General features: G+C 36.3%; 4 protein-coding genes across 6 annotated transcripts; all 4 read left to right on the forward strand.

Moving 5' to 3' along the window:
* The first annotated feature begins 2964 nt into the window (after positions 1-2964).
* Positions 2965-16864, forward strand: LOC129258791 (uncharacterized). 2 transcript variants are annotated; one of them, XM_064103619.1, is made up of 9 exons: positions 2965-3196; positions 7420-7705; positions 8003-8200; positions 8795-8888; positions 10558-10737; positions 10970-11170; positions 11707-11887; positions 12311-12387; positions 13658-16864. In XM_064103619.1, coding segments are annotated over exons 1-9 (1491 nt in total). In that variant the 5' UTR covers positions 2965-3195; the 3' UTR covers positions 13931-16864. The 2 variants fall into 2 exon arrangements, with proteins under 2 accessions (XP_063959689.1, XP_063959695.1); XM_064103625.1 differs by lacking the exon at positions 2965-3196 and adding an exon at positions 5584-7113.
* A 4626-nt stretch (positions 16865-21490) lies between these two features.
* On the forward strand, positions 21491-43184 carry LOC129256255 (uncharacterized). Of its 2 annotated transcripts, XM_064103634.1 has the most exons (11): positions 21491-21588; positions 26708-26822; positions 28554-28669; positions 31982-32266; positions 32935-33074; positions 33940-34024; positions 34449-34617; positions 35503-35687; positions 36164-36311; positions 37995-38128; positions 39619-43184. In XM_064103634.1, the coding sequence occupies exons 2-11, from the start codon at positions 26756-26758 to the stop codon at positions 39943-39945; spliced, it is 1656 nt and encodes a 551-aa protein (XP_063959704.1). In that variant the 5' UTR covers positions 21491-21588; positions 26708-26755; the 3' UTR covers positions 39946-43184. The 2 variants fall into 2 exon arrangements, with proteins under 2 accessions (XP_063959704.1, XP_063959712.1); XM_064103642.1 differs by lacking the exon at positions 21491-21588 and having other exon boundaries at positions 26535-26822.
* An 8859-nt stretch (positions 43185-52043) lies between these two features.
* Positions 52044-62963, forward strand: LOC129267706 (uncharacterized). The gene is made up of 5 exons (XM_054916996.2): positions 52044-56759; positions 58820-59817; positions 60256-60325; positions 60783-60933; positions 61680-62963. The coding sequence occupies exons 1-5, from the start codon at positions 56564-56566 to the stop codon at positions 61789-61791; spliced, it is 1527 nt and encodes a 508-aa protein (XP_054772971.2). The 5' UTR covers positions 52044-56563; the 3' UTR covers positions 61792-62963.
* LOC129280926 (uncharacterized) lies at positions 53756-55456 on the forward strand. The gene has a single exon (XM_054916914.2). The coding sequence runs from the start codon at positions 53756-53758 to the stop codon at positions 55055-55057; it is 1302 nt and encodes a 433-aa protein (XP_054772889.2). The 3' UTR covers positions 55058-55456.
* Positions 62964-72089: the final 9126 nt, after the last annotated feature.

Below are 72089 nucleotides of genomic sequence, written 5' to 3' on the forward strand. Positions count from 1 at the left end.
TGAAAAATGCGGAATCTGTGCCAAATTTCCAAGAGCACCAAGTGGCTTAGTTCAGATTTGAGAAGTGGAGTCTCCGAAAACTACTCTAAAATGAAAATCTGTGATTTTCTTCAGAGCTCACGATCTTATTTTCTTGCAAATTTAGGATGGTATCTTATAAAATAATCCAATAGAAAAGGAAATTTTTTGCCATTAAAGTAATACGGCGAGACCTAGTGCCGCGCAGCTCTTTGAAAAATAGTACAAGGGATATCGAAGGTTTGAAACTCGATACACATTTTTCTGAAGCGCCGTGCCCGTGATTCTTAAAAATCTACTCAGTTACACGTCAGAAAGCGACGATGTGCTCTTATTGGATTATAGGTCTAGCACTTACTAGGGTGTCTGAAGCCACACTGAAAAGTGTCAGCATAAAACAGGCTGATTTAGGGTAAAATATGGCACATTTTTTCGGGAGATTCAGGCTGCTAGAAAAATGTGATCTGAATTGATAATTAACTTGTGTTTGGCATGTATGGAAAGAGAAAATTCAGGCGCTTCTTTAAACAGTAAGGACAATTTTATAGGATTATTTGAAATAAGGATTTAGAGATAGATTGCAAACCCTTATTTGTGTGTGTGTTGAGATTGCCATTTCCCCATGCGTTTTCTATGGGAAAATGATATTTCTGTTTTGCACAATTTTTTCCAAATCTCTATAAAAATCATACCATCAGAAAGAGCATAAAAAATCCTATTGGACTCTATATGGACAAGTTTTTGGCATTAATAATAAATTTATAACAGCTCTCGGAAGCTAAAAATTTGGATTTGTGTGTGTCCATTTGTTATTAAACTACACAGTCTATGGCAGAGAAATGCTGAAAATTGACCTAATTTCACTTTTTTGCAGCCAATAATTGGATTTTCTTTATGTTACATTTCTGTCAGTTTGAAGGTCATTTCTCTTCAAATTCACAAAGAAAACGTGATATTTTCTAGAAATAAGAAAAATATTTTTTTCTCCAGACACCCTACACTTACTATTATTTGTCACTTGCCTATCAATATAATCCGAGTTCAAAATGACTTTCACATATACGGTGTGTAACCCCCCTACACCCCCTGATCCAGGTCTCATAAGCAAATAGGCCAAATATATTGTATTTGTACATTTATTTGCATTAGTCAAATCATGTAAGTGAAGCCTGTTTCTTCTGTTGATGTATTGTTGTTTATTAAAGCTCTTGATTCATGATTATTTCAGTGTATCCAGTAAAACTTCTGTACAGTTGCAGCCACTCGAAAGGAGCGAGAAAGAGAAGCTCATGGATAGCTTGTATGATGCTGTAACAAGATACACGTTGTTAGTGGCTGGTTTTTTTTTTGGGGGGGGGGGGTTAGTTTTCTTGCATGGTTATTTTAGTTGTTGTCTTTTATTTTGCATTTTTGCTAGGAACACATGTTCCTATATTCCATATAATGTTCCATAATTGCATTTACCAGTGCGACCATTATAGTTTGGCCACCTTCACTGTGCTCAATGCAAAAAATGGTGCAAGTTTTCACACTGGAGTTGCATACTTGGTGAATCATAGATAAGAATTGCAACCACCAGCACATTTTGCATTTTTGCTAGGAACACATGTTCGTATATTCCATATAATGTTCCATAATTGCATTTACCAGTGCGACCATTATAGTTTGGCCACCTTCACTGTGCTCAATGCAATCAAATGGTGCAAGTTTTCACACTGGAGTTGCATACTTGGTGAATCATAGATAAGAATTGCAACCACCAGCACAAAATGTCATGGAAAATTAATTCTTGACTGGTGGAGTGAACATTAAAAAACAAAAAATTGCTTGTCCATTTGTATGCATTTTCATACATGTATTTAACCCTTTATCTCACAGGGTATTTTCAAACATTTCATTAGGGGGGGTGGGGTGCATTTTGACCCCCGTTAAGATGTTTCCAGCAACTTACTTTTCTAAATGATATACATACATGTACATCCTATGAACACCAAAGGAGCAAGAAAGGTAGCAGAAACGGCCGCCCTCCGTTTTCTGAAAGAACGCATCTTTCTCACTAGATGCACGATTGATTCGGCTAAGACGGAATACGAAACTTTAAAAGCCGATATCAAAGAGACTATGCAAGCCCAACATAGTACAGACATTCTGAAGGTTAATGAAATTATCTACGCAGATGTTTTCGCTAAATGCAAGAAAAGGCAACAGGCTAAATTTGAAAAGTTGATACAACCCAAATCGAAGAAGGTCACCGCCTCATTAGCGAATGAGGATAAATGGGTTGTTAATCTATCCTCGAGACAGATCACCTCCACCGAGGAGCAATTGCTTAAGAAAGGCCTCGCCTTTGCCGTGTCGCCCCCAAAATTGCCCATTACCGAGATTGTAGCTAAGGTTGAAACCGCGGTCAAGTATATTGATCCAGTTTGAAAACGATGGTTATGAAATAATGGTTTTAACCGTGGTTTTATGAATGTGTAAAAACTGTGGTTATAAAACCATGGTTAAACATTCGTCTTAGCAAGACTGAAAACGACGGTTATACACCATGATTTTAACCTTGGTTTTATGATAGTTTTGAAAATGATGGTTATATAAGTTATAACCATGGTTTTAACCGTGGTTTAATGAAAGTGTAAAAACAGTGGTTACAAAACCATGGTTAAATTTTCGTTTGAAAACGATGGTTATACACACAGAAAAATTAGGGTACATTTGGGGTACATTTCGAGACATTATCACCCACGCGATCATATTGTACCCTTGGGGTACTGGTTTTTAGCCAAGAACAGCGGATTCTTGCGAGGGGTATAATTTTGAACCTTTCTTGTGTTAAGATTAGTGTGGTTTCCAGACCCATACATAAGCTTTATATTACATAAATATTAGATAATTCAATTCCCAATGTATGATTAACGCATTAAACATGAATATATATTATTTACTATGCGATTTAGCCCTAAGATAGTGTCATTCTTGGTAGAATATTTAATACTGTTCAAATTAAAATAAGAATCATCCTTAAATGGGTTTTAAAGATAAGACCATGCCGTCAACTTTGCCGCCAACTTTGAGCCGGCGTGCAAGACGCTCGTGCAAGCTGTGAACGGTGGACGCTCGTGCAAGCTGTGAACGGTGGTGCAATTTCTCTGGAAATCATTGTCAAATCCGTCTAAAAGTGAGTATTTTCAGCCGCTTAGCATCTATTCTCTATGTTATCATAATTTTGCCAGAATATTGATCTTTTACCTGCAAATTTTTCCAGTTATGAGTAGCGAAACTGCCACGAACGGACGCTGGTTAGAAATTCTGACCAGTCCCACTCCTTCATTTTCGTTGTGGTGCGACTAACGTGAATCGAGACATAAAAATTACTAATTACCACTTTGACACTTATTTTTCAACTTCTTTAGTTAATTTCCTTCTGGCCAGAGCAGAGAAACTAAAAAATTGAGGAATTTAACAATGAGAGTGTGCATTTAACGTGGAATCTAAATAAATATGCTACATTATAACTTACATAGCCATATGGCATATGTGTAACTGCAACTGTTAGTCATTGGATGATACATTTTCATGATTTTATAATTTTCGTTCATCAGTTTGTTTATCATTTGACCAGAACGGTAATTATTGTCATGTTTCCTCAACCTTTGCCATTTCGATGCCCATTGTGTGGTATCCATTTACGGTCTCTGCAAAGACTGCTAAGTCATGTAGGCGCAGTTCATCAGCATGAGCCCAACCTTTATATCACATGCAATATACAGGGTTGCGTACAAGGGTTTAGCAAATTCCATTCCTATCGATCACATATGTATAGAAAGCATCGATTATTCCTTGATCTTGAAGAGAACCCTAACCACTTAGCCCAGGAAAATGATGAACAGCATTCTGATGATGAACTTGAAAATTATGGTCACGTGCTTGATGATGTGCAACTGGGAGAAAGAGATCGTAGTTCAAACAGGGAAATGCTACAAAAGCATTTGGCAATGTTTGCTCTTAAAACTAGGGAGAAATATAATCTCCCTAGAGTAGTTGTACAAGATATCATGAGTAGTGTACGTTCTCTCGTGTCATTTGTAAATGAGTCCCATACAAGTACCACAGATCACGAAGGTCCTTATAATTTTCCTGCATGTCGAGAACCAGAAGATGAACTCAATGATCTTACATGTGATACAATCTTTGAGTCGATTGGGTCCGATTTTCTTCTTGAGAAATATTGCAAGGCCAATTTAGGTTTGATAGAATCTCACGAAAAGATCTTAGGTGAAGAATTGGTAAATGGTCGGCCGGTCAAACATACAATGCAGTATGTTCCCATTTTTGAGGTGTTAAAACAATACCTTGGCCAGGAAGATGTATGGGCTAGTATGAATGCCAACTTCATGGAGGTTTCTGATCCTGATATATTAGCAGGATATAAAGCTGGGGCTCATTTCCAGAGTAGTGAATTTTACTCTGCCCATCCACATGCATTGAGGATTGTGTTGTACACTGACGAGTTCGAAATTGTCAACCCATTGGGGGCAAAACGTGGTCAGCAAAAGTTGCTTGCAGTGTACTACATGGTGGAAAATATTGAGGCTCAATATCGATCAACCTTGTCAAATATCCATCTTGCTCTCCTTGTTAGGAACAAAATCGCTCAAAAATATGGATATGAAGGGATACTTAAACCCCTCATCACTGACCTAAAGATTCTGGAAAAAGATGGCATCTTCATAAATGTGAATGGCACAACGCATCACCGCCTTGGTTCTGTCATTGCAATGTGTGGTGACAATCTCTCGGCTCATGCTGTTGGTGGGTTTTCCAGTTGTTTCAATTCTGGGCGTATTTGTAGGCACTGTATGGCATTGAAACCTGAGATCTGCACAAAATTTGAAGAAAGTCAGTTTGTTCTCCGAACCACAGAAGTACATGCATATCATTTAAATGCCATTAAAGCAGACAGTCACAATTGTTCTGTTTATGGTGTTTATCGTCCATGTGTTCTCGATGAATTGCGATATTTTGATGTTACAAAGTGTTTACCCCCTGATCCCATGCATGATCTGCTTGAGGGAGTTGTCCATCATGTGATAAGAGTTGTCCTCAAAGAGTTATTAGCGCGTTTTCGCCCAGCGTCGTACGACGTAGAACGTAAGGGTCGTGTGCAAAAATCGCCAACTTCCATGGAAACAGAGGCCCGAGCGTTCTTGAGCTCAAATCACGGACGGTTCTTCCGCAATTTAGCGGGCGTCCGCATTAGAACGTAGGATTTGTCAACAGCCGTCAACAGCCAATCAGATCGCTTGTAGAGCGAGCAAGCTGAGCCGATCAAATCGAGCGCGCGCCGACAGCCAGTTCATAGAGCGCGGGCGCGGGATTTTCCCTAGTAGTGGTGACGTCATGCAGTCTACGTACTTCCGGTCGATCCGGCCGCGTTCAGCGATTTGCGAAACTGCTTACAAGCGAGAGTTGAGCGCGACGGACGCACGAACCAAGAGATCGTTCTACGTCGTAGATAGCGTCGTACGACGCTGGGCGAAAACGCGCTAGTGACACAACGATGTTTGAATTTTTCCAGTAGTAAACTGCAGAAGAAAATGGAAGAATTTAAATATGGTAGTAATGATGCAATGAGCAAGCCCGTTGTAATTCAGGCCAAAAATGTGAAGCACAATGAGCCCAATATAGTTGGTTCTGCGTCACAGAAACTATGCTTGTTCAGGCTATTGCCTTTTTTGATAGGTGAATTTGTGCCTGAAGATGCAGATATATGGGAGCTTTATCTTTCTTGCAGAGAGATTGTGGATATTTGCCTCTCACCCATTGTAAAGAAATCATGGCTTCCATATCTGCAGCAAGAGGTAATCGATCTAAGTGAATTGTTTGCAAAATATTCACAAGATCAATATCCTTGCAAACTTCATTATTTGATCCATTACCACAGACATCTTTCAGACTTTGGACCTCTTAGAAACTTTTGGTGTATGAGATTTGAATCTAAGCACCAATATTTCAAGAATCTATCGTCTGTGGTCCGTAACTTTAGAGATGTTGCCTTAACCCTGACAACACGTCATCAGTCTCTCCAATGTTGGCAAATGAATGCAGGGTCATTTTTCCAGCAGCAAGAGAGTGCTCTTAGTAATTGCAGACAGATTTCAGTGCTTAAACTGCCTCGTGCTCTCCAAAGAGTTTTGACTGAAATGAGTCTTGTCCACGAAGGCAATTTGTGGAAGACAAATTCTGTGCAAGTAAATTCCATGACTTATCAAGATGATGATGTTATCATCATAGATATAAAGCATGAAGAAATTCCTGTCTTTGGGAAGGTTAAGCATATTTTACAATGTGACACACATTGGTATATATGCATCAAGGAGTTTGATACGTGCAGATTTAACAGGCATCTTCATGCATATGAAATTGGTGTAACAGAAAGATGGAGTGTGATGAAGGCAGGACCAAGAAGGGATTTCCAGAGTCTTAGTCTTTATGAGATAGATGACAAGTGCATGGTATCGTTGAAACATAGACCTTTGTTGTTGTAAGGAAAATTGAATCTTGCCCTCTATTAACCTATTTTCAGCATTTCATGCAATTATTGCTATTTTTGTGGTGTGTTCAGAAAACAGTAGAGGTCCTGTGCTGTCCAGTTTCTTTTTAGGTTTCTAGTAGTTTTTTATTTCTCTCCTTCTTTATATACTTTTTCGTTTATCTCATACATGTGTCATTTGTCTCTGACAAAGGTTCTGCTAGGACTGACTGCTCAGGCTCTTTTACTTCGTGTTTTTCCAATTAACATATATTGTATTTTGTGGTTCTATAATGGCTACAATTTAAATGCTCATCTCACCTAGCAAAGAAGATTTTTTTTTAATAGTCTAGATACTGAGTCTGAATAAGTATCTAACATATTTTCCAATGCGTTCAAGTAGTTTTGCTACTCTCTAAATGGTAAATTAACAATTGAATGAATAAATTAATGTATATATAGAGAGAGATGTAGGTTGATTATACAGCCACTATCATGGCAATTTTGGGGTGAGAGTGCATCGACCCAGCTTGTCAGTTGGTCATCTCTAAGCCGGCTAAAAGGTATGTATAATCCTCTCTGAATGTCAGTGTGATACGATTTTGATGTTGATAGTGTGAAATTCACAAATTTGTCATGAATAGTAGAGGTGTCGTGGTCTAGATGTGAATTCCTGGGACTTTCTGGCAAGAAATTTTACTACATCTGCCACTTTCACCCAGGTGCTATTGTTCATGGCTACTCTATATAATAAGTGCAGTACAACAAACAATAATACTTCTCAGATATTTTGCGCACTGTTTTGCTTCAACAATACACCCAATCAAGACAATCAATGACATATCGTGCATATTTCTTTCTTCCTTTAGTGTTGCAGTATCATGTTTCTTGTGGGACTTCAAAGAAGCAGGTTATCATTGAAGAAAATGCCACAATTGATGACTTGAGGGTGAAGATTGCCTCCAAATTTAACATGAGGAGACCCGACAGCCTGCAGGTCTTCAATAAAGACTTTGGTGACTGGCTGGACCTGGAAGAAGAGGATGAACTTCCTCCAACAATGTCAAGGGTGAAGGTTTTGGATGACCCAAACGAGGACACAGAAGACAAAGCGAGTTCTGATATCCATGAAGACAGGGAGGTCCCATCAAGACAGTAGGTTATTTTTTGTCTGTTCTGTATGCATATTATGTTGACGTTATCCGCATATATTGTTCATCTTTTCCATTTTAATGCGTGAGGCAAACGCCTGGAGTAGTAAATGTCATAGACTTACATTTTTCCTCATGTTTCTTTTAATCGGATTGTAATTTATTCACTCAATGATTTATTTCTATTATTGTAAATCAATTAAGCATTTGGCTGATTTTTATATACACGAGATGTTGTTATTGCCATTAATATTATTAGTATTATTATCATTATAATTGTTATCATCATCTTTTTGCGCAGGACTTCAGTCGCTTCCACATGTCCTCAGACGCTGACATCTGAAGGAGCAAGGAGCAGCTTTTTTGTAAATTTTAAAGTGCCTGAAATGCCCCACGATGTGCAAAAACTCTTAAATGACAACAACAAGGCTGTTCTGGAAAGGAAGTGGAGGAGAAAAATTGTGTCGCATCTGTATGACAACATGGTTCAAGTGGCAGTGTAAGTTTGCGTTAAAATTTGTCTTTCTCCTCAGTGAGTTTTCATTATTAGGACATATATTGGCTCAATCAGCGCCCGAACCCTACAATAATCTATAATAAACCATATAAAGCTTATTATAACCCTACAATATTAAGTCTGTATTGAACAAAATACATATTGCTTGGTTTGTGTACATATTCAAACATTTGTATCATTATTATACATGTATACGGGCAATTCCGTAAACTGATCAACCTTTTGTACGTCCGACCTCACTTTTCTGCTATTTTACTTTGCTATTTCACTATTTGGGCCATCATCATGAAAGACCATTACACCGAGTTTGCAAATCAGATATGAATGATGGAAAGTTAATTTATGAAGGCCCTGTATGCAGGGGATCAGCTGTACATAATTTATAGATTTACCAATTTTTTTGTATTGCTTTGATGTACCCTCAAAAATTTAATCGAATCTTGTGCATGTACATTATTATGTTTGGTTCCTCTCCTCTCTCCCTCTTTCTCTCTCTTTCTTTCTATCTGTGTGTGTGTTTCTGTCTTCTCTTCTTTCTTTCTCTCTCTCTCTCCCTCTCTCTCTCTTTAACTACAGGTACCCTCATTCATGGGAGTACAATGCTGTGTGCAGTGCACTGATTAACAAGCACCCGATTTTGAAGGATCGAACCATAAATGGTTCGGGATATGTAAGTTTTACATGCGCGCATGTGTGTGAGAATAATGATAATGATTCTTGAGATGATAACATATAATAAGTAGTAAATTGTAGTGAACAAATATGCAATATTGAAACATTTTTTGTTCTTTTTTTTTCCTTACACATCTTGTGTTTCCTTACACATCTTGTGTTTGCGAGTCTGATACCACTTCAAAATGGAGGAAAAATACCATGAAAAAGATCGATTTTGCACAGATTTGACTGGAACTTGATTGTGTATTATGTGTCAGAATATATAACTTGTTAAATACCTTTTCAATAATTCCACTTCATTACGTTAAAGCCCAAGTATAGTTTTGGTAAGGATTAAGAAATGTGAATTTTTGGGATATCTACCATGACATATAGTTTTTATACACATTTTAAGACCATAGCATTTTTTCTACGAGCTAATTCTTTTGGAAATTTGAATTTGACCGTTAAATCGTATTTAGCGCCCTCTATTGGTTGTAACAATAATTTGCTTCTTATCGGGCATATACAAAGTTATTTCCAAGACTTGATTAAAGCATGATAAAAAGGAATACACAAAGAATAAATTCTGAAATTTTCATCCAATTCTATGCATGAGAAGTTGTCCTTTATCAAGAAAGAAAATATTGAATTCGCATCGGGGGACACGACGCTGAAATATTTTGCACATTTTAGGTTATAACTTTTCCAAAACTTGTTCATTTTTTGCACAATCTTTTGTACAACATGTTCATGATATCATGTTTCATTTTATACCGATTTGAAGTCAAAATTTGGTGATAAAAAATTTTGCTTTTACCAAAACTGTACTTGGCCTTTAACCCTAAATAGGCTGGGCTATTTTGAGAGTTCTCAGAGCCGGGGGGGGGGGGGGGGGGGCCTCCCAGGCCCCCCCCCCCCCTTCTGTTCTCGGCCGTCGATCGCGCTATCGCCGCGAAAATTTGCACGCGAGTAGAGCATCATGTAAACTACAAATTACCATCGTCAGATTTTCGAAAAAATACACCGTTTATTTTTAATTAATTAATTATGCTAATTTATGCATAAAAAGGCATTTTGTTCTCTAAATCACAAAATACTAGTGATAGCAAACTAATTTTTGGTCTAAGTATTCCTGGTATCATATCTAACAATTCCACATAAAAAAAATTGCACTGACAAATTGAATTTCTTTTTTTTTTTTTTTTTCAATTTCTTATGTATTTCATTGTTTTTTCGACCTTTTTTTTCTATTGTTTTTTGGGCACAATTTATTACAAATATTTTTTCAAGTATAATTATGCTAAAATGAATTGATTTCTGCCACTGAAAGCAAAAACATGAATTATTATGTGAATTAATTGAAAAAACACAATTTGCATTGACTTTGTACACAAAAACACGTTTTGGAGCAGTTTTGAGGCTGACATGCGTGTATAAAATGTTACGTAATTTCGTAACGGTAAGTCCGATTATCATGAAAACGGTTTTAAAAGTTGCGGGAAACTTGAAAGAAAAAAGTCAGCGAGCCGCGTTATCAGAAATTTTCGTGCAGCGAAACGATCGCGAAATCCGTCGGCCCCCGGCCTAGTTAGGGTTAATGCAGGGTTAATTATTAAAATAACCAGGTTTTTTTTTTTAATATGCTGTTATGCTTCATGTCTCACATTATTTTTGCATTGTAGGATACAATAAAAGAGTCGCTGAGGACAAAGTTTAAACACGAGAGAGGGATTCGAACACCATCAACTGATGTAGCCAGGAGGAGGGAGTTGTATGGCCGCAATGGCCCCAGAAAGCGTGCTGAGGACAACGTGGAAAAGGCCCCATCTCCTGTTAAAAGGAAGAAGCGGGATAGCATTGAGGTAAAGCAACCGTATACTTTTTTAGAGTTATCTGTAGCATCTATCTGGCATTTCAATGTTATGACTTATTGTGAAAGAAGCCATCTATTAGATTGTTGGTTGTAATACATGTGTCGATTTATATATAGAAACAAATGAAATTTCAATCTTGTGTGCCGATGATTTTTCATGTATTCAAGAACTCATGTGACGTTTTGTTTAAAATTAATGTGCTCTTTTTTTTTTTGTTTAGACCTCACATGGGGGAGAAGACGAAGCCAGCATCCAAAGACACATCGCGTCATTAAAAGATCTGGCATCCAAGAGGGGCGCAGACCCGTCAATTATTCAGGACAAAATGAAGCGGACGCGAAGTCATAGACTTTGTTTTATTCAAGCCAATGCTTTGCAGGATGTTCTGAATGAATATCCGATACTGAGGTTTGAAAAACAGGTTAGTACTAAATGTATTTCTTTCTTTGATAACATTAAAACTACTACGTACACATCAATCTCTTCGCGCACCAAATCAGATCTTAACGCAACATTGATTATTATTTACTATTAAAATTGTACATGTACAAAAAAATATTGAAACTGCAGAGTTATAAATATCGGCTCCTATTTTTCGGAATAAATGGATGAAAATGCAATAGATTATAGATACTGCACATCTTCGACCAAGTTAACTACTTTATTCATGTGTGATGTTCGGTTTTCATTTAAGAAATATGGAGGATATTTTGATGAAACTTAATTAATGAAAATTAATCAGCGCGGATTAATCAAATGAAATCCATGAATTTGATTGGATAAAAAGCATCGTCTCTTACTCTTTAATAAATATTAGTGTCGGAGAATGAGGCTTGTATTGTTGCTGCAACAAGCCTCATGAAATGCCCTCCAGGCGCTAGTTATAAGTGCGCTATTGATTACCTTCTATGAACATTGGCTCATTTTGTTTAATTTGTGTCCATCCATTCTTTTTAGCTAATACGTGAGCTTCAAAATACGTATGGGGCAAAGGAAATAGCAGCCGCTATTGCCGAATCGGTTACAGCTAGTGGAGAAGTGATTCTCCGAGAAGGATTGAAGGTGCCAGCAGCACAAGAAGTGATCGAGCAATATCAGGACAAAGTTGATGGTGCGACTACAGACAAGCAGAAAAAAGGTATTTTGTGCCTCATACCTCCAATTTATTTTATGGTGTAGAGGATAGTACCAAAAGCTATGGAATTATTTGCGATATTTACATTTATTTCGGCTTACATATAAAAAGGAATTGGTACTGCTAAAGTCACTGTCGTCCATGCCTTCAAAATCAGTTAATTGCATGAGGAGGAACATAACTATCCCACATTAGTTGTCATAGTCTTTGTTTATTATTCTTATCATAATTTATTATGGTGCTCAATTTCCCTGTCATCACCCTTTCAGAGAAGAGAAGAAAAAATGGACGTGTTTCCTTGACAATTAACATGGATATTTCGTTATCTTTCCTTCATGATTATGATCTAGAAGAAATAGCTTCCAAAAGCGTAAAACTGAAATACAATGTATTTACATGTATCTATTTTGTTTGGTTTTGTTTTAGATTTACTGGTGGCATTGTCATGCTTGCTGTTTCCTTTGATATTTGGGGAAAAGGACTCCATGTACACTATAAACAAGGTAACATTCAGATTCCGCATTTAGTATCTACTTTCCTTGGGATTGATTAAATTTTGCATTTGTCGGCTTTATCTAATTGTCATTCCAGGTCATTCCAGGCTATCATTTTTTTATGTTAACAATTCTAATTTAAGATAGACACCAATTGCAGGGACTGCAGAACCGGGGGCGGGGGGAGGGGGGGGGTGGGTGCTCGGGGCTGCAGCCACCACACTTTTTAAAAATTGCGTGCAAGCCTATGGCAATGTGTAAAAATCGTTATCCACAGGCCCCGCACTCTCAGCCCCCCCCCCACTCTTCAAAAACGTTCCATGGTGCCTGAAATGTACCATCAATAATACAGTTTAACCTCTTTATAAAGATCACTGATGCATGTATATTAAAGTAATGTTTTTGGTCAGAGTTCTTTGCATTGATTTGTTTTCCCTCCAAGGGAATAATGAATATCGAGAATCTTTTTTAACCCTATTTTAACTGGGCTTTTTGAGACCAAGTTTATACTTCAGATCTCGGCCGTGGATCGCGCAATCGCCGCAAAATTTTGCACACGGATAGAGCAAAGTGTAAACTACAAGACTGTATGGATTGATTTTCCGAAAATTCCTAATTTCTATTTTTAAATAATTAATTATGCAAATTTATGCATGAAATCACACTTTCTGCTCTATTTCCCTCAATAAAGCACCTATAAGGCTAATTTTTGGTGTGAATATTCTTTATAATATCCCTCATGACACAACTTGAAAAAAATTTGGTATGACAATTTATTTCTTATGTTTTTTATTGATTTATGAATTTCTTATGTATTTCTTTGTTTTTTAGACCTTGTGTTTTCTATTGTTTTTTCTATGAAATTTATTGCAGGACATTTTTGAAGCATTTTTGTGCTGAAATAAATTAGTTTCAGCCCATCAAACAAAAAATAACTACATCTTTATGGATTCTGACTGAAATCACAATTTACATTGACTTTGCACACAAAATCACGTTTTTGAGCCATTTTCGGTCTGACATGCATGTACAAAAAGTGGTGCGGCAACATAACCACATACCCGATTTTTGCGAAAACAGTCTTAAAAGTTGCGCAAGACGTTAAAGAAAAAAGTCAGCGAGTCTCGTGGTGAAAAAATTTTGCGCGGCTGAGTGATCGCGAAATTTGTCGAGGGGGGGGGTCAAATTGACCCCCCCCCCCCCTCCCCAGTTGGAATAGGGTTAAAGATTTATATGTTTTTATATTTCCGATTGGCTTTCTCTTTCTCAATTTTGTCAGGAACCCCAGAGCCCTACTCCTACCCTAGTGATATCAGGGAACCCCTTTGAATGTCGTGATTTAGCCATATTCATGGACGGGATAGAAGTTTGTCGAGCATCAGATCTCACATCCGGGTTTGTTGCAACATTCTCAAGTTTTTATGTGTTTGGGGTCCAGTACCCACAACGTGGAAAGAGGACCCTACAGCTATACCAGAAATTTTTTGCAGGACTGGATGATGGAAGTCCCCTACCACCCAGAGTCCAGCGATTTCTTAACAGCCTTGTTTAGACTGATTTATTTCTGGTTGGAAATTCCGCCTTAAATTTCTATTATTTTGCCCTAAAATTAAAGACTGTTCTGTGTACATGAGAAGATTTACACTCTCTTGCTACATTTGCTGAGATGAGGCAAAGTTTTGTATCAACTCAAACATTTTAATTTATTACGATTGCTTCATTTATTTTATGTGCTGAAATGAGGCCAAGTTTTGTTTCCTGTATCAACATGATCAACTCAAACTTTTTTTATTACACCTGCTTCATTTATTTTATGTGCTGCAATGAGGCAAAGTTTTGTATCAACTCAAACATTTTAATTTATTACACCTGCTTAATTTATTTTATGTGCTGCAATGAGGCAAAGTTTTGTATCAACTCAAACATTTTAATTTATTACACTTGCTACATTAATGTGCTGAAATGAGGCAAAGTTTTGTATCAACTCAAACATTTTAATTTATTACACTTGCTACATTAATGTGCTGAAATGAGGTCAAGTTTTGTTTTAAAGGGGTACTAGCCCCTGACATTATCGTGCTCTCATTGAATAAAGAAAAATCAGATGAACAAACTGTAAAAATTTGATAAAAATCAGACAACTCGCTCAAAAGTTATGAATTTTCAAAGTCACCGAGATTTGACGATCACTGCCGCTCATGGGGATCAGTGCGATCGGCAAAACCGACGGAATCTGTGACGTCATGTCGGACAACTCCTCATTCACTTTGTACATAGAATATTTAAAAATTGATCAATGTCAAATTTAGAGTGAGGTTGCAGCATGAATCTTTTCAAAATACAAGCAAAAACAATGTAGAAATGCTATACCGCAACCAAAAAATGGTATTTTGTTGACTTTTCCGAGAAAAAGGAGAAAATGTGAAGTTTGGTGTACAGAGTGAATGAGGAGTTGTCCGACGTGACGTCACAGATTCCGTCGAATTTGCCGATCGCACGGATGCCCATGAGCGGCAGTGATCGTCAAATCTCTGTGACTTTGAAAATTCATAACCTTTGAACGGGTTGTCCGATTTTGCCCAAATTTTCAGTTTGTTCATCTGGATTTTCTTCATATCCTGAGGTGAGGATAATTCCAGGGGTTGGTTTCCCTTTAATTTATTACATTTGCTACATTTATTTCATGTTTTGTGTGCTGAAATGAGGCTAAGTTTTGTTTCCTACATCAACTCAAACGTTTTAATTTATTATATGTGCTGAAATGAGGCCAAGTTTTGTTTCCTCTATCAACTCAAACATTTTAATTTATTACGATTGCTTCATTTATTTTATGTGCTGAAATGAGGCCAAGTTTTGTTTCCTGTATCAACTCAAACATTTTAATTTATTACACCTCCTTCATTTATTTTATGTGCTGCAATGAGGCAAAGTTTTTTATCAACTCAAACATTTTAATTCTTTACGATTGATTCATTTATTTTATGTGCTGAAATGAGGCCAAGTTTTGTTTCCTGTATCAACTCAAACATTTTAATTTATTACACCTCCTTCATTTATTTTATGTGCTGCAATGAGGCAAAGTTTTTTATCAACTCAAACATTTTAATTTTTTACGATTGATTCATTTATTTTATGTGCTGAAATGAAGTCAAGTTTTTTATCCTATATCAACTCAAAAGTATTAATTTGTTACATTTGCTACATTTTAATGTGCTGAAACAAGGCAAAGTTTTGTTGCAAACGTCAATATAACTATTTAGTGGGTTCTTAAAATCGTTACAATATGAGTTTCTGGTCACATGGTCAAGGTCAAAGGTTACCAGAGGTCATCAAACTTTGGTATGTCAAGCCAAAAACATCAAAAACTTAACTTGGAGGTTATATTTTAGAAATGTCAACGTAGGTTTAAAATTTTTTTGTCTCTTTCCATGAAACTTTGTAATTAGGGTCATTAAGCATCACCAATCGTTCCGTATGCATTAGTAGTGTGGGTGGAGTCATTGTTGCCATGGTAACCATGGTTATATTGAAAAAAAATTAAGATTGTCTAGTAAGCATTCTACAGACCAAAATTTTCATCCAATCTTATTCAAATTTGGTGTGGACGTGTATTATGGCAAGTGGAAGTAAGCTGTCGATTCTTGGATATGGGCAGGGTCATTGTTGCCATGGTAACAATTTTTATAAAGAAATAATGAAGATTTCAGGGTGAGCACTCTACAGGCCAGATGTTTCATCTGCTCATATTCTAATTTGGTGTTGATGTGTAATGTTAAGAAGCCTATTGAATTAGGGTGTGGGCATAATCATTATTGCCATGGTAATCATGGTTTTTCAGATTTCTTTTAGTCATTGTTTTTGTCCAGTCACATTCAAATTTGGTGTTGGGACTGTATTATGGTAGGAGTATCATGTGATATTTCCTGATTTCTTTGTAAAAGTGCTGCTGCCTGAAGAAGGCAAAACCACCAGAGGCACTCCACTTGTTTTTTCTTAGATTGTACTTTTTAATATAAACTTTTGTCCATATATTTCCTCCAAAAACAGATACCAAAACTTTTAAGATACCGATGCGATTATTTTGTACCTTTTCAATGAATGAGAAAATATTTCTTTCTCATCATTTCTCGCAATAGGTGACACTTGGTTCAGCTGGTTTGTTATTTACATCACAATGTATAAGCTTATAGATATTCCACACGTCAGATTGCCTTGTATGTCCACAAAGAGTGTGAGGCTACATCCTTTTTGCTTTACATAATTATTATTGCTCGTCTGAAGGCATGTTTACAGATTTTGATTAAGTCTGTGCCAAGAAATGGTGTTTAATATGTATGATGTATTAAATGTGTTGAACTCCAAATGTATATTCACTACTCTCCTTTCTAGTACATGTACTGTAATAGCTCCTCATTGGCATATACATATACATGTGTCACAATTAGGACCTATTGCAGCTCATTTGAAAATATTATTATAACTATTATTATTATTATTGTTGTTGTTGTTGTTTGTTAGTTGGTTTGTTTTTATTGTGTGTGTGTGTGTTGTGCGTGTTAGCGTGTGTGTGTGCTGTGGGTGGGTAGGTGGGTGTGTACGTGTGTGGTTGTGTGTATTATTTGTACCAGCAAGGGAATGAAATTGTACCAACGGGGTGAAAAATTGCACCCCAAACATATAAAATTGAACCAAAAAGGGTATAAAATCGTACCACAAAGGGTATGAAAATGTACCTAAGGGGTCTGAAATTTGAACCCTACATGGAGGACATTGTACCAAAAGGGTGTAAAATTGTACAAAAGGGGTATAAAAATATACCGTAAAGGGTATAACATTGTCTCAAAAAGGGTGCAAAATTGTACCACATGGGTAAAAACTTGTACCAAATGGGGTATAAAATTATACCAAAGGGGTATTATATTGCACCGGAAATGAATGAAAAAGTGTATAAATTGTACGAAAAGGGTAAAGATTTCTACCTAAGGGGTATACAATTTTACCAAAAGGGGTACAAATTTGTACCCCAGGAGTACCCGGGGGTACAATATTGTACCCCATCATGGGGTACAAACTTGTACCCCAACTTTGGGGTACAACTTTGAACCCTATAGGGTGCAGCCGGTGTTGCATTGGATTGTACCCCTAGGGGTACAAATTTGTACCCTAATTTCTCTGTGTGTACACCAGGATTTGAGCCATGGTTTTATTTTAGTTTGAAAACGATGGTCATGAAATAATGTTTTTTTTTTAACGTGTTAACCATGTAAACCATAGTTAAACATTCGTCTTAGCAAGATTGAAAACGACGGTTATACACCATGATTTTAACCATGGTTTTATGATAGTTTGAAAATGATGGTTATATAACCATGGTTTTAACCGTGGTTTAATGAAAGTGTAAAAACAGTGGTTACAAAACCATGAACCAAGGTTGAAAACGATGGTTATACACCAGGATTTGAGCCATGGTTTTATTAGTTTTAAAACGATGGTTATGAAATAATGGTTTTAACTGTGGTTTAATGAATGTGTGAAAACCGTGGTTATAAAAACCAAGGTTAAAGATTCGTCTTGGCAAGGTTGAAAACGATGGTTATACGCCATGATTTTAACCATGGTTTTATGATAGTGTGAAAACGATTGTTATGAAACAAAGATTTTATCCGTAGTTTTATAGTAGTGAAGAGACGGCAGTTATAAAACCATGATTTTCAACAGGGGGGGGGGGCACCATGGTTGTATGAGAGCATAAGAACAGTGGTTATAAAACCATGGTTTACTCTCTTAATTTGCGCGATTACAAATAGTACTCTAGTTAGCGATTACAAATTATTGTAAACTATTTGGGTTATATTTTGCCGTTGTCAATCCGAAATGGATTAAAAATCGACGAATTCGCGCGCATTTAAAGTTAATCCAAACAAAATTACAAAATACTCAAACTATCTACCAATGAAAAGGCTTACAATATGTCACATGACCACGCCGCAGCTCGCTCATCAAGAAATTTTTTCGACTTTTTGTACCGCACATGCACAACATACTGTGCAAGTGAGCTGTTGAATCTAGGCATACCAGGATCAGGATGGCCGAACTGGAGTACATTTTAAAAGATTTCGGGGAGGAAATCATTCAGATTTTGAAAGGTATGTGTTTATTGAATTGTACAGATCAAAGCTGAGGAAGAATGGGCTAATGATTGCAATTTGCAACTGTGATTGATTGAGATTGAAAGTACGTTTCGATTGACGCTGTAACTTTCGCGAAGGAGATCTACGTGTACGTGTGAGTTGAACGTGAGATTAACACAACTGTCCGTCGCATGATGACTAGATCTAGTGGTCTAGTGTGTGTGAAGGGTTGGACCAAAAGTCAAGCACATCATAAAATTCAATATTTTGCAGTACTATGTTTACCTACCATCTGTTGCTATATACTCCGAATATTATTTTGTTGCAAAAACACGGCATAAAGCTAACGGTAATAACGAAAATCGCAGCGAGATCGAGACCCTACTAGCTCTCCTCGACCTCGGCTTTGTTGCCTCCAATCCAGTTCCAAACGCAGGTTGTGGACTGAAGAGGTCTATATCTGCGCCGGCCCGAACGCTGCAGACGTTCGAGCGTTCGGGCTGTCGCAGTTAATTCTGGGCAAGAATTTCGCATGCAATTAAGGGGGAATCCAACCCAAATAAAAACTTGTTTTTATAAGGAAAAGAAAAACCAGACAAGCTGATAGGTGAAAGTTTGAACAATATTGGACAAACAAAAAGAAAGTTATGAATTTTTAAAATTTGTAAATATTGGTAATCACTATACCCATGGAGACTTCAAATTGGCCGCATATGGGATGTCATAGTGATGTAAGGCAAGGACTACTCTTCCATGTACTCCAATACATATTATGGCTAAAATGTAATTTTCCCAAAAAGTTTTATTTCAAATTATATTTTTCTTTCATGAGGACATAAAACAATATACTACCTGGATTATATTTAGATTACTGCCCCAGGGGAATGGTTACTTAAGAGAAAACCACAAATCCCTGATAATAAAGTACATGGCCTATGGGAAAATTGTCCTTGGCCCTTGTCATAATTTACTTACTCAGTTGCCAATTTGAAATCTACATAGTATTAGTGATCTCAATATTAAAGCAGCTATAACTTTTTTATTGCTTGTCCGATTTCTTTCAAACTTTCACCATTCTGTTTAATTTATTTTTCTCCTTCCCAACACAACATTTTATGGCCAAGGCTGGATTCCCCTTTAAGTTACAGTAGGCCTGAGACCAATTAGGTGCCAGTGTGAGTGTACCTCGACATTTCGTGCAGGCTCCACTCCCGCTCCACTCCACTTCACTACCTCTACATTACGCTCCACCTACCCGAACTTCGAGACCGTGAACTCTATCAGATATTCCAAGTTACAAAGGAGGGATTTTATGGGGGGGGAATATAAAATTAATGCAACATCACGATCTTTAAAAACAATTAAAACTAATATTCTTACTTTACACCAAGTTTCACTTCTTTTCCATGCGTCTATCAGTCTCAAAATTGGTGATTTAGAGCCAACATGAAGTTCCTCACACATAAATAATTCGCTGCCGTATCGCATGAGATGAGCTACCGGGTCCGGTCCGAGCTCGGACCCTCGCGCGCGCATGCGATGTTTTGAAATCGGCAGCGGATTATATATACGTGTGAGGAACTTCATGTTGGCTCTAAATCACCAATTTTGAGACTGATAGAAGCATGGAAAAGAAGTGAAACTTGGTGTAAAGTAAGAATATTAGTTTTAATTGTTTTTAAAGATCGTGATGTTGCATGAATTTTATATCCCCCCCCCCCCCCCATTAAATCCCACCTTTGTCACTCGGAATATCAGATAGAGTTTACGGTCTCGAAGTTTGGGTAGGTGGAGCGTAGTGTAGCGGTAGTGAAGTGGAGTGGAGCCTGCACAAACTTCGCTCGAGGTAGTGTGAGTGATACACTATACTGCCTTGGCCTTAATTAGGCCTTACGGCTGTGAATATTGTTACTGTTAGTGACCGGCCAAGTAGTCTAGATCTAGACCTAGACTAAACTTAAAATCTAGGAGATGGGTCTACACTCTTAAAATAACCTCTTCAAATTCTGAAAAGATTTCCTTGTCAAATATTTTCGAATAGAAAACTATTCAAAATGAATAGTTTTCTATTCAAAATGATTAGAAAACTGTTCAAAATGAAAAAGAATCGTTTCATTTTGAATGACAAAGATAAAAAGATTTCCTTGTCAAATATTTTGAATAGAAAACTGTTCAAAATGATTAGAAAACTATTTAAAATGAAAAGAATCGTTTCATTTTGAATGACAATAACAAAAAGATTTCCTTGTCAAATATTTTGAATAGAAGACTATTTAATGAAAATAGAGAATCGTTCCCTTTTGAATGACAAAATGCCCGGGGCACGTACTGACCTAAAAAATGTGCCGCCGCAAACACCCTCTTCACGCCTTAATTGCCTGCCGCTCCGTAGACCCCATATAAATTCAAGCACAATATTTAGTTCACAAGCCCTTTTTGAAAATTCTTAATCCCTTTTGGGGGAAATTTAATATCTAGACCCCCGGCCATTTTAAGCAAATTTCAGATTTTTTTGCTTCCAGAGCAATTGACAAAAAATAGCTCTCAACTTCAAACGGCATTTGACCCACCTCCCCCCCCCCCCCGTCAGAAGCTTTGCCCGGCCCCCCCCCCCTCCAAGTTGCCCCCAATAATTTTCGGAGTGAAAAATTAAAGGGTTGAAAATGAGAAAGAAAAGAAAAGGGAGGGTTTTTTTGTCCGGCATTGCCCCCCCCCCCCACATTTTGTTTTGCCCCCTATTTGCCCCCCCCCTTAAAAATCCTGGTGCCGCCACTGCTTTTAAGGTCACTTCGGTTATAGATCTCCTTTTCAGAGTCAACTCGGTTATACCTGTCCCCCGTTTCAGAAACCGGGGCCGCACATCCCTACCAAACCCAAAGTTGAGTGCCCCCCCCCCCGACAAAATGACGTGGATGCTGAAAATTTTTGATACGTATTCTCTTCAAAATGACGTTGTCTTCGATGAAACATTTCATTGGTCAAACTTGTTGACTGACGTCACCGCGCCGGCCGCGCGCGCAGCTAGCGCAGCGCAGACGATCATTTGAAATCAGTCGCCATATCATGAGTGTATACCGCGGTAAGTTATCCAGTTTAATCTGTAAGATATTACATGATTTTGTCGGTGAAGTAGTTTTATTTTTATATGTATTAATATGCTCTATTCTCTTGAACAAATTTCTTGTATCTGCAACAGTGCCATCATACGATTTTCGGTCAAAATGCAACTCACAAAATGTCAATGCAACTCACAAAATGTCATGTACGATCACTGCGATGCTACTCGATGCACATACGTTATGAATATGATTGATGTACGGTAGCTTAGCCTTAGCCTACTGCATTCGACAGTCTGCATGCAGTTTGCACAATGATTAGTCTGGAATTGATGTTGTTTTATGATGTTCACCCCTGGGCCTGGCCCTGGCCCTGGTCTCGCGGCTAGCACTAGCAGTCTCAGTCATAAGACAGCAAATGGAACTCGAGTAAGTTAGGCTTGGAAGTTGGGCTAGGCTAGGCCTACCTTAGGTCTAACGTTAGGCCTATCTAACTAGTATTAGGCCTAACTTTAGGCCTACTAGGCCTAGTAAGTTATGGTTAGCAATAGCATGTCGAGTCGTCTTGAGCAAGGCAAGGCAAAACAAGGCAGACCCATGTAGGCCTAGCTATAGGCCTAACTGTTAGATCCCGGCGGGGCCTAGATCTATCTACATTACGAGTATATTCATGAAGCGTGGATTGTATAGGCCCTGAAGGCTAAGGTATTCAGCGATCTCATGCACAAAAATGTCAAGAAGCATATTTTTATTCCAAACCTCATTTCATACTAGGCCTGGGCCCTGACCCAGGCCAAGGCTAGACTAGATCAAGGCCTATCCCTAGCCTAGCCTAGGCCCTAACTTAGTTTAGGCCTAGGCCTAACTTTAGTATTTGATATTCAATTTTTTTTCAATGAATGCCTAAGTTATGGCTTCACTGTCTTGAAGGTAGCTATAGCCTAGGCCTAGTAGGCCTAACTTAGGCCTACTACTGATTTTTTATACCCCCGCCACACACAAGGTGTGTAACTGTAAGGGGGTAGGCCTAGGCCCTATATAGGAATCACCGTGTGGCCGGGCGGGTGGGCGGTCCGTTGCAGAATCTTGTGGATCAAACTCCCTCAGTTTTTGATCAATTGACTTGAAATTTAATACATGGGTCCATAATGATATGTAGAAGTGCAAGATATATTTTTCGTCAAAGTCGGGAAATGCGTTGCCATGGCAACAGCATTTTTTGAGTGAAATTCATGCAAAAATCTTGTGGATCTAACTCCTCCCTCAGTTTTTGATCAATTGACCTGAAATTTAGTAGGCCTACATAGGTCCATAATGATGTTTAGAAGTGCAAGATATATTGTTCATCAAAGTTGAGAATTGCGTTGCCGTGGCAACAGCATTTTTTGAATGAAATTCATGCAAAAAATTTGTGGATCTAACTCCTTCCTCAGTTTTTGATCAATTGACCTGAATTTTTAATTAGGCTAGTAGGCTTACATAGGTCCATAATGATGTATAAAAATTCAAGATATATTTTTCGTCAGAGTCGAGAATCGTGTTGCCATGGCAACAGCATTTTTTGAATGAAATTTGTGCAAAATTTTTGTGGATCATACTACTCCCTCAGTTAAGGACCAATTAATTTGAAATTTGGAACATTAAGTCCATATTGATGTGTATAAAATATAAGTGCAAGATATAATTTTCGTCAAAGTCGAGAATTGCGTTGCCATGGCAACAACATTTTAAAATAAAATTGGTGCAAAAATCTTGTGGATCATACTACTCCCTCATTTTTTGACCAATTGATTTGAAATTCGGTGCATGGGTCCATAGTGATATGAAGAAGTGCAAGATATAGGCCTAATAGTTAAAAAAAAAGAAGGTTGCACTGTTGATTGGATTCTCAGTGAAATGTCATTCTTTGATATATCTGATGATGCATAGTTTTTGCCCTAACTGATAGACTTCAAAATATTTCATTTTTTCTTTTCTTTTTGGGGTTATTATAGTGGGATATTATTTTTTATGTAGGTAGAGCGCTGCTGGCGGGGGTAGTATTATTAATCACTGATAGTGATATTTCTAGTTTTTTTATGTAGGCCTAGGCCTATATTATATGCATGCAAAGAGAGTCTTTGGCAAAGTGTCAAGATTGACATTGAGATAAAACTAGCCATCAGTGTCATAACTACCAGGCATGTAGCTGGGGGGGGTTGGGGCAGTCACCCCCCAAAAAAAAACAAAAAAAGGAGAGAGGGAGAAAGGGGGAGAGAGAAAAAAAAATGAAAAAGTAAGAGAAGTTAGGGAAAGGGCAGATGTAGAATCACAACAAAGATTGTCTTCTTTTGCTAATGATTTCAGGAAATTTCAAAGCTTCCACGCTTAGCGCAGGAGGGGGAAACTCAAAGCCTACCAGAAACCTGTGATTTTATTTCAATTCGTTTCAGAAATCAGAGTTTCTCAGTTGGCCTTTCTTGTAGATTTTAGTACTTTATTACTATGTGCTTTGATGAATTATCCCACATTTTAAGAGTAGCCGATTCGAAACATTTTCTAAGCATTATGGATCTTTAAGATTAGGCCTCAATATTTTTATCATAAAGGAAACCCTCTGTTGACATAGTTGTGACTGACTACGCATGTCAACACCTAAAGGCTAAGGGCACAGCCGTCTTGTAAATTCTAGAATAATATAATTAAAATAACGGAATTTCAACAATGAAAATTTCAAAACTCATTTTAGGTGACTTATTGTGGGCTTTTGAGATAGTAGGTCACATATGTAGACCACCCCCCCCCCCAAAAAAAGGGCTTGACACACACCTGTCAGGTGGTCAGATGAGGCCAAATAAAAATAATTTCAATTTTTTTTCTCGTCCCCTCCTTCCTTTTTTGGGGGCCGCCTTAATTGCTTTGTTATTTGATATTTTTGTTCTGAAATGATATGAATAAAAATATGAGGACTTCTAGACAATGATATACCAAAAAACATTAATATGCAATTACACCTTGTTTCGATCCTCTGTAGTGTAGTACAAGTGTTACTAAATTTGTGAAGAATGTGTTGAAGTTGACCCAATAGCATTTTTGTGTATAAAAAAAAATCAAATATCAAATAAATAACATGGAACCCCCTCCTCATTTTCGAAAAATCCGGACGAGAAACTAGGAATTGATTTTACTTGGCCTTACCAGTAAAAGTCACTGTCAGGCAATTAGCTTAGTTTGCTGGTCTGATATGACCGATATGTATATTGTCAGGGCTAGTAAAAAAGAACAAATCCGATCGAGGGGGGAAATTAGAGACATTTGCATATATTTACATGTATTTCAACAAATTCTAATTGCAACAGACTTTGTATTCAGGACTTTTTTATTTTCTCAGAATATTATATAAGTGATCTGATAATGAACAAAAATAAAGCCCTGTGTGATTTCAAAAAGATGCAAGTCTACTACCTCCCCTCCCCGGAACTTTAATTCCCAAGGCCATATAACTTGTTTTATAAAGATGTTTGAAACAAGAAAATAAAAAGGCCTCCATCTTTTTGGGGGGCACCGCATATTGAAAATATAGTGCTATAAACCGTAGGTATTCAGAAATTAATTCAATAAAAAACAAAGAGCCCCTCCTATTTTTCCAAAAACCAGAAGAGAACCATTTTTTTTTGTTTTACTTGGCCTTAAAATGTGTTTTTTTTTTTTTTTTTGGGGGGGGTTTGTTGAAAAATTACTGGAAATGAAATATTGTGTGCCTACAAAATCAGATCAGATATTGTCTTTTAAAGCGAGCGTGCATGATTTCGCTCAGTGGCACATCTAAAATGGGTTAAGTCAGAGCAATTTATCGCGGCAAGTCATGTCAGAAGCCACTCCAGAGACATTTTTCAGCAGTGGCAGTACTAAGGGGGGGGGGAGGGGACGAATTCCCCTGGAATTTTTATTTTTGAACACTAAGCTTATAATGCCATGTAGGCCTACAAGAATTTCATATATGTGAGACATAATTTGGTTCCAAGAGCAAATATCGATCGGGGGGGGGGGGAGGGGTACGAAACTTTTGTTTTGGTATGGGTGTGAGATTCGCAGGGCTGAAAATAGGGGCTTAAAGAATGGAAAGGCACCAAAATAGGGGCTCAAAGAACTAATTTTTTTAAACTGATTTTTGGCCCATTTTAAAGCTTGAGAACTCGTTGCCAGTTTTATGTTTACAAGTTCCATTATTGCCCTTGCCTTATAGACAACTGTATTTTTTACCCACACCTATTGATTTTTTATGTTGTAGAAACAGCAGCAACATACAAACCCATCACTTTAATGGTTTTCTCAAAATCGAAAAAATTATGAAATTAGAGGGGATAGTTTCCATCTTATAAATGTTCTTATGTCTCCAGAGACAAATAATTAACATTCCTGTATGAGTGCTTCTTAATTCAGCTCTAGTCTATCATGTCAAATTAAATCAGATAGAAATTTAGTTTGAGCTCTATTTGAGGGGAAAAAATTTAAATAAAAAAGAAATGTGTCTCATAATCGCCCAAGAGTTAAATTTTAGAAAAATTTATACCCAAGGAGTATTAAAATGACATTTTGATGATCAAAAAGTTTGAAGTCACCTGGTGGGTGTTTCATAAAGCTGTTCGTAAGATACGAATGACTTTACGAACGACTGGTGATCCTTTCTTGTGCTCTGTGATATCCCTATGTAATTGAATTATGACCTAAGAACATGTTCCAGTCGTGCGTAAAGTCGTTCGTAACTTTACGAACAGCTTTATGAAACACCCACCTGATGACCACAGATAGTGTGTTTATTTTGCTCAAAAGGACTGATTTCAATACAATTTTAGCCTCTTTAGGGGGTAAAGTGTATCATTGATGGGGGTTATTAAATTTTTGTTGCTGAAATAGGGGTGTTGTAACTTTATCGCCGTCGACTTTTTGTAAATTTGGACCCCCCCCCCCCTCACAAGAAAATGCTAGCCCTCGTAGGAAAGAGATAGAAACAGATTTATGCAAAACTAATTTTCAACATTTGAGGCCATTAGGAGAGGGTCCTCTATATATGAGTTAAGTCAAATTGAAAATGTGATGTCAAATTAAAAAGTTGAACCAAACTTTTAACCCCGATAATGATTATCTTCCCTTTTTATACAGCTCCTTCCTTTTCACGGATCTCCTTCCAGATTGGAGTGTGTTGTCATCATGGATGACTTTGTTAAAGAGAAACTAGTGATGTGGGGGCTGGAAAGATTTCTGGAAAATTTTGAAGGTAAGCTTTTGTAATCATAACTGTTCAACTGTCGCAAAATTTGATATTGTTGCTTGAAGAATTTCTCAGACTGAGCAAGTTTAATTGAGTTTAACACTGCATTTGGTATGCAAAACAGTGTTAAATATGCACAGTAAATGCATGCCTAAGCCTTCCGTATTTGAATGTACGCAGCACGCAAGACATTTACTGCCGTTCAATCAAAGTCCGAGAATAACGTTGGGCGTTCATGGTTAGTAACAAATCACTTTACACACTTTTTTATCCGTTCGAGAAATTCCTCAATCAACAATAAAATAATATTCCATCTATAATGTGAGCCTGTCTGGCTATGGATTTGTTTGGCCATGCTTTGACCTACGGAGCTGTTTGGCTTGTAGGGGGTTAGCAAGCTTGAAGGTGTGTGATGTCAAGCTTCCAAATTTTGCACTCATTTTTACTTGGAATATTTATAATGAGCGATCAACTTTAAATTGTTGTTCAAAATAAAATGTTTTGCCGACAGACTTACCCAACTTTCTGGGCAGTATGTAACCAGAACAATTTTGTCCCGCCTTATGTTTGTTGTTGAACCTATGACAAATGTGTACAAAATAGTTTTGAATTAAAAGTAGGAGTGGGCTTTATACAGGGGTCAAAACACTTTTTTGGTAATTTAATTTTTACAACAGTGTTTTTTTTGTGGGAAATGACTTATCTCAATATAATATGGAAAAATTTTGGACTATGTGTTTACCAAAAAGGTGCGCCATGCCCTCTTATGTCAGCTCATAGCTATTGAAATTGTGGGAAGGAGCAAAAAGTTACTTAATTTCACTCATTTTCAGTGAATATTTCTGTACCTTTGGTGTCAAATTAGATGCAAATGAAGTCAAAATACAAGATTTTGAAAGTTTTGTAAAAATCAGACATTTCGTTTTTGTGAAATGCGCCATCATAGGTTAAAATGTAGCATGAGGGTGCTTTTCATTCTTTCAAAATTTTTTTGAATTTTTTGCTTATCAAAGGATACCAGAATAAAGATAATACTAAGTTTGACATCCTCAAGAAGTTTGAGCTTTCTATTGCAAATGGTTTATCTGTAGCGACTATTAGAGTATCCGATTAGAATCGATATGTTTCCCATCAAATTACACAGAGGAAAATTTTGGTCGGTAAAGAGCGTGCATTATTTACAGGGGAAGGGGCAAGGAGAAACTTATGGGGGAGGGGTGTCATATGATTTTCAGTTGGTCAAATATTAAAGGGCATTTTGGGGAATTTGGGTCCTTGCATGCTTAGAACACAAAAGGGAAGATGCAATGCATTAATATGTGTGAGATAAACATAGTGTGCCTCAGGTTTTTTGCGCCATTATCACTTATGCTAATATTGCAGAAAGATTTTGCTTACATGCGCACTAGAAAGCCATCTGAAGAACTTTGAATCTTCCTAATTTTCCAAGATTTGTGTAGGTCATCAGCAAATATTATGTTTCAAACTTCAAAAGTGTTTCTTGAATTTGATACCAATTAAATTCTACCAAATTCAGCTACATTGTATGTATTATGAAGATTCCCCAACTACTGCTCCATGAGATCGAAGCGAGAACTTCGACTCAAGAACCACTAATTTTTTTTCTTTCTAATTACACCCCTCATGAAAACCTGGTAAAAACACACATGCCCACAATGCCTGTAATCTGGATCATGAATAACACGGAATATGGTCATATGGTTTTATTTGTAACAGAACAAGAGATTGACCAAGAAACCCTCCTTCTCCTTGATGATCAAGCTGTGAAAGCGGATTTGATAAAGCCACTTGGTCCAAGATCAAAGCTGCTCCAAAGGATAAAGGAATTGAAGGTACTATTATTTTGACTTTTACTCTGTAAAGGAGTATATCGGAAACACTATTCTAATGGAATATAATTGTACTTGTCCCAAGTGTGGTGAACTTATAGACGGTGGCAGTAAAGCAATTTTATGGCATTTACAGAATCGACATGGTGTTATTAAGGGCCGTATTTTTACAGAAAGTATAGTATGTATGCAGGAAGGGTGCCAACGAACATTCTCAGGCAGAACGGAACAGTTCAAGCGCCACTTGATGAGTCATGCTTGTACTAGAGAACCACATGGCCATGTCCCACCACGTCCACATGGTAATTTTGATAATGCTGCAGATGTTGACGCAGGCAATGATTTTGCTGAAAACATTGATGTTGACATTGACCCAACAGAAGGGGATGCTGAGATGTGGGATTATTTTGGTGAGGATGAAATTAAGGAACGGGCTGTCATGCTGGTTGCGGGTCTGCTGGCAAACAGTAGCATTGTCCATACCACAGTTAATGAAGTTGTAGAAAAGTCAGCTTCTTTAGTTAAAGACACGTGTATGTATATAAAATATAAGGTGCAAAAATTCGGTGCAGAAACTGGACTTGAAGAAAATGATGAATTTCAAAGTCTCCTATTGGATATAGATATGGTTTCCCACCCGTTTGATAACATGGAAAGTCAATACAAGCAGAAGAAATTCTTCAAGAACAGTGCAGCTTTTATTCAGCCTGAACAAACTACAATAGGTATTGCATATTATCCATGTAATAACCGTTTAACAGGCAATGTGCAGCAGGTTATGAAGACTATCACATGCCAGTACATTCCAATTAAAAAGCTAATAACCTTATTGCTTGAAAAAACAGATCTTATGAAACTAGCTGTAAGCTATGAACCAAGCACAGATGGTATGATGCATGATTTTCAAGATGTTTTTTTTTCTGCAGGCAAAGTAGGTTTTTATCTAGCACTCGTACAATCAAACTAATTCTGTATGTAGATGACTTCGAGGTTACCAACCCTCTTAGTCCTAAGTCTGGGACTCACAAACTGACAGGAGTGTATTTCAAAATTGCTAGTGTACCACCTCAATACCGGTCAACTTTAGCAAACATATATTTGTTGATGCTGTTCAATTCAAGTGACGCAAAACTTTATGGATATCCTGTGATTTTGTCACAATTGCTGAAAGATCTGAAGGTGCTTGAGTCAGATGGTATAGCCATTCATACCGACACTCTTGATGGAGTTGTAAAGGTTGGGATAGCACAAGTAGTAGGAGACAATCTAGGGATTCACTCATTGTTTGGTTTCAGCGAGGGCTTCACAGCAAACTTTCCATGCAGAACTTGCCGAATGCCACGTGCTGACATAAAGCATGCTTTACTTGAAAGAAAAGAAGTAATGCGGACACCTGAGAATTATCAACTGGACCTTAATAGGAATAGCTTACAAGAGACTGGTATAAAATCACCATGTATCTTGAATGAATTGACACACTTTCATACTCTAGACAACAGAGCACCAGACATCATGCATGACATGCTAGAGGGAGTGTGCCCCTTGGAGGTGAAATTGGTGCTGCATGAACTTATCAGAAAACAAGCTTTTACATTAGAAACATTAAATGCCAGGATTACGAGTTTCAATTACGGCCTACCTGATGCAAGTAACAAACCCTGCCCCTTCACTAGCAATCAGCTTCGTTTTCCTGATGGTGCTGCAGGACAGCATGCAGCACAAATGTGGTGCCTTGTCCGTCATATTGGAGTTATGCTTGCACATCTTATTCAAGAAGATGATGAGCACTGGGAACTTATCGTAGCTTTGAAACAATGTATGGATATCATTTTTTCATCTAAGATAAGCAAGGGACATACCTTGTTCTTGGCACAATTAATTAGAGACCACCACATGCTCTTTTTGCAACTCTTTCCTGATCGTGATCTGAAGCCGAAACACCACTTCATGAGCCACTACCCTTCAGCAATGCAGCTGCTTGGACCTCTCATTATTTATTGGGTGATGCGTTTCGAAGGAAAGCACAACTTTTCTAAACGTTTGGCACACATTGTGTGCAATTTCAGAAATATTGCCAAAACTCTAGCCTACAGAAACCAAATGCAGCTTTGCTATAACGTATTAAGCAATCAGACAATGACACAGAAATCTGTTGAAACAGGTCCTGGTTTATCTGTGATGTTAGCATCATTGGAAGGTGCTGAAATTATATCTCAGACATGTAGCATACCTTTATATGATGATATATATGTTGCACAGTGGTGCAAGGTTTATGGTACTGAGTATCGTGAAAATATGATGGTGGCAGTTAGCAAAAATGACAATGGAGATGCCCAATTTGGAAATGTGAGAACAGTGCTTGCAGTTGGTACAACAGTTTTTCTTGTGTGCCATTTGTGGCATACATATGGATTTAAAAGACACTTCCATGCTTATGCGGTACAACCTAAAGAGCCAAAGGAAATAACTGTGGTTCAAGTTGAGAATTTGATTGACTCTAATCCCCTGCATGCTACTAAATCCTATGATGACGATGATGACTTGTATTACATAAGCACAAGATGTATGTTGTAGGTGAGTAATTCAATCGCAAAAAAGATTGATTTATTTTGCTAAGTTACTAAAACAGGATTTTCAATCTACTGCAGGTCACAAACCATTAATTTTGAGCCAGAGCTCGATATACAATGCACATGTAGAGGGTGCACAGCACACATGCACAATGTAGATAACATTTTTTGTTTGCATGTAGAGTTTCTGACCTGCATACACATTGTGCATGTGAAGAAATCTGATTAATTCGTTACAATTTCAACTCACAACTCACTTCCTTTATGACTGCTTGCTGTTCATAGCAATATAACTTGACACTTTGACGGACATGCAGGATCCAAATTTTTGGTCTAAAAACTTGGATGTTAATACTGTATATAAGTTTTCAAGTTTTACATGTAATAGAAACTCTTAGTTTAAAAAAAAAAGTCGATGCTTTGACATAAAAACAAACAGACCAAAAAAAAAAACAAAGGAGTACATAGACCTTCATGTTTGAGTAGCTCAATAGCTCAGGAACTCCTGAAAGAGCTTGTAAACCAGCTAGGGAGTTTTGTAAAGATTTAGTGATTCTACCTGATCTTAGTACAACTCTTGTATGAAACTATAAGTAGTATAGTGATTAAATGCTGATTGGAACTTTTGGAATTTTGAATAAATTATCTCTGGGAATCCATTGAGCACTCTGTTTTGGGAATTGTGAAAACAAATTTAATGATTTACTGTATTAATAACCATCTGTTCTGCACTTCACTACTTGAGGGACCATCATTGATCTCTGAAGATTGCACGTTCTCTGAAGATATCCCAAGTACTAGCAACTCCTCACTGTCTATCCCAAGTGGTTCATCAACATCTATCATCAAACCACCAGAAGATATCCCAAGCACCAGCAACTCATCAACGTCTATCCGAAGCAGTTCATCATCAACATCTAAACCACCAGAAGATATCCCAAACACCAGCAACTCGTCAGTGTCTATCCCAAGCAGTTCATCAACATCTATCATCAAACCACCCGAGGCTAAAAAGATCAAGATGGCTCATGTAAGTTTTTAATCAACATTAAGGGAGGTCAGAGCCTTGCGACTTCTGTAAAATTGTTTTCATTGTAACTTGAAAACTGATAATGTATGCTGAATAAATGTAGACACTTTTTAAAAGGAAATTTCACAAGAAATCTAATTATAGCATCAGATTTTAGATTAAGAACTTGCTTTTCAGAAACTCACCAAAAACAGCAAGTTATTTATCCAATTTTTTTAACAAGCCTAGAAAAAATACTTTTGGGTAAAAAATGGGTAAACATCATCTAAATCGATAGTTCTTGGGTATGTTTTTTTTTTTTTTTAAGTTAAATTCCTATTTTTCAAAATATTTGTCAGTAAAGGCAAAAATCATTTTTTTAAACCAAAAAAACCCATCATTTGTAAAGCAGTTATTTGACACATATTGGCTGTTTTTTAGAAAAATATGAAATTAATTTAAAAAAAAGGTATGAAAACAATCCCAGAAACTATCGATTTGGATGATGGTACCACATTTAACGATTGTTGGCGCAAAATGAAGAAAAAAAATGTACTAGCTAGGCTCCTTGTTTGTTCCTGTTCCTATAGTATCTCTCTCATATTCTAGATGTGAAGGCCCCGGCACATACATGGATCACTTAAAGCATCCACTTATGACCTTTCTTTGTAATCACTTCTGATCTGCAGGACATACGAGCCATCTTGTCCAAACGGAGAGAGGGGGAGGAGCTTATAAAGGAGATGGAGGAAGGGTGCATCAGCTACAATTCACGAAAATTGATAGTGAACACATTGGTCTCACACCTGATAGAGACATATACAAAGTGGTAAGCTAAAATCCTATGAGCAGAAAAAGGAAATGCTAGCGTATTTAGATGTGCTATACTATGTGGTAGTTTATTTGCTTATTTGCCTTACCAATTGACTCCAGTGATCAAATAGATGTCAAGGATTAAAAGTTTGACCACAGACACATACATACCATTTCAAAAGCAATCCCTTTCTCTTGTAGATGACACAAAAGTTAATTATCAACTTAACTGGTGCATTGCATACCAGAAATAACCAGACACTTGGTATAAAAATTGTATACATGTAATCTTATCTAACAAATTTCACATAAATTTATATTTTCTTACATTTTCATGGCATAATTGAAACTTGTGTGTTGATATTTAAACACAGCTTTTGAATTGTTTATCACATTTACATAACAAATACATGCAATGAGCTGACATTACATGTGTATTATGCAGGTGCTTGGAAATAGTTTGGTGTGATACATACACCTTGCACTGTTTGTCTGCTTTATTAAAGGATGGGAGTTTGGAATTACTAAAATCAGAAAATGGGTGGATCAAAATTTTGCTATATAAAGGATATTCTCAAAGCAGATCACCAATGAAGCAGATTTTCATCAGACTACAATTCAAAGCAGGGAATAATTTTGCTTCCCAGATTTGATTAGAAATTTTTGGAGATGGGAAAATATTTAAAACAAATTATGTACAATCCCATGGAAAAAAAATTGTGACACAAAGTAAATTTTGTGTAGCAGCCCTGCAAAAAAGCAAAGCAAATTGCGATGCGATACTAGGTAATTTATTCCCTGCAAAGAATTGCATTTAATCTCTAATATATATAGCCTTTTAAAACAATATTCTTAAACATTCAATTTTCATTTTTCTAAAGGCCTAAAACAGAGCAAAAATTGGCAATGGCAAAATGCATTGTTACCCAGTTTCCTGCGTTGGACAATGATGATCATGATGCTTACGTAAGTTTTGAGTTCATTATGTTAGTTCATGGCTAGATAAATTGTGTGTAACATTGTTACTTGTTAAAGATAGGATCACCCATTTACAAGCCATGTTCATCATTGACTTTAGGCTCATGATGACCAAGATAACCATTGTTTATACTTAATATCAGCTAATGCTAAATGGCCCCCTGAACACGTTATCTGCAGCAGGTTATTATTTACTCAACCAGACAAAAGTGGATGAAACTTGATACAACTGAAAGTCTAAATGCTTAAATCATTGAAAGGTTATTGTCTCAGATTGGGCAAGCCTTTATTAAGGTAAATCTGATTGACCGTACAGTTACCCCAAAGGGTAATACAAATTCTTATGAACAGTGATCTCTACTTCTAAAATTCAATAGTTTTGTTTTACTTTTTTTACTCTTTTACTTTAAAGTTGACCTGGTTCACTCCAGCAAGCCAAAACAAAACAAAAGATTCGTCAGGTTACATTGAAATGCGGCTAAGGAACGTCAGATATCGTGATCCTGCCAGAACGCCAAAAGAAAGCAACAAGAAAGTGCAAGCAAACTTGCCTAATACAGAAGACCTGGATCTGTCGTCAGGTAAGGAAGAAATATAACAACTGAACATTACATAACCTTAGTTAATTGGTCATGGAGATCTAATAGGGGTATTTGTGTCTGCCAGGGAAGCATACACAGAATTAGTCTCAAATAATACCCATGCATGTGTATAGTGTCTTTTAAAAAGTGGGTTTAAGCAATCATGCTGACACATTCAAGCGACATCTGAATATACAAATTAGTTGCGCTGTAACGAAAATGAGGCAATTTTTCGTATCGATCTGAATGATATTTTGGAGATCTGCGCCACAAGTTCCTTCCTTTTTTTCTGTACCCTTTTTGTTTGTACAAAATAGTGAAATCAGTCAAGAAATATTCAGGGAAGTGGTTAATTCTTGACATCTTAACAAATAAACTCCTAGTGCTTTAAGGCTTCACATGCTTCATCTATTCAGCACCATGCACATTACAGTGTATGAGCCTGGGGGTTGAGCGTGCATCATGCAGGCTGCGACGATTTTTTCTTCACTTGATTGCCTGGTCAGGCAAGCTTGGCCTTAAAACTGCTTGACCTTGCTAACAAGCCGCATAACAAAACGGTCTGTGCAAAGTTAAAAGTCAGAATATGTTTATGGTTTGTAACTATTTAAGACATGTATAATTTTTGGATGTGTGTAACTTAAGTGATAACATTGATGCAAGCTAACTTACGATTTGATATTAATCATTGTTGCCCAAACCAAAAAATGATTGCCCAGGGCAATCAGGCAACCAATTGTCACAGCCTGCCCACATGTTTTATTTCTTGTGTTAATTTTTTACTGTCATCAGGTGAAATGGAACATTTGCTTGTGACTGTCATGACTTATAAATAAACTAAAAAGGCATAATGCATTAACTCCCTGAATTTATTTGCATATTTAGATAGAGATGAGGAAGTAGATGCAAAAATAAAGTGGCTTCAGGACCACAAAGAGCCAAGGCAACAAGTTCGATCATGGATGAGGGATACCTGTAAGGCGAGGGCAGGCTACATTAGAGACAATAAGGACAAACCTGTGCAAGAGCTTTTACTGTTGTTTCCACGTTTAATTGACACAGAAGGAATGGTAAGTTTTCAATGGTACTGACTAGTAAAGTCTTCCTGCTTTTGCAGTAATTCCTGCTTTTTTAATTTATGATTTCCAGCTTGATCTTGCACTTTTATCTAATTTCAGCCCGTTTTGAAGGCTTTTAAAAGCCCAGATTCATTCACATTTTCAGGTTTTTCCTTCAGGCCAGCTTGCATTTCTAAGACGATGGCACAGTTCTGTAATGTGATGTGAAAAAAATAGGGGTGTCTACATAGGGTGGCAAAATATCACAGCTCTCACAGTTCACAACTTATACACTTTTTAGCTCCCTGCGTTCAAATTTTTTGCAGAGCCATTTTTTGACCAGTCAGCTTAGTAAATTATTCAATTTTATGTATATGTAATTCTTGTAGTTTCCACTTTAATAGAGCAAATAGAATGTACAAAACAGGTTTTCTTTATACTAATGACAAAACATAAAACTATTCGATTTTAACTTTGTCTTTATACAGGTTGACCAGGATTTCCGAATTCTTTTCCCACAATCAGCAGATAAGTTATTCCTCACATGGCCGAAATTTTGCAGACATGTCCTGAACTATGCTGAAAAGCAGGTGGATTGGAGGCTATACCTTAACTTCAAAGGTGCTGTTGAAACAGGTAAAATGGTGCTTATGTCTAACAGCTTCACTCTTCTTTCAAACCTACAGTCAGGCCATGCCATGCCCGTCACTTTGACAGGTAACTTCCCTTTTTGACGGGCAAGTAATGAACATTTTATACAAATTCAGCCCATTTTGGACAGGCACTCTTTCAAAAATGAGGGGCAACTCCAAAATTCTAACTAAGGCCCTGCCTACAGTAGTGAATATGCAATTTGAAATCCATTCTACATGTATGTATTATAATAGCTTGGTGAAAACCTGATAATCCAGACTATGATTGTCCCATTTCAGTAAGTGGGATTAATGTTAATGTTAATTAATTAGAGCGATGTGAACTATATCAACATTTTTTACAATTTGCAGTAATAGTAATAAACTACAAATATGTCTGGAAAAGTATTTGTTTCTTTTAAATATGAATATTATTATTAATTCATTTACTTTGTCGTACGAAAACTTGCTTCCTTCATCATATCATTGCTGAGATGATAAAAGCCTTATATCTCAACAAAAAAGTGAAATGTTCAGGAGAGCATAAATACATTAATTGCTTTCAATACAAGATTACAGATCATGTTCATGTAAGTTGCAAGGTTCAGTAAGTTCATTGTACATGTAGGACATAATATTTGCAAATTGAAATGCAAAAGTTTGTCAGAACAAAATCTGAATTAATTAGCAACAACAAAATCTTTTTTAAAGTCATTTTCATCAAAATTTGACATGCAGATCGATTTTTATCATCTCTACGCCAATATTGGGATCTTAAATTTATGCTACTGACATGTACAGTGATTTTAGTATTGAAGGATGAAAATTTTTGTAAAAAAATTGCTATTTCAAGATAACTCTAATTTGACCTCTGCCAACATCATTCTCACCCACCTAAGACTATAATATAACCAATGATATTATAGTCTCATTCACTGGTGTTGAGTCGTATTTGATAACCACCTCTTTATCTCCAATTTGAAATTGTGTGATATGAATGGAGGACAAAGCCCGTGTTTGATGCTGGGAAGGGGGTCTTAGTAAAAGGGTGGGTACGGGGATGTGTGGCCCGAATAGGGTCCTTTTTGGCCTCTCTTGTTTACCTATGGCCCCTTTTTTTAAAAATTGGTGTACATATTAATTTTTGAGGAATTTTTCTTTGGTTTACCGATATATTGTCAAAAAGTACTTATTTGCATTCCAATTTACTTGGTATTAAAAAACACTGATTAGTTTTAAAAAGGCCCCTTCCAAAAGCAACAAAAGTAAATGGTTAACACATGGGTTGCAAATTTGCATCTTCTTAGGTTTACTCATCAAAGGGTGGTTGTTGGAAATTTTGGGTGTTCGGGCTGCACATCTGTACTTAACTTTAATCTCAGGTTAGATGTGATAAAATGAGCACAAATTAATCTTAGTCTGTCCTGGAGTTTACTTCTCTGCAGGTGTTTTTGCCGTTGCTATCATGTCACGTTTGCGGCGTCTGTACGCGCTTTCATATGCACTTGTTTGATTCACAACACGCTCCCATAACTGGTTGATGAGCAATTTACTCTTGCTATGCTGCGGCATAAATTGTTCTTGTACAGATGTGACTTTGATGTGAGTTTGAGAGAAAATAAACATTTGGAAGAACTATAATTTAGAAACTTACAAATGTAGTTGTATCTTGTCTCCTATGTTTCAGATGAACAGGAGGTAAACTTATCTCTGCAGGTGTTGCCTATGCTGTTTCCACCGGGAAAGAAGAAAGGGGCAAAAGGGAGAAGTGGTTCTTCAACGATGGATGAAGCCCGCAAGGCATTCGTGCAGCGCAAAGAGGTGAGGAACAAATTTTATTTTTACTATTTGGCACACACTGTTTCAGACAGATCAAGCAGAAATTAAACAAATACCCAGAGCCTGCTATTAAAAGGACAGGACTGAGATTATTTTAGTGATATTACATAAAACACACAGTGGCTCATTGCAAAGGGTTGTAGCACCTGGGCAAAAAGTAGAAATTGCTCTCCTACAGTATATCTGGGGCACTCCTATGACTCCATGAAAGCCTAGACAAAAATATGACATTTTGTGAAAGAAACTGCAGTAAACTCCTTTCTGGATGGAATTTTTTATAGTAAAATTTAAATAATTTGACAAGCCCGCTATAGTGCTCTATAAGTTTGAGTCAGTTAAATCAGCTATATGACACAAAAACTAAGCAATTGTGGCAGCAAGGGTATTTACACGTCTGAGACGCATAGTGTGTGTGTGTGGGTGAATTTTCGTCTTTTTTAACCCCCAAAATTTGACATTTGAAAACGTGGATCCGTCAGAAAAATCTGCAAACAGACGTGTTTATTTTGAATCTTCACAGAAAAAATAATCAGTTTTAAGGCTGGTGTCAACCTGTCAATGTTTGAAAAGGTTTTGCTCTGTAAATCAGCCTTAATTATTATTCCTAGTAAATGAGTGCGTTTGTAATCCTAATAGGAATATGAAGCTATCCATTATGAGACAATATATGACAGTGCATTTAGCGGTCAACACAGTGAAGCTACACATTATAACTAAACGCGAACTGCTCTACTTGGTTTGGAATATTGTATGTTTGAATAGGGGTGTACATTTTTCAATAAAACTGTTGTTTTTTTTTGGGGGGGGGTGTTGACATCATCTTTGGTTTGAAAATTACTAAAATTTGTGACTGAGAATGAGAATAAAAGATAGAATTAATTGTTTTGCCTGTCATATATCGTCTCATAACGCAGGCGCGGATCCAGGATTTCTGGGGGGGGGGGGGTTCAAACTGGGAAAATTTTCTGACAATAATTTGAAACCTGACAAGCAAAAAAAAAAGAAAGAAAAAGCTTATCACTCCTTTTTGAAATCTGACAAGCAAAAAAAAAAGTCTTTATTACTCCTTTTTGAAATCTTACAAGAAAAAAAAAAAGGTTATCACTCCCTTTTTTCCCCCGCTCGCCCCCCCCCCCCCGTATCCGCGCCTGTCATAATGGATGGACGTACATTACAAATGATAGTACTGTTCCGTAGTGATTACTAAAAAACCTGAGAAATTAATTTTTAAAAAAATTTCTTTGAAAACTGTTCTGGAGGAAAATATGTTTCAGTGAGAATTGAGTTCAACGAATATTGGCATGTATAGCTGCTGGCTGTATTTCCCTGCATTTATCAGAACTTAGTCACAACCCTCACTACATTTGCCTGTTTTACTAAGATTGAAATGATGCACTAAATATTCCCTCCTTCATTTGTGGATGGTTCTGCTATCTCACTTGTCACCAATTTTATTTGTATTTCATATGCAGATTGGTACAAACATACCAGGCTTCTTGGACCAGAAGACTCAAACACAACCGTTTGTGTTAATTCAAGGTGAAATTGACAAACCAGAACAAGTGTTTGTTGTTGTGGAAAATAGCACCATCCCATGTACAAGTCTCCTGAAAGGAATTGATATATGCATGAAACTAGTGTATATCCTTGATATGGATTATGCTTGGCAATGTCAACATGTTTGGGACTTTCTGCAGAAGAATGTTTACAAACTTGGGCAGGTGAAAGGTAGAGGTACCTCAGTTCCAGCAGTAACACTTCTCAAAACCTATCTAGAAAACAAGGTAAAAGAAGTTTAGGGAGGCATATGTTTGTACAACACATTTAGGTGAATTGGTGTATTTAAGCCTAATGGATGTACCTATAGTGTTCTGATTTTTGTAGCTTTAAGAAGTGGTAATCTTTGATAGGTAAATAACTTGCATCATTTGTGAAGACAAATCCATGCACTCACAGTTAGTGATTTGTTGATACTTTCTTAACCAGACAGCAATTACAACCAACATCAAAGTAGGAGTGCATTGATTTGTCTAATTTTAATTTCAGTGCCATAATGTTTGGGATTTCTTAATTGCAAACGAATGTATACACACTGTGGCAGGGGAAAGGCAGAGGTACCTCAATGCCAGCAGTAACGCGTCTTGTAGAAAACAAAGTAGAAGAATGATATGAAAGTAGGCTTTTTCTTTTGAGAAATGAATGTTGTGCTACAAACACTACTTCTCAATATATTCAGGTATGCTGTAGGTGTGCATTTTGTATCTAACTGTGTATAATTTTACCAAATTTAGGTGTGCTGAAAATCGCACACCTCAAGACTATTTTAGGTGTGCTATCGAACTTGTACGCCTCAAATGAAAAAGCCTGATGAAAGTTTAAACTTCAACAAGTACTACATAAGTACTACGCTCACCTGGAACATTTTCACTAGTCCAACATATTAGCGCAGTGATACCTGTCTAAAAACGGCAACCTCATCTGGTATAACATCATAAAAGATTACATCATGAAAACATTACAATGTTGCTCCACCTGGCCCCTTGGGTAAAAGAAAATTGAAAAGATGTACATATTGTTTTTTGTATGATGTCATACCAGTTGTAGACAGGTATCACAGCACCTCTGTCTGCAGAAGATTAGCGTAAAACTTATTAACTAGTGTTGAAGTTCAAACTTCGTATTATGTTAAATATCACTACGTATGAATATCTACTCGGATATAAGATTATAAAAAGTGTAGGAAGGCATATCTTTTCGCAGCACATTTATGTGATTTATCTTTTAAAAACTGATGCTTGTCAGTGCCAACATGTTTGGGATTTTTTACTGGGCAGGGAAAAGACAGCGGTACCTCAGTGCCAGCAATAACAGCCTATATATAGAAACAAGGTAAAGAGGTTAAAGTGCGTAGCCTACTGGGTTGTATATATGTGTTAGGGTTTTTGTAGCTTTAGAAGTATTTATCATAAATAGGTAAATAACATGAAATAACAGAGAGAAATGTGGAGGCAAGCACATTGTGCAAATGCCAACATTTAAAGAAAGAATGCAACCAAAAGTAACAAGTTTTGTTTACCAGCATAAGTAGACAAAACTTGTTTTCATTTGAAAATTGGGCTGGAAGTATTAAAGAAGCGAGTATTGGACCATTCTCATAACTGGCAAGTTCAAAAGAAATTTTTGTTTTCTAAAAATCTCACAATATTGCTTGAAATTGTTGTACAGATGTATAGATACAGATTTTTTTTTTTCAGATTGGTCAAGTTCAGTGAGTTAAGGGTGAAAATCAATCACAAATGTCAACAATTTTCTTGTGCAATAATGTTCTTGCACCCAAACCCCTACTTGTGAAGTCAAGTGGGTAAGTCATTCAAGTTGTATTTTTAAGGAGGTAGGGCAACCAAAACAAAAATTTAGCATGTTTTATGCGCTGTCTCAAAATATCACCTCTTTTTTTTTAGAAAAATGAGATATGCATCTTAAAGCAAATTATCTGAAAACCTAAAAATGACATTGATATTCATATTCAGACCAAATCAGTGATTTTTTTTGAAAAACTCACATGATGTAAATCATGATTTAAATCGACATGATTTAAATCAAACAACCCTGGATGGGTTCTTCATGAGAAGTAGATTACAAATTTCTCAGGATGGCAATTGAAAGTTTGTATTGCTCACACCAAAGAGAAACCATAAATTCTAAATTTAAAGACACTTTTAAAAATGCAGCTGTTGAATGCCAGTAAATCAGGACTCAAACCAGAGAAACCGTTCGATTTTGTCGCCGCCTCAGAAAAAATATCTCAAACTTTTAACATTTTAACATTTAAAAAATGTTAAAATTTTAACATTAAAATTTATCATTTTAACATTTAAAAAATGCAAAATCTGGTTTTAGCTAATCTCAAGCATGTAACTTTATACAACCTATTCCTTTGTCCTTAAAGGGCAAGTCCACCACAACAAAAAGATGATTTGAATAAAAAGAGAAATATCAAACCAGCATAACGCTGAAAATTTCATCAACATTGGATTTAAAATAAGAAAGTTATGACATTTTAAAGTTTCGCATAATTTCACAAAACAGTTATATGCACATCCTGGTCAGTATGCAAATGAGGGAACTGATGTGGTCATCCACTCGCTATTTCTTTTGTATTTTTATTATATGAAATATGAAATATCGTAATTTTTTTCTATATTACAAGTTTTAAAAGGGCTTGACTCCTTCCTACATGTGGGGAATCCACTTCTGCAACATACTGCAATTAAACAAAGAGCTCCCTTATTGACAAAACTACAAAATTTGAAAATATTCTATATTTCATATAATAAAATACAAAAGAAATAGTGAGTGGGTGACGTCATCGGTCCATGCTGACCAGGATGTGCATATAACTGTTTTGTGAAATTAAGCAAACTTTAAAATTTCATAACTTTCTTATTTCAAATCTGATTTTGATGAAATTTTCAGCGTTATGCTTGTTTAATTTTTTTTCTTTTGATTCAAATGAACTTTTTGTTGGGGTCGACTTGCCCTTTAAAAGGAGATGTTAACCTAGAGCTGTGAATGCTTTGTATACCAGATGTAGCTCGAGAATTGCAAACCCTATTTTTGTGGAAACAATTCTTACTATGAGAAAGCTTTACAATGGCTTAAAGGCATTGGTCAACATGGTGTTCAATTTTAAAAATCTGAGCTGCATGTTCTTACATGTATGCTATCAGGATGTCTATTGGAATATAGAAATGAACCTGAGGGGGGGATGCTTGAAGTTTTATCATTTACAGAAAAAACTTTTTAAAATTGGATAACTTCAACTTATCATCCCATGACTACTGTGCAGGAATTATTGTCTTACACTACATAATAAACATAATGTTCATAGATCATGTCTTGATAGTGAATATGTGACTTTCTTTTGTTTTTACTTATGTAATATACCTTTCTATAATTTGTTATGTTTTTTATATTGTTAATGTTACCAATTCCTGAATTTGGTGTTGCAATAAAATGTGTTATATGTGAAAGCTAACACTGATGATTCTCCTGTTTTCTTTATGTGTGTATGACAATGATTCTATTCATTTTGAACAGGATTCTATTCATTCTTGAATAGAAAGACTACTCATTCTTGAATAGGAATACTATTTAACTTTGAATAGGGTATATTCCAATTTAACAAGAGGATGAAACTGATTCTATTCATTTTTAATAGGATTCTATTCATTCTTGAATAGGAAAACTATTTAACTTTGAATAGAATACATATTCATTTATTTGAATAGATTTTCCTCTTCATTTTGAAGAGAACCTTGTAAGTGTCCCTCGGAAGAGGTTTTCTATTCAAATCTGAATAGATTCTATTAAAAAATGAAGAGGTTTTTTTTAGAGTGTAGATCTAAATGTAAAAGATCTAAAACTTAAAGCTAATGTAAGTACAGGAACCATAGCCTTTACACAGAATGTGGAAATTGATTATCTGCTAATTAATGCAAATATATTAAAATCACCAAACAATGCTTTTTTTTAAATGTAGGTCTAAGTCCAACTTGACTCTAAATCTGGTAGAGCTAAGTACCGTATGGGTACTAGTATTCAACCCGGCATAATTCAAAGATTTTGACATATTCCCCAAAATATTTAGAAATAGGGAATTTATCTTAATTTCGTACCTTTGTTATTTCCAGGGTAATCTGTTGTCGATATTTTCTTTGTCAATCTGTCGACTGTATGCGCGGAGGATCGAATTATGCGGCGATGGCCTTTTGCACTGAATGGTACTAGTATTCAACCTAGTGAGGATTGATAGCAAATCTCAAAAGGGTTTAGATTGCTAAATTAGATCTAGATCTATGTAAGTCTCTGGCTTTGATTAATTCCCTGTTTGGTCTCATCTCAAATGGTCTAGTCCATAGTCGGATGCGACAAGGGCAGATTTAGAGACAGGGCCATCTTTCATCGCTAGGTTGAATACTAGTACCGACGGGTTGAATACTAGTACCAAAATCCGTCGCCGTATAATTCGATCGCCCGCGCACACAGTCAACTGGTTGAAGAAAAAAATAACGGAAAAAGAATAACCAGCATTTGCTCTTGGAAATAAGACGGGTCTGAAATTCAGGTAAATTCTATATTTCTATATATTTGAGGAAACTCTCCAAACGGGTTGAATACTAGTGCCCTTACGGTACAGGGATCATATTTTGTCCATAGAATTTGGAAATTCATTAATTTGGCTAATTTAGGCAAATTGTACTATAAGTAGGCCTACACAGTTTTCCTTTATTGTGCCTTGAACTTTTAGCAGGTGACACGTGTGTTCTGTTAACACTCCATTAAGCGTTTAACCGCCGACCGTGCCTGCAGGCACGCTTCCGTGAAATGGAAGCATGTCTTCATGTGACACATTATAAACAGAGTAAAAAACACCTAATATCTTAGAAATTGGTATCAATAGAAAGTATCTAGAGTAAATTCCTGTTATTTTGATATGTAATTTGATGATTTTTATAAAGTATTTGTTTATCTTTTATGTTAACTAAAAACCAGTAAAATTTTGGATCAAAATGACGTAAGAATGTACACAAAACGCATACAGATAGGCAGGTCCAGTATAAATGCAATTTAGTATTTATGTTGAGTGTGTTACCATAGCAACGATTATTGACATAATAAAAACAAGAATTCCTATGATAAGAGTAATTCGTATTATTACTTATTTGTTGATTTACAGGATGTCTAATTAAAAAGGAAAAAAAAGCAACTGGCCGACCCCGCCCGCCGCCCCTAAAATAGGATTTTTCCAATTTTGGGGCCCTTTTTTTGCGTGCCGATATTATCTTCATAACTCCAGTTAGGATCAATGGTATTTTGTGATTTTGGTGTCTACATAAAGCTGATAATAAGGCCAATCTTATTAGTAGAATCACAAATTTACATCTTTATCACTAAATTGCATATTCTTTTAAAAATACAAAAAATTTAAAAATTATTATCTGTTTATTTGGTTACCATAGCAACACACTGAATGAGTTTTCCTTCCAAGAAGATTCTGCTAGGATCGAAGGCTCAGGCCCCTTTTTGACTCAGGTTATTTATTTATTTTTACGAAGAATGCATGATTTTGCCTTTTGAAGTACTGGATCTCATGATATCATGTGACTACTTATGTTTTATACTTTCGACATGACAGGAGCATTTCTTCTCAGAAAATGAAGGATTCATTGAGTACAGATTCAAGAATATGAGGCCGAATGGCAAACAGGGTAAGAAGAGGAAGCATGCCAAATCAGATGATCACAAACAAGAAGATGTGATAGTGGATGAGGAATTACTTCAAGATGAAGAATTACAAGAAAAGGTGTGAGAAATATAAATCTTGTTACAGTGTTGATTCCTGCAAAATAATATGTGAAATAAGATGGGTGGCTGACTGAAAGACTTGTCTGAGTTTAAATAAACTGATTAGAAAAGATAATTCAAGATATTCTTAAAGCACAAATATAGTTTTGGTAAGGAAAAAGTAGAAAAATAAAACTTGCTCTATATTTGAAAAGACATTATCAAAAGTATTTTCGAACAGCTTTCACGCTTTGAACCGAAGTCAGATTAATGATTTTACAATAATTACACCTTGCAAACTGTACATGTAGTTATTATATGTATAGATTTGTTCGAAAGTCCTCCGAACAATTAAAAATAAGTCAAATAAATTATTAAAAAGTAAAAAAAGAGATTCAAAGCAAATTATTATTGGTCAATGACTTGCCTTGATAATCATTCTTTCATTCTCAAGTTTGTTTCATCAATCTGAGTGACAATGCACATTTGGAAAGCTCTAATAGGTGATTTCATACAGTTAACATTTAACGAAATTATATTGACAAATGTTGTGAAATCTATTTCTCATGTCGATATTGGCATGGTTTCTGTCATTTTGATGATGTATTTGCCATGTCAATGGCATCCCTAGTATGCATGCACATCTGTGTAATGTATGCAGAATAGCTCAAAATACGAGATCAAGGGGGCACTAAATTAAAGGCACGTTTAGAAGTAATACAAAGAGTATGTCCAAGGCAATAAAAGTGCCTTACATGTACATGCAGGTTATTTTGATGGTTGAAATAATACGGTAACTTCTGTCTTTCAGGTTAACTGAAAGAAGCACACAGTTCCCACTGCAGCAAGTAAGGGGAAAATTATCAAATTTTTAAAAGACACTGCTGCTTATCGTCAAATGATGCTAAAGAAGAGGACAGACATTACCATTACAGACTTCATCACCACCTTTCCAAGGATACAAGAGATGCCAGAACTTTGTCCAAAATACTCCAGTCTGATTAAGGTTAAACTTTCATTTTCATATTTATTTTGCTCTTTTTTGTCTCACCTGAACACAGTTCAGCAGAGACTTAATCACGGTCTCTGTTGGTCTGTTATTCTGTTACAACAATCTGAAAGTTTTTGTTTAACTTGCTCTCATTTCTTTATTTCTGCAATTTAAGAATTTGAGTACACATGACTATAATTAATTATGCCATGAAGTTATTTACTGTGACACTGATTAGCGCTGAAACACAACTTGCATTGTAAACTCTTTCAATATTATACATTGCCTGGTCACTTATTCCTTCCTTATTACATAGGATCGAACTTCTTCCTTAGTTTTGAACAAATACTCATGAAATTTGGCACATACATTGGTCTTGGTGTGAGGATGTTCAGGACACATTTTCCACATGTTTCGGAAACTGTGTTGCCATGTCAGAAAATTTTGTAAAAATCTTGCGGATCGAACTGTACTTCCTCAGTTTTCAACCAATACTCATGAAATTTGGCACATACATTGGTCTTGGTGTGAGGATGTGCAAGACACATTTTTCACATGTTTCGGAAACTGTTGCCATGGTAACGGCACATATAATGTCAGAAAATTTGGTAAAAATCTTGCGGATCGAACTACTTCCTCAGTTTTCAACCAATTTGGCACAAACATTTGTCTTGGTGTGAGGATGTGCAAGACACATTTTTCACGTGTCGAAAATCGTGTTGTCATGGTAACAGCATGTTATTGATGGGGCGGGGTATTAATCACCTTCGGTGATATTTCTAGTTCACCTTATAATTGTACAGAATATTTAATGTTTCTACTTTCATTATATTGATTGTACAATGGTCTTCATAATCACATTACACTCTGATGTGTATTGTTGCAATGTAAATAATTCTTTGAAAGCATTGAATTTTGAATGTTAACTGAAATGTGTATTGTTGCAATGTAAATAATGCTTTGAAAGCATTGAATTTTGAATGTTAACTGATGAAACGTTTTGAAAATAAAGCTGTAAAAGCACCCATTTCTTAATTTCATATTGTGTACTGTTTTTTAGATTGTGAAAGTGTTAATCTAGAAAGGGATTTATAGTTAATTTATAACTGATTAGTTTTTAATCTAATTTGATTATGATTGATGTAATCTTCCTGAAGATTAAAAATGAGTAATCCAAGAAAATTTTACTTTTTAATCTGAAGTGATTTGTCCCTCAGGACAATCTGAGCTGGATTAAAAAATTAATCTATTTGATTACAATTATAATCGCTCGAATTTAGAGAGTAACTTTCGTTTTACCACAGTTGAAAAGTGGTTATTCACCATTATTTTAATAATGGTTTTAACCGTAGTTTTATGAGAGTGCATAAAAGATAGTAATAAAACCATGATTTAACCATGGTTGTATGATAGCATAAGAACAGCGGTTAATGGTCCATGGTTACCCTTTCATTTTACCAAAGTTTAAAACGATGGTTTTTCATCATGACTTTAGCTATGGTTTTATAATAGTTTGAAAACGATGGTTATGAAACAGTGGTTTTATGATTTTGTAAAAACGATAGTTCTGAAAACGTGGTTGAAATCGCAGATGTATGATAGCGCAAAAACCATGGTTATAAAACCACGGTTAAACTTCCCTCTTACCAAGATTGCAAAGGCATATACACCATTGTTTATGATAGATTGAAAACGATGGTTAGGAAAAATGGTTTGACCCTGGTTTTGTATGCTATCATGCAACGGTTAAAACCATGGTTTTTATACACTATCATACAGCAATCATTAAAACGTATCCAGAACACGGCTGCTCGGCTTGTAACTCGTTCCAGAAAGCACGACAACATCACCCCTATCCTCCGTTCTCTTCACTGGCTTCCTGTCTCTGCACGTATCATCTTCAAAATCTTGATTCTAACTTACAAAACCCAACATGGTCAAGCCCCTTCTTATATTACCGACCTTCTCTCACCCAGGATCCCGACAACCTCCATTCGACTCCGATCTTCCACACATCTTCATCTGCACCTGGCCCAAGGACCCAGCGCTCGGACAAGGTATGGGAACCGAGCATTTAGTGTTGTTGCTCCAAAGCTTTGGAATGACCTTCCCATAGAATTGAGGGATGCCCCGTCATTCGAATCATTCAAAGCTTCTCTCAAAACTTACCTTTACAATTCTTCCTTTAAGTTTTAAGTAAATTTTGTCAATATCAAACGATTATTCCTAATTTATTTCTTGTTTGTTTATGTGTGTTATACTGTTCAATGTTATTGATGTATGCTACTTAATCGTTTTGTAAAGCGCTTAGAAACACCACATGTATTAAGCGCTATATAAATACAATGTATTATTATTATTATTATTTGGCTTTATATCTGGATAATAGTACAATAACACTTAGTCATAACCAATATACATGTAGACATGGCTGTGTAATACTTATGGAAAACATACCATGCAAGTCTATCATTATGCCAGAATGTTCAGATGTACATGTATAGTGAAGAATTATTCACTGACGTCGATATACTACGTACTGATGCTATGGTGTTGTAGTATGATATGGTTACACAAAGCCGAGTTATGAACCAATCAATGAATTAATAATTTTTTTTCTGTACAGGGAGCTGATAAATTTACATTGTTCACGTCATCTTGTCCATGATGGTGCATGGCCAACGAGGCTTGCTGATAAGCTTACTCACTGACCCCTGAAATTAATTTGAATATTTAAATTCTTAAATGAGAACGACTGAAATTTAAATGGCATTTAATGGACATTTGATGTACATTCTTGTTCTCTCTCACTTTTTTTTCCCAATGCGCTTAGAAACTGTTGTATTAAGCGCTATATAAATGTTAATTATTATTATTATTATTTATATGTATTATGAATATCAATGCTCAACTCTCAACACAGTTTCAGAAATTCCTTTCAGTATTAGAAGTTTATCTACACTGTAAAAAATTGCTGTAATTTGTACGGTAAATTGATGTAAATTTTAACAGTAAGATACTGTAATGATGATTTTACAGTAATTTGCCGTATTATTCAGGCGGTTCACGGTAATTTACAGCAATCATTCGAATTCTTTTTTGGGGAGATCAACTTTACAGTAATTTACTGTAATTGAGCACGCGAAATGCATTCTGGGATACAACACGTCACACGCGCATGCGCCTCTTACTCGGCGCGGAGCATGAATTCTTGCAAAATTTCGAGTGTCAGATCGACAAGAAGTGCCGTCGGAACTGCTGTTGTTTTGAATTCAACTTTACGTCTCCGGTCAAGTACACATTCCCTGGTAAGTAGTGATATTTTCATCCTGTAGATCCGTCACATGTAGAAATGTTTTGTTGAACTGTTTTACATATAATGTAATCTTTCATGGAACTCTGACATTCACCATCCTCACTTTTCGCGCGCTCTCTCTGTTGTCTATGAAGATGTATGTGTTAATGTGTGTTGTGCGGATGTTGTCTACGGAAGATGTGTACTGTGTAGATTTAGACTTAGAGTTGTGCGGGGTGTTGACTCAAATTTCGACTGTTTTTAACTTGCTAAAAAATAGTAAAGACCTATGCATAGAAATTTGGTATGTGTTGAAATTATCATTAAAATGCCTCTTAGCAATTCCATCATATCGACTAAATTCCATTACGCTACTTTTTGCTAGATCAGCTAGATAGATTGCATCGGATTCCGATGTCTGCACGCAGTTTAGCCATGCAACCCTGGCCATACTCGTACAGTACATGTACAGTACAGTCGTGCAGCGCAGCATGCAGTGCTAGTGCTGTGTGGTGCGAGCTATAGCTAGCTAGCCGCGTCAGCGCATGCATGCAGCGCTAGCGATATGGCAAGGAGTTCCGGCCGATCGACCGTGGGCAATCGTCTGTTACAGTCTGGTCTTTTGTATTGTGACGTCATTACTGTTTGAAAGCGTGCGCGTGCATATAATTAGCCAAGGATGGGGAAGGGGGATACTCCCATGAATTCATATGTGTCTTTTTCACAATGTAACACATATATATTTCCTTTGCTATTGCAGTTTTTACACTTTGATAATGGTAAACTTTTCTTGAAAATATAGACTTATCCATTTGTAAATATTTTTAAAGTTGATCACAAATAACACACAAACAAATTTTTTTTCCAACTCTATATTTCTACTTCTCGGTTCTCCACTTTTTTGTTTTGTCCTTTTCTTCCCGCTGCTTCTAATTATTCACCTCCTTTGTCTTCTTTCTTCACCAATTTCTTCTCCTTTGCCTTCCTTCTTGCCACCTCCCCTTTCCTTTTTTTTTCATTTCCTCTTTTAATATTCTAATTAATTCTTATCTCTTCTTTTGGCTTCTACTTCTCATATCTCTTCCATCTTGTCAAACTCTTTCTCATTTTGCTTCTTACTCATTCCATGTCTATCTTCTTGTCCCCTATCTCCCTCCCCTCCTGCCCAGGACCCTACTCATTCAACTTATTATTTTTTCTATTTTTTCCCTCTCTCTCTTCCTCCAGTACTTCTCCACCCTCTTCGTCTTGAGTATAATCACTTCCTCTTTCTCCTCCCCCCTATTATCTCATTCTTCTTGTCGTCAACCTAATTCTCCTTTTTTTATCCTTTCTCTTCATTTTTACCTTTCTCTATCTTGTCCTCTTCCACCAGCCTCATATTGTGGTTCTGTCTTATTATACCCCACTATGGTAGCAGTGCATTTATGCTAGGCCTTTGCCTTAAGGTGCCTTGAGGCCAATTTTTTCAATTCCTATGGCCTTGAACTTTCATGCCTTGGCCTTGAGGATTTGAAGCCTTGAAAACTTAAGGCACTTTCATGGCTTTGTGAGATTTTTACCATTTCTGAATGTCAATATTAATCAGCACTGAAGAAATCCGCTGAAATATCTTGCTTTGGATAGGTAGCCTGGAGGCACAAAGTTAACCATAATTAATTTTTCTGTGATTTTTTCTTTTCATAATCATGTAAGTTTTTTCATTCCCTTTCATGCATTTTATGTTCTTTAAGTCAAGTAATAATTCAATATAGTTTGAGTGACTATAATGCGGACACTGAGGACTTTTAGAAATATGAGTTGTTTAAAAGCATTATGCATGATAGACTCGTACCAAGACTATATGAAGAGGTGGTCATAATTCTGCCAAACGGTCATGTCATTGGGTGGTTTCTGGGTGAGTCCATAAACAGGACTTGGACTGCAAATTAAAGTGCTTCTTAGAAAAGCAAACTTTAAAAGTCTTTGCTGGTGTGCAGGGTGGGAGGTTGTTCTACTTCCTCGACCCCCCCCCCTTTGGGTACGGGCATGCATTACAGTTCCTGTTTTCATGTCCTGATAAAAAAATAGAGTCTTCTTGATCAAAACACACATTTGCTCAATTGCATTTTTAGTCATCTTTTAGTCATCGCTGTCTAAATTTCACATTATTTTCATGAAAGAGTACATGAGTCATAGTACCAGAGTGTTGCAAAGGCTGCAACTACCAAAGTGTTGGGTCTTTTTTAACCGAAAATCATGGCTGTTTTTTTTTTTTCGTGCTCCTTTTCCTTGCTGCATAGCATTGTGTCTTTTTCAAGGGGAGGGTGTTATATTTGATGCACATTGCACCTTGTTTCTATAACTTTGTGCATATTATGAGTCCTCAAATATATTCGTTGACTACAGCCTTGGGTGGTTAATCCTTAGCTTTGGCCTTGGATTTGTCTACAGTCCACACCACTTAACCCGCCAAACATAATGTACAGTACATGTACAGGTAGCTTGTAGGGGGAATATACATGTAGGAATCAGCGTGATGTTGGTTGGTCAAGCCGTCTGTTGCAAAATATGGCCTTGCAAACTCCTCCTCCAGTTTTGAAGCAATTTGAATGAAACTTAGGGTAAATTATAAAATTGAGGTAAAGATGTTGAAAACTTGCTTTTTGTGTTTTCGGGCTATGCATTGCCATGGTAATCACAATTTTACCAAAACCCTTGCAAAGCAGATTACTTCCACAGTATTTAAGCAATTCATTTCAAATTCGGTATGTGTGATGATCTAAAGGTGTAGTTATGCAAGACAATCTTTGTCTGTGTACGGACAAAGCATTGCCATGGTAACCACATGTGAAAATCTTGTGAAGTGAATAACTTCCACATGCAAGTTTGAAGCAATTGAAATTTAATTGGGTAGGCTATTATGGCATTCATGTAAAGAAGGGGAAAACATTTTTTTTGGGGGGGAGGGGGGTATCAGACAATGCTTTGTCATGGCAACTACAATTTTACCAAAATATTGCAGATCATGTAACTTTCACAGCTTTTGAGCAATTTGGGTCATGTTCAGTATTATTGTGCAGATCGAGGCTCTACAGGTAAACTTGTGCAAAATCTCCATTGTGTTTGATATGCCCAAAGCATTTTCATTATACCAAAGAGAGCACCATTTTTAAGAGGGTGAAACATTCTTTCTCGAGCACATGTATACTACATGTGCTCAGAAAGAATATTATGCCTTAGAAAGAAATTTATAACCCAAACATTTTTTGAGGAGTTCATCGATGTTCCACATCTGAAGTTAATTTGTAATTAAATTTATGGCAGATGTCGATAGGTCTTATTTTCAAATAGATATCAGGCAGTGTTAAATTCCTTTCGACAAAATGAAGGGGACCTAAAGGTACGCACATATAATAAGTGTATGCCTATTTTGATTTTGAAGCTGACTGGTTTGAATCTTACTCCAATTTCTAAGTAAATGTATTACCAAGTTTAAAGCAAAATTAATGATTCTTTTGCGCTTCCCTTGAAGAAATTCCCATTGCTTGGTCACATCGGATGGTGCATTGAAGGTATTGCATTGTGCATATTTTCTGATTAGCTGCTTAGCTTTAGGACCCTGGCCATAAAATAATGTCTTCGGCACCCTTCAGGGCAGATTCATATATGAGTGTTTTTTCATTTCTTAATTATTGGTTCACCAAGAAAAAAATAAAATTATGTATAGTCTTAAAACAATTATATTTCAGTTAGCTTCCTGTTTTCAGTTAGCTTACTGTAATCACTTTTTCAAACTAAGGCTGGTAAATCCTAAGACGAGTAGAAATCTAATCTACTGAAGATGTACAATGTAATTTCATGCATATTTCTCCAGTGAATTGAACTAATCTTTTTTTTCTCTCTCTCCTTTTTTCTTTCCTGCAGTTTCTCATGGACGATTTATGCAGTGTCCCAACTGACAAATGCAGACGGATTATGTGCAATTCATTCATCTATGTACATTTGTAAGCTGTGCACTTATTCAACGGATTCGTTAAAGCAGTTTTCAGATCACTTTAAAGTACATAGGAACGTAGCAAATTTTGACTTTCCTTGTGGAGTCCCAGGCTGCTGTCGCACATTCAGGCATTATTCATCTTTCAAAGCCCATGTATATAGAGACCATCAACATCTTTCCAGGAAGCACGCAGTTCAGCATGTACATATTACCTTGTATTGTCCACTTTGTGCTGTGAAGTTTACAGAAATCTCTGACGTTCTTTCTCATCTTAAAGGCCATATTTCTAGTGGAGTTGCGGTACCATGCCCTTTTGCACATTGCCAAAAACAGTTTTCTGTGAAATCTTCTTTTTCGTCACATATTTCGAGACAACATAGTAAGCGCCAAGTTGAGTTTTTGTCAGAATCGGTTTTGCGAGAAAAATATAAAGCTCTTACTGAATCAAACCCTGCTGAGGAGGATGATCAAGAATTTCCAGATGAAGAAATCTTGCATTGCACTGATGATGTAAAGGTAGATGATACTGAAGAGGATGTATTTGTAACTAATGATGTATTCAAAGAAAACTTAGCACTATTTTACTTGAAATTGGAAGCCAAATTCTTGTTACCTAGTTCTACAATTCAAGAAATTGTTAATTCATTTCAAGAAATACATTCTCTGAGTAACAGCAATTTGCTGCAGGAATTAAGACAGAGACTGAAGGCATTAGATATTCCTGAGCATGAGCTCACTGATCTGCTGACTGTATTTACAACGGAAGATTTGCTGAATCCTACCAACTGTAGCTATTTCAGATCAGATTGCACAAGGACATCATACTTCAAATCGAAGTTTAACTATGTTCATCCTCTGGAAATTTACTTGGGCGTGGACCAATGTGGTCGGCAACGGTATTGCCAGTATGTTCCAATACGAGAAACCCTGTTAGCCTTGTTCAAACAAAACTCTTTCATTCAGAATTACAACAAAACTCATCGTGATCATCCTGTAAGAAAGACAGTTCTAGAAGATGTTTATGATGGTCAGACTTTCTTAAAAGGTGATAGTAGTAAGGATGACACAGCGGTCACACTCATTCTGTATCAAGATTCTTTTGAAGTGGTAAATCCTCTAGGCTCGGGGAGAAAAAAGCACAAGATGTTAGCTGTCTATGCAACACTTGCTGATATACAGCCCCACAATAGATCAAATATTGATCATATGCAATTGGTGTTGCTCTGCAGAGAACAAGACTATAAGGAATTCGGAGCGAGTGCTGTCTTTGGTCGTCTTGTTGTGATCTTCAGCTGCTAGAAGATAATGGTATTGTACTAGATGACAACACATGCGTCAAAGGTACACTTCTCGCTATTGCAGGAGACAACCTTGGGTCACATAACTTAGGAGGATTTACTGAGAACTTTAGCACAAGTCACTTCTTTTGCCGCTATTGCGTTCTTCCAAGGAACTCCTTTATAGTGGATCCGGTTACAACAGGTGGTATCAGAACAAAGGAACAATACCAACAAGCTGTACAAGCTACAGATACTGAAGAAAGTGAAAGATGCGGTGTCAAGTTTGATTCCATTTTCAATAAACTGTCAACCTTTCACGTCTGCAAACCTGGATTGCCACCATGTTTAGGTCATGATTTATTTGAAGGAATCGTCTCTGTTGACTTGTCATTGTTCCTCAGTGATCTCATACGAGTGAAGAAGTATTTCACTTATGCACAGTTGAACAGGTTAATAACTCGATTCACTTATCTTAGTAGTGACATCAACAACAAACCCTGTACAGTCAATGAGAGTGGAAAAAAACTTGGAGGACATGCAGTCCAGAACTGGTGCTTGTTAAGACTGCTTCCCCTAATAGTTGGCAACAGAATAAAGAATCCCGTAGATGATGAGGTATGGCAGCTTTGTTTGACACTTAGGGAAATAGTTGAACTAATTTGTGCGCCAACAATATCAACAAATCAGATAGCACATCTGAAGATACTTATTGAAGGCTATCTCAGTGATGTATGCGACAAATTTCCAAGTTACTCTCTTAGACCAAAGCATCACTTCATCCTCCATTATCCTTGGCTAATTACACAGTTTGGACCTTTGATACGACTGTGGACATTAAGATTTGAGAGTAAACATACCTTCTTTAAGCAATGCTGTGGGAAACTTAAGAATTTCAAGAACTTGTGCAAGACGCTAGCACACAAACATCAACTGTTGCAGGCCTACTTGGGTGCATGTTTTTTGTTTCCCCCTACCTTGATAGTAGAGAAGAGCTTGCCTTTCACGCCAAATGTGTATTGTGAGAAGATAAAGACTTGTATTTCAAAGTGTAGTTTCTATGGCCAGCATGTTGAAGTTGCACACAAAGTAATATTTAAGGGCACAATCTACAAGAAAGGTTTGTTTGTTGTTCTCGATCGACATGGAGACAATCTTAGTTTGGGACGAATTGAATTTGCATTGATTCACTCGGATTTGCCGTACTTTGTGACACAGGTGTACAACGCAGCATTTCTTATAGACATTGGAGTGTATTGTCTTGAGGATAATGACGATGACCAAGAATTCAGATGTGTTGGTGTAGACAAGCTGCTTGATTTCTACCCATTGCCAGTGTACAAAGTTTTTGGATGCTCCCTCATACCTTTACATCATGCTGTTGTAGACGACGGATCGTAAAGTAACAGGTCTTTGTAGCAAACTCTTGTGTCAGGATTTGGCATTGACCTATGTAGTACAGTTTACATGTACATAATATTTGACAGGTAGCAAATGTACATATTGGTGCTCATCAGGTACATATATTATGATGGAAGAAATCAAGGAGGTTATTCAGTCTGTGCTTCCGACAATAGTAGAGCTGCAGTTGGACACTCTTGTTGAGAGACTACTCGCTAAGGGAGTAGAGGAGAAGGATGATCTCCAATTTGTGGAGGAAGAGGACATTACAGATCTTGTCAAGCCAATCCAGTGTCGCAAGCTTCTTAATGCCTGGAAACTTGGTATGTGAGTTCCAACCATACATGTACAATGACAAAAATAATAATTCTAATCATAACAATAATGAAGATAATTGTGATAATTATAATGGTAACGAATGATGAAAATAATCATCAACCTCATTGTTGATAAGGAAAAAAATATTTTTGAGTTCCGTTGTTTTCAAAATATTTTTGAGTACCCTGAAAATCAGAAAGCTGTAATAATCAAAAGTAAAGGCTCCTAGCATCTTGTTAATTAACTTTGCATTTTAAGTATTGTTTGCATATAAAGCTACATGTACATGTACATTAACCTTGCAAGGTTTAGTAATTGACCTAAAGCTTTTTTGTGGGGTAAAGTTTAGATTTATATTGATAAAATACCTCCCTGCTTAATGTTGACCCTTGTAAGTTCTAAAATTATACCACAGAACCATTATCTTATTTAATTTATAATAATTTTGTGTTGGGAAATGAATATTTTGCATTTGGAATAATAAACAAGTGGAATGCCTCTGGCCGTCTCACCTGCATCACGCGATTCAATATAGCAGCAGTGCTGATTTTGAAAACTACTATAACTCGCACAAGATGTTCAGTGATACTTGGTTACTCTTATTTCCACGTTTTATGAACTAGACCAATACACTTTCAAATTTATGGCTGTAATTCAACAAATACCCCAATTTGGCCAAAGTTCTTTGACCTTACATGACCTTTGACCTTGATCATGTGACCTGTAACTCGCACAGGATGTCCAGTGATACTTGATTACTATTATGTCCAAGTTTTATGAACTAGACCAACACACTTTCAAATGTATGGCTGTAATTCAACAAATACCCCAATTTGGCCAAAGTTCATTGACCCTAAATGACCTTTGACCTTGATCATGTGACCTGAAACTTGCACAGGATGTTCAGTAATACTTGATTACTATTATGTCCAAGTTTCATGAATCAGATCCATAAACTTTCAAAGTTATGATGGTAATTCAACAGATACCCCCAATTCGGCCAAAGTTCATTGACCCTAAATGACCTTTGACCTTGGTCATGTGACGTGAAACTCAGGCAGGATGTTCAGTGATACTTGATTAACCTTATGTATAAGTTTCATGAACTAGGTCCATATATTTTCTAAGTTATGATGACATTTCAAAAACTTAACCTTAGGTTAAGATTTTGATGTTGATTCCCCCAACATGGTCTAAGTTCATTGACCCTAAATGACCTTTGACCTTGGTCATGTGACATGAAACTCAGGCAGGATGTTCAATAATACTTGATTAACCTTATGGCCAAGTTTCATGAACTAGGTCCATATACTTTCTAAGTTATGCTGTCATTTCAAAAACTTAACCTCAGGTTAAGATTTGGTGTTGACGCCGCCGCCGCCGCCGCCGTCGGAAAAGCGGCGCCTATAGTCTCACTCTGCTATGCAGGTGAGACAAAAACCCAGATGTTTTGGAATATTTAGCAAATTCAGACTTTCTTTTCAGGAGTTACATGTATGAATTTTTAAAGTTTTTGCAAATAATTTTGGGATCATTGAGCAACTTTGCTCATATCTTTGAAGGAATTATTAATAGTTTGTTCAGATTTTCACTGTTTCTTTTTACCACATCCCTCTAAGACATGTTTGCATGTTTGAGGCTGAGTCATACCAAAATAAAGAGCTGGAAGAATTTTACTTTGAAAAATTTAAAAACATGTAATTCTCCCTACAAAATCAAGAGAGAGTCCATCTCCACACTTTCATTGCAGATTATGGAGTGTAGCTTACATGTAGCTGATCTGCATAATATGATTATGGCTTTGATTGAACTTTTACTCTTTGACTTACTTTCTTGTATCTAATATCCACTATAAGCACACAGAAGCCTTTTTTCCTTAGGATAACCTAACAATATATCCACTGTTTTAATCATAAGTGGACATGTAATAAGATATAGATTATGTATAAATACAATTGACACAATTCTTTCTTTTTTTCCCATATTATAACATTTTACATGCACATGTAGGTATGGTTACTTGTACATACTAAGTCGTAAATGTTTCTTTATCTATATTTTTCAGTGACAACTCCTGAAATCGTTCATGACACTGCAGAGACAGTTGGTGTGGCATCAAAACCTACATGTATCCAGGATCCAAGGGAGGAAAAGCAGAAAATGACATCACCTAGTCATGGGAAACCAACATCAAACTGGCCTGAAAAAATGGATATCAAAGGACTAGAAATTCCAAAGAACGTTTCAAGTAAATTGGAGGGTGGTGTGCGTCTCGGACATTCTGAAAGATGCTCTGCTGTCAGGGTAATCGTGGCAAAGATGCAAAACTATGAAAAAAACCCAATACGACAACAGTGCGATGTAGTAGCTAGAAGAGTGGTGAAGCAATGGCCAGGCAGTTTCTGTGATATGAATGATGATGATAGCAAACTTGGATCCGGTCATTTTTCATTGTTGACCAAAATCAAGTGGAGAGTAGAACATGTTAATAGAAACAATACATTAAATCGCCATCGTGCCAGTAGAAAGCAAAAGGAAGCAACAAATAAATTGTTGAAAACGACAGACACATATGGCTGTATTAACTGGCAGCCTGTGCTGCCTGCAGGTGAAAGTGTTGAATCCCTCATGGAAAAAAGAGAAACATTGAAAAGCATATTTTCAGAAAAAGGACCAGAATCACCACCAGCAATTGTTGACTCTTTAATGACTATTACATACTACCTACAAAGAAAGGTAATTAATGGACCCCCGCAGCTGGTTAGTCAAATCAAAGAACAATGGCCCTACCTCTTTGTTCCGAATTTGTTCACCAAGCATTTCACAACTCTAACTGGTGTTGACATTGCCTCTACCCTTCTGAAGGCATTCCAAGAGAAAGGACAAACAATTCTTCGTTTCCTAGTGCAGGAAAAATGGGAAGATGCGAACCATGCCCGTCCTCTCGTGGAAGCTGCGGCTGCAAAAGATGATGCAAACCTGCATGATGTAGCATCTGGTGTGCTGAGAGGGTTGCAGAGCCTGTTTAAAGAAGGGAATGACTCCCTTTTCCTCATCCATGATGTAAGATTTAATAATTACTCTCCTGAAAAATGTTTTGCGCTATTAATCCTGAGTGAAAAAGTTAGTATTTAATAATTGCTTTTGTATCGATGACTCTGGACTTTTCAAGACCCTTTGTGGAACCTTTCCTTAGATCTGTTTTTTTTCTCTTTTTTTTTTCTTCAATTTTTAATTTTTTGGTTGTGGGGGGGGGTGTTTTGTTTCTAAGTTGCTAAGGCACGCCCCCATTTGAAAAAAGGAATGAGAGAGATAACTTGCCCTTCCCCCTTCGAGGTGGTACATAATCGAAAATTAATTGATGATTATTTCTAGATTGTATTGGACCTTCACTCTTGGGGACTGCATGCTGTATGAAAATTAAAATCAATTAAATGACACTGAAGAGTTGAATCTTGTGTGTAATGGTAATGGAAACATGGGATTATCATATCTTTTCAGGTTACGGATACTGCTGAGGACATGGAGAAAGAGGGAGATGCATCTGATTCACCCAAACTCATAATCCAAGGTGCATGACAACTTCCAGTGTTTTTAATCAAACCTCTTAGAATAATATAATACAGACATTTAAAACATTCTCAGATTTAGGTTTAGACTAAATCTGTACAGACATGTACGTTTATTTTGTGTCAATTTTCTTAAACAGACTTGTATTTCATATGTACATCTTTCACTTTCAGCATTTCAGATTTGACATGCTTGTAATTATATGCAGTCATTAACAAAAGAGACATGTGAATACTGCATGATCCCAGCCTTTAAAACTGGGCAAAAAACATAAATTATAGTTTTTCACTTTGTAACGCGTCCACAAGGGGGGGGGGGAATCAGGACAATTGGAAATAAATAACTGAATTTTACTCTAGTGAATTTGTACCAGAGATTTTCCCATCAGCTAGTGTTAAAACAAATTATAGAAAATGAAGCTCATAACGATTAAATCTTAACAATATTTTGTTTGATAGGAGATCCATTTGACTCGGCCAAGTCCCAGTGGATGGTCATGGTTGAAAGCAGAGTTATTGGCCATTCATCATCAACAACTGAAGGCTTTCTTTGTGGGGTGGCATACCTTTTTGCCACCTATTACAACCTCAATTTGGAGTTCATTCAGAGGTACAATATGGCATTCAAAATATCGGACCATTTTCTGGAACTGACATAAGTCCAATTTCATGGACATCCTAGCTAAATGGAATTTCAGCCTGAAAAATAACTTGATTTTAAAAAATGTGGAAAAATATTGGTGAAGATTTGAAGAAAATCCGTCAAAATTTTTTGTTAGAGTTGTGAATATTTCAAGTTATGATGTTGTGACGTCACATCCGAGCAGCTCATAAATTTAAGCATTTTGATTCTAGAACATACTTTCTTATCTGATAAATAGACTTTTTACTAATGTGCTACTGCTTTGCGACTTGATGGAGCGAGCAACATCCGACTGTTGCCTTGCCTTAGAAATCAAAGACATTCTTCACAGTACTTCTGCATTTATTTGGGAGCCAAATATGATTTCCATTGCAAGTGTCATATTTTGAAAGTAAGCAAACCCAGCAGTACTGTGGGGAACTCCAAAATTTCAAGAACTTATTAGCGACTAGCACACTAACATCTGGTGTATTTTGGTGCAGGTTAATGATTACGTACTTGATTTTAGAGAAGAGTATGTCTCTGTACTAACAATAGAAAAAAGTGATTTAAAAAGTATTCTTTTTTAAGTAAAGCTGGCTTGATGGAGCCATCTATAATTACTGTTTGATAAATTTCATTTTAGGTTTGTCAATTTATTTTGACTCCCTCAGTTTTCATTTGATTGTTTTATTTTTTTTTTTCTGTAATATCTTTTTCTCCCTGTCTCTCAGATGTCTCCTCGGAATAAGCCCTGATGGGTCGAAGTGCCATGCGTCGAAGAGTCACTGCAACGCGAAAGTAGTGTCATTTGTGCGTCGGTTTGCTGATTTCCAGTGGCTTTAATTTCCTGATTTGTACATTTTACCCCATCATCTAAAAACATGTGATTTTATGTATGACCCAATAATACTATGTTCGCTTGGTCACCATCCTCTTGAATAATTGGTTGAGCTTTGTCTGACCAAGCAACTACAGAGTTTATGCCCAATATTGCATAACATGAGAAACTTGCTGAAATAGATTGTCGACATGCTAGTTATGAGAGAACATTAATTTGAATATGCTATTAAGTTGACATTGCCCACAACTTTATTTTAGCTGTTTCTCAAATCCAGGTCAAGTAAGAGTGGGGGAGGGGTAAAATTCATATAGAAATTGTAAATGTAAAGGGGTTTCATACTTGGAAAAATAAAGTTAAGAATATCTCCTTACAACCGAATTTGAACCATACAAAAACATAGATATATGGCACTACACACTGTTTGTATGCCTCCGCCCACCAAAGGTGGTGTCGGAGGCATTATGTTTTCGTGTTGTCCGTCGTTCCGTCTGTCCCACTTTCGTTCTCGCGATAACTTAAAAACCGGTCAACAGGTCAACTTCATACTTTTTGACTTGAGGATACATATCTGGGCGACAATGAGCTGATAAGTGTTTGGGTCCAAAGGTCAAAGGTCATAGAATTCACTAAAATACATAAGAAATAGACCATTCTTACAATAACTCCAAAACCCTTTGATAGATCAACTTCAAACTTGTCTCGTGTGTATATGTTAAAGTAACAATGATCTGTTCAGATTTTGGGGTCTCAAGGTCAAAAGTCAAGGTCATTGAATACAATAAAGTACATATAACATATACCGTTCTCGCAATAACTCCAAACCATTTGACGAATCAACTTCAAACTTCGCTCATTTGTGCATATACAAGTGACAATGATCTATTAAGATTTTGGGTCTGAAAGTCAAATCTCAAGCTCTCTGGATTCAATCAAATGCATATATTTGCTTTTTTGAGAAACAGTTATCTGACTAGATTTTGAAGTCACAAGATCAAAGGTTTTTTTTTTCTTTATGGAAATAAAAACTAGGAAATATATTTCTGGTATGGCAGTAGCGGAGGCATCTATTTCCAACATTCGTGGTCGAAAATTCATCTTTAGTTAGGATTAACATTGCTGTAAATCAATTTCGATTTCAACATTGTGCTACATTATACAGTGCGTCCCAGAAAAAACGAAACCGGGATTTAGCGATTATTTATCATAACTTAATCACAAATACAATAGACAAATGACCTACCAATGTAAAGCTTATAATCTCCTCTTTCATCTGATATTACTTAGATTATTCCTCATTCACGCATGAGTGAGCAAAAACAATTCGAAGAAAGGATGCCAAAAATTCATTTGGCGGGGAGTATCTGAATTTCAAAAAGAAAGTCACAGGACTAAAATGTTCAATATCTGCTCTTTTATTTGATACCTTAATCACAGAAAATGGTCAAGAAATAAGAAAGTTCTGGTTATTTGAAACAAGGCTTTCAATAAATTCATGAAATTAAGAGGTTTTACAGGCTAGCGTCCAGACTCACTCGACGCTCCGTTTTGTTGACGATCAGCCATGCATTTAGTCTTTTGTTATACCGTTCGATAGCTTAGTGGTAAACCGGTGAAAACACGTTTATTTAATGAAATTATGGAAATACAAGCATTGTTTCGAGGGATCATAACTTTTTTACTTCTGGACCATTTTTTGTGATAAAGGTATCAAATGAAGGAGCAGATATTGAACTTTTTAGGCATGAGATTTTCTTTTTGAAATTCAGATACCCCGCCAAATGAGTTTTTGGTATCCTTTATTCAAATTGTTTTTGCTCACTCATGCGTGAATGAAAAATAATCTAAGTAATACCAGATGAAAGAGGAGATTCTAAGCTTTACATTGATAGGTCATTTGTATAATGTATTTATGATTAAGTTATGATAAATCATCGCTAAATCTCGGTTTCGTTTATTCTGGGACGCACTGTATATATATATATATGTATATATATATACTGCGTATTGGTGAAGGTTTGATAAAGACCCAAGTTCAAGTTCAAGTTCAAATTTATTCAAACCAATCAAGAACAAGAGACATATCACATAGTTTAACAAAAATGAGAATACATGATAGGTTTGGGACCCCATAGAAGCAGAGCTTGTGAGAGGGGCCCCTTATAAAGTACATTACAACAATAATGAGATGAAAAAATATTTACAATGATAATCTAAAGAGTAAAAAAAGAAAATACATACAAACACAACACGCACACACACACACACAACACACATGGTTTATCAAGAATCAATTTAAGATATTTTGTAATCTTTCAAATAAATATTTTCGACATGAATTTTTAAATATGGGCAGTGTTGGACTGGATCTAAAGTTTTGGGGTAACTTATTCCATTCTTTTGTACAAACTATCACAAAAGAATTCAAAGCAGTATTTGTTCTTGCAAGTGGCTGGTGGATAAGATTTTTCTGCCGTGTATTGTACAAATGGACATTTGAGTTAACAACAAATGCATCTTTTAAAAATGAACAGTTTTGAGAGGATTGTGATTTGTACATAAATATCAAGCAATTGAGGGAGACTAAATCATCAAGAGGCAAAATCTTCAATTGCAGAAATAAAGGAATACTTGGACATCTGTAATTCGAATATGTCATGAGCCTCATAACTTTCTTCTGAAGAACTAGCAGTTTGTTTAAATGGTTCCTATATGTATTTCCCCATGCAACATTACAATAATTTAAGTGTGGCATAATAATAGCATTGTAAAGAGTTACTAAGGTCTGCTGAGGGAGAGAGAAACGTAATTTATAAATGACACCAACGCTCCTTGATACCTTAGTACAAACATAACTGAGGTGATTTTTCCATGATAAGTGATCATCAACTACAACTCCCAAAAACCTTACATCTTGACTTCGACTGATCTGATGGCCTCCTATTGATAATGGATTAGTATCTTCAGGGACTCGTTTACCCCTTGTTCTAAAGACAATATATTGAGTTTTACTAGCATTTAATAAAAGCTTGTTACAGCAAAACCATTTAAATATATTTTTAATTTCATTGTTAGTTGAGAGTATGAGAGTTTCCATATCTTTGTGATGGGAAAGTAAGCAAGTGTCATCTGCGAATAGTGAATAAGTAAACAATTTTGATGAATTTATAATGTCATTAACATAAATCAGGAACAATAAGGGACCCAGAACCGAGCCTTGGGGTACACCACATTTAACCTCCTTAGATTGTGATTTAACTCCATTAATCATTACATACTGACATCTATTCGTTAAGTAATTTTTGAACCAACTTAAGGCTACCCCACGAACACCATAATGCTCAAGCTTGTACAATAATATATCATGATCGATAGTATCAAATGCTTTCGATAAATCAAGAAACACACCAATACAAAATTTTCCACTATCAATTGCACTTATAATGGTATTTACTAAATTCAAGACGCCCATACTTGTGGAGTAATTCTTTCGAAATCCAAATTGTTGTGGTATCATTATGTTATGAAGTTGAAGGAAATCATCCATTCTTTTGTACACTATTTTCTCAAGAATTTTTGAGAATATGGGTAACAACGCAATAGGTCTGTAATTTTCAATGCATTTACGATCATTCTTTTTAAATACTGGGACAACTCTAGCTATTTTCAGTTTGTCAGGGACTATACCCTGAAACAAGGACTTATTAAAAATATCGCATAAGGGATCAACAATGCATTGAATACAATTTTTTATGACCTTGGGAGAAACATCATCTGACCCGCATGCCTTCGATGGTTTTAAAGTCGAAACCAAATTAGAAATTTCACAAACAGATGTTGGTCGAAAATACAAGGATGAGGAGTGATTTTGGACCGACATAAAATCTCTGTATGAGGATTGGACATAAGGAATTTTCTTGCTTATTTTAGAAGGTAGATCAATAAAATATTTATTAAAATACTCAGCTTTATGTAGATCTGAATTTAACAACAATTCGTTATGATACATGTCATTTGGGAGTGGCGTTTTCTTCCCCCTCCCCAGCAATTCATTGATATGGGACCAAGTCTTCCTCATATCATTTTGATTTGTTCGAAAAACATTATCATAATAATTCTTCTTACTTTGACGAACAAGATTTGTCAATGTATTTTTGTAATCAATATACTTTTTCCGATTAATTTCGTTTTTATTTTTTGTATATGCATAGTAAAGCTTCTGCTTTTTATGAATGGATTTTAGAAGAACTGGAGTAATCCATGGTTTCCTGCATTTATTCTTACCACTGCATTCAATTAAAGGGAAATGTTCATTGTATAACTGAGAAAAAATGTCACTAAAATAGTTAAACGACACATTAGCGTCAAACAAATCATATAAAATAGACCAATCTGTGTTAAGTAAATCTTGTCTAAAGTAATTCATTCTTACTTCAGTAATTAGACGTCTGAACACTTTTCTTTTTGTTTCACTAGAAGTAATGGCATTGCCTTTGTTAATGCTACAAATCGGCATATGATCAGAAAAATCAGAACAAAATATTCCAGAGCAGAATTGATATTGAACACAATTGGTAAATATATTATCAATTAAGGTTGCTGAAGATGATGTTATGCGTGTAGGTTTAGTGATTAGGGAAAACAAGCCAAATGAACACATGAAATTATTAAAATCTCTAACCTTTTCATCTGTATCAGCATTTAACAAGTTAATGTTAAAATCACCCATAATATAAATGTCCTTATTTTCTTTACTCAATATTTGCATTTCTTGGTCAAAGTCATCAGTAAATGATCGAATATCATTGCCAGGGGCTCTATACACACAACCAACAATTGACTTTTTGTTTGCATTATTCAATTCAATAAATACAGACTCATAATAAGTATTTGCCGTTGATAAATCATTGCGTAATTCGTAATCAAGCCCCTCTCTGACATAACATGCTACACCACCACCTTTTTTATTTGATCGACATACTTGAACAAGTGAATATCCAGGAATATCAAACATAGCTACTTCTGTGGATGGAGTAAACCAGGTTTCTGAAACACCAATCACTGAAAAATTATGATTTATACATGATAACAAGACCGCCAAATCTTCAAAATTTTTAAAGAGACTTCTCGAATTAATATGCATAACGGAAAAGTTTTCACCATTACATTGGAAATCTTCACAGTTTATGTATTTACACTCATTAATAACCGGTTCTGGAATATTAAATCCGTCATCCATGAGGAGAGATTTCAACAAGCAAACAATAAACCAAAACAGCATTTATTAAACCATATCCGTCACAGTCCAAACAAATATAAAATATCAACAAGGGTGGATGAAACATGGAAATCTGAGGACAACCATTATACATATTCACAGACACCCTCACACACACAGACACATTAACAACTATATGATGAATATATACAGGTATGTACATAGTATATAGAAGAAAAGCAAATACAAGAGCAAATGACATTATAAATATACAACGAGACACAAGTTAGAAAAAAAAGCGGGAAGAAAAGAATGATAAAAGAAACTAAGAAAATAAGTGGAAATCAGAAAAAGGGTGAAGTAATTTTCAAGTTACAGTTAAAAGGTAAACCCCTGAGAGAGGTAACAGTGGAAATAAAGTTAAACACAAAAGTTGGAAGTTATAAAGAAGAGACTTGTTGCAGTGATGAGAAGGACCTCTTAACTTGGATTCCCTCTTGGTTGGTCTTGAGGGCAGCCATGACTCTCCCATCAGTTGACCAAGCCGCTTCGACTTTTGGATGGGAGGACAATTTCATGAGAATTTGATGATTTAACTTTGTTAGGTCCTCCTGGATGGAGATACCTGACCCCTTCAATTTACGGCGATCCTTCATCAGTGCAGCCTTCACTCGATGGGAGCAGAGCTTGACCAGGATAGGCCGAGGCTTTCTGTCAGAGCGGGGCTTTCCCGATCGATGTGATCTCTCGATGTCAGCCTTGCTTATTGGGCAGCCAAGGCGATCTGTCGCTACCTTCATCACCAGGTTGTCCGTAGACTCTGTTGATGACTCTGGCACACCAAACACCCGAACAGAGTTCCTCCTACTATACTGCTCTAGCTCGTTGCTCTTACCCTCGTAAGCCTCTACTCTGCTTTCCAGCTTCTTCATGGAAGTGGTGATTGAGTGGATCTCAGCCTCCTTTTTATTCAATGCTACTTGTAGATCATGGATTTCACCTTCCTGCCTCTCTATCCTCTCCTCAAACTCTCGCTGGCGCTTTGAGAGAACTTTCTCAATGCTCCTCTCCAACGCGGACACAAAATCATCTTCACAAAATATTTTTTTAATGATATCGTGGACATCAGAAAAGTCTGAAGCAAGACTACTTCCAGCAGAAGAACCTTGACGTGTTGACGGCATGATGTTGCTGAAGACCACAGTGAAGGAGAGAGAAGGGAAGAATGTAAGCTCCGTGGATGAAGACAAAGAGGTGGAATAATTGAAAGTGAAAGTACACTTCAGGTGGTTTCAGACCGCCTCGAAGTTCGCCAGTTCCAGGTATTCTCTGATCGGGAAATTTACCCCGATCAGAAAATACCAGGTATTTTGGCGGTCTGAAAGCAAACTACGCGTAATATCCCCGAAAGAAAATACCCGATAAATAGTAGGTACTTGGCGAAATTACGAGAACTTTCGCGGGGATTTTTCCAAGGTCGTGGGTATTTTGGCGGTCTGAAAGCAAATTACGGGAACTTTTAGCCCAGCGTGTCGTTGGGTGCGGCGCCGTGCATGGGTTGCTGCTGGGCTAGTGATTTTGAATTTCGCGCCTTGCTGCTTATCAGACCATACTGCGCATGCTCGTAACTTCAGGAACTTATCCCAAAGGGTATGTTTCAGGGCGGTGTGAATGCAGGAATAATTAATGGGTATTTTTCAGCCTAAAAAAGTTCTCGTAATTTAACGGGGATTCTTGTGATCGAGGCGGTTTGAAACCACCTTTTGTCACATGTTACTCACAGATAGTAGTATATGTGGGACCACAATTTCCACACATACAGGTCAAAGACAATCTGCTCATTCAAGAGAAGGTGAAGATTCAATGATTTGGCGAGATCCTTCACATAAAATTAAATCCACATGTCTCCCAGAGGTTTATATGTAATGTTCAACTCAACTACATGGCATTCAGAGTATTTAAGACAAAAGTTAACACACTCGCATGGACCTTTCCTCTCTCGTAGTAAGCGCTTGGTCATCAAGATGTTGACAAATATTGCAATAAGCTGTTTACTGAGAACGATGTAAACTTCTGTAATGTATGTGGCTTTAACACAGCCTACCAAGGTGGAGTGAGATTATTATTATATTATTATTACATGAATGACACAGTGATCTCCATTATTGCATATCATGCATGGCTGACTGTTAGCCATTTTTGTAAAGGGGACCAAATTATATCAAGAAATTCAGGAAATCTTAAGGTGATGTAGCAATTTTTTGTTTTCTTATAGTCAGAAAAGGATATTAAATGTATCAGAAATTCCTCAAATGAAAAAGCATGTGACATTTTGATTACATTTCAAGAGTTTCTCAAAATAGCAGATTTGCATGATGTAGTACAGAAAAGTTTGAAAATTGTAGATACTTCTCACAGATTGACATTTTTCTTCATGATTACTGAAGATTTACTACATTGTATTTTGTTGTTCACAGAATTATAACATTTTCATACTTTCACTTTCGCAGCTGTTCAAGTGTCACAGTACAAACATTACTTTGGCAAAATTGGAGGTCATATTTGTACATGTTTGTTCGTCAAATATTCATGTAAATATTTAATACTCTAAGTATTTGCAATGGTAGCAATACTCTCATTCGGGTTCTTTCTTGCCAGTTTCAATATCAAATTGATAGTACTGTTATAAGAAACTTTATTTGTGAGGAATATTGAATGCAATGTAATATTATTGTCACAATTTAATGTATTCATGGCAGTTAATGTATTTGTATGCTTGTAATATAAATTATTGGTTCAGTGTGTGTTTAGGACTATTCATTATTTTGATATAGGATTGAATAAGGTTTTCTGTCTTAATAAGATTTTTGGGAATATGTATATATAAGAAGTTGACATACACATTTTTTATCAATTAATAGTATACACGTAAAATTACTCATAAGTGAGAAGTTTCACTTAAAAATTCAGTTTTCTTCTGGTAGAAGCATTGTCGTCAGGTTACCATGGAGTAAGCATTTTGCGTGTTACTACGGATATGTGGATGTAAGAGATAGAGAGTCTGTGTGTGTGTGTGCGTGTGTGCGTGCGTGTATATGTTCATCCAGTGTTCCTCCAAGGTCAGCTGAGACAAGCCCTCCTAGAAGGAAGTTCACTTTAGTTAGATTTGTTTTCTTAAAGAAATTGAAAGTTTTCCATTATTTCAGGCAGTAGTTGCATAAGTGAAAAATTGCTTTCACTTGTAATTGATTCTAATGGGTTATGACTGAATATTTGAATGATTATGGTACCCTTCATGTAAATGGATTGCTTTAAAACACACCTGTTCATTAATGTACTCTCATTTAATATACAGTGGCCTGAAAGTTTGTGTAAGGTTAGCAATTAGAACTACTTTAATGCATGCAAGGTGAATTTTACTTGTTGAATAGATTTATTTACAAAATGTTTAAGTCAACTGAATTGCAAACAGCAGATAAAGTAACACCAACCAAATTTTATGGTTGTTCTTACAACCTTTGTTGCTTGCTCTGACAGGTCCAACAAATACATAAAGAGTTTATGCATGCAAAAAGGATGCCACTTATTGTAATACCATTCAGTACATGGTAATTACCTATTACCAAATCCAGAGGAACAAAGTATTCATGAAATTTGACTACATTAGTGAACAGGTCTGTAATGAACATCAGCATTCTTAGGACATTTCTGTGTACATAGTTTCTGTATAATTGTCATCTTTGAAATTTGATTATGCAACACATTCTACTTGCCAGCATTTTGCCCATGATCCTTACAAAAATTGTACTGTTTGTGAAATATGGCATTGTCAGTTCTACTGCATGTTAATGCAATAAAGACTTTTCAAAGTTTCATTCAAAAGTTTTACTCAAGTGTATTTTTGTCATTGGAAGTTGTGCCAATTACAGTAAAACATACTGTAAATGGGGTCAATTTACAGTAAATTACTGTAGGGAGTGTACAGTACTGGGGGTAAATTGGGAAGGTGTACATCATTTTACTGTAGGAAGTGTACAGTACCTCACTGTAATGCAAGGGAAATTTACAGTAGTTAACTGTAATTTAACCAAATTTACAGTAGCAACAATTCTAAAATTTGGTAAATTTTACAGTAAGCTACAGCACTTTCACGGTATTTTCCTGTAGCTAGTTCAAATTTACAGTAATTTACTGTAGGACGAAACTACAGTAGCTTACTGTAAAATAAAAATTACAGTAAATTACCGTGCAGCAGAGTTGCCAGTAATTTACTGTAAAATCTACAGTAAACTTTTTACAGTGTAACTGTACTCTGAAAAAAAAGGGACAAACACAAAACTGTTCATTTCATAGAAAGTTTATTGCTCTCATTGCAGGAATATTTACTCAGTCCTAGGCATGGACAAATATCTGTAATACTAATTGACCTATATCAGTATCTTTACATTCAGTTGTGCAAGGTATATTATACAAAATAAAATCAGAATATGAACTGGAAGGATAAAAAAAATATACAACACAAACATTTCCTTGAATCTGATGGCTTCACTGGAATTTTTACATCTACCTATTAATAATGCAAGCAATAACTTGTAAACAAATTTATCCACTTATAAGTAATAAACGAAATTGGCCAAGGTTTCGAATTAACAACAACCAAAAAAATCTTAGATGTAGATAGAATAAGACATCATTCTTCTGATTGCATTTGACAGCTAAAAAAAAGAAAAATAAAGATCAAAGACTAAAGTTTAATCAATCTATGTCACAAGGTCTCCATCGGATGAATCAGCTTTTCCCTTTATTTTTTTCCTTTTCAGAAATTCCCAATTACTTTATATTATAAAATTTGTCATTGGGAATAAGACCTAGTTCCTGAAGTAAGAGATTTGAAATACATTTGTCAGTAAAATGGATATAGAGGAAATCAGAGTTGACTTCGTGAAAAATGGCATTTATCAAGTGACATTCAATAAATGGAAAAATTAACTCATTCTTTTTTTTTCCAGAAATGCAGCAGTTCCAAAGGAAATTTTTTTGAGCTATATTCTTTCTTCATAAGTTGATGCAAAGATAACTAACTCA

This window comes from Lytechinus pictus, chromosome 1 (assembly GCF_037042905.1).
Source record: "Lytechinus pictus isolate F3 Inbred chromosome 1, Lp3.0, whole genome shotgun sequence".
Taxonomy (NCBI): Eukaryota; Metazoa; Echinodermata; class Echinoidea; order Temnopleuroida; family Toxopneustidae; genus Lytechinus; species Lytechinus pictus.

What these genes read in the sequence shown, in the direction of transcription:
- LOC129267706 (XM_054916996.2), top strand. Translation starts at nt 56,564, where the DNA reads ATGATGGAAGAAATCAAGGAGGTTATTCAGTCTGTGCTTCCGACAATA. An exon ending in ACCCAAACTCATAATCCAAG is followed by an intron (nt 60,326 to 60,782) that starts GTGCATGACAAC and finishes TTTGTTTGATAG; the next exon opens with GAGATCCATTTGACTCGGCC. An exon ending in AATTTGGAGTTCATTCAGAG is followed by an intron (nt 60,934 to 61,679) that starts GTACAATATGGC and finishes CCTGTCTCTCAG; the next exon opens with ATGTCTCCTCGGAATAAGCC.
- LOC129258791 (XM_064103619.1), top strand. An exon ending in AACATGGTTCAAGTGGCAGT is followed by an intron (nt 8,201 to 8,794) that starts GTAAGTTTGCGT and finishes CTTTAACTACAG; the next exon opens with GTACCCTCATTCATGGGAGT. An exon ending in AGAAGCGGGATAGCATTGAG is followed by an intron (nt 10,738 to 10,969) that starts GTAAAGCAACCG and finishes TTTTTTGTTTAG; the next exon opens with ACCTCACATGGGGGAGAAGA.
- LOC129280926 (XM_054916914.2), top strand. Translation starts at nt 53,756, where the DNA reads ATGTACATTTGTAAGCTGTGCACTTATTCAACGGATTCGTTAAAGCAG.
- LOC129256255 (XM_064103634.1), top strand. Translation starts at nt 26,756, where the DNA reads ATGGATGACTTTGTTAAAGAGAAACTAGTGATGTGGGGGCTGGAAAGA. An exon ending in CAAAGGTGCTGTTGAAACAG is followed by an intron (nt 36,312 to 37,994) that starts GTAAAATGGTGC and finishes CCTATGTTTCAG; the next exon opens with ATGAACAGGAGGTAAACTTA. An exon ending in CATTCGTGCAGCGCAAAGAG is followed by an intron (nt 38,129 to 39,618) that starts GTGAGGAACAAA and finishes TTTCATATGCAG; the next exon opens with ATTGGTACAAACATACCAGG.